The following is a 72089-nucleotide window of genomic DNA, read 5'->3' on the forward strand; positions in this document are numbered from 1 at the left end:
GTTGTGGAAAAGAACTTCAGGGGCCGATCTCATTTGCATAGGCACACCCACCACGCCTAGAATGAGACCATAGCTGCCCAAATGGTCACTTTGGCTGCTGTGAGATCCCCAGTGTCTCTGTTATTGGGGCAGGAAGAATAAATTGTTATTGCCCTGATTATGGGAACTGTGCTTGGAACGGTACGTGGCCTTTTGTTATGATGGAGGGATTCACCATCAACTAAGTAGCACTCGCTAGGCAAGGGTCATGGGTTCCAAAACTGTGTGAAGGGAGAGAGGCTGGGGACAAGTATTAATACTTGGTGGCATGGGCCCCTTGTTGAGGGCCTTACATGCTAATTGCACTTCCTCCTCTCTCCACTGTGGAATATCAGAGCTAATTTTGATTTCATTAGAAGTCTAGTTATAGGCTGCTGAGCTCACTTTGGGCTGACAGTGCACCAGCACTGGGGCTCCCCTACTACAAGCTGAATTTACCTAAGAGCTGAAATCACTGAGTGTTGTGTTAAGTAGTGGGGGAGCCTGAAGATATATTGTGGAGCAGTTGCGGGACGGCTGGAGTGCCTTGCGGACCGGCTGGTGAAGCAGTTCGACGCGGAGCAGTTTGTGGATGGCAGGAGCTGCTTGTGGGCCGTGGAGCTGAGCGAAGGAGTTCGTGGGGCGGCTGGCAGAGCGGAGCGCAGCTGAGCGAAGGAGTTCGTGGGGCGGCTGGCAGAGCGGAGCGCAGCTGAGCGAAGGAGTTCGTGGGGCGGCTGGCAGAGCGGAGCGCAGCTGAGCGAAGGAGTTCGTGGGGCGGCTGGCGGAGCGGAGCGCAGCTGAGCGAAGGAGTTCGTGGGGCGGCTGGCGGAGCGGAGCGCAGCTGAGCGAAGGAGTTCGTGGGGCGGCTGGCGGAGCGGAGCGCAGCTGAGCGAAGGAGTTCGTGGGGCGGCTGGCGGAGCGGAGCGCAGCTGAGCGAAGGAGTTCGTGGGGCGGCTGGCGGAGCGGAGCGCAGCTGAGCGAAGGAGTTCGTGGGGCGGCTGGCGGAGCGGAGCGCAGCTGAGCGAAGGAGTTCGTGGGGCGGCTGGCGGAGCGGAGCGCAGCTGAGCGAAGGAGTTCGTGGGGCGGCTGGCGGAGCGGAGCGCGGCTATGGGGCGGTCAGCTTCAGATCATGTAAGCTGCCTCTTACCCCCGTCCCATTTCCACCCAGGTTGGGAGGTAAAGCTCCGCAGATAAACTTTCGAACTCTGGGGCTGCCCTGACCAGGGACAGAGACTTTTTGGGGCATTGGACTTTTGGGACTTTGGGTGATTTGGGGTTGCTGGACTCAAGAACCAAAGGGAAAAGGGCATGCCCCAATTTGCTTGGGGTGGGTTTTTTTTGCTCATGGGTTGTGTTATGAATCCCGTTGGTGGTGGTTCCCCAACATAATGCCACATTGTTTCTCTCTGTTATTAAAAGGCTTTTGCTACACTCAGACTATGTGCTTACGAGAGGGGAAGTATTACCTCTTGGAGGCGCCCAGCGGGGGTGGTATATATTTGTCCCAGGTCACTGGGTGGGGGCTCGAGCCAGTTTGCATTGTGTTATTGGAATGGATCCCCTAGATATTGAACCTGGCCCTTGTTGCTGCCAACTCTGACGGGCAGAAGGGTTACACTTTGATGTCCTGTCTGTAAACTCTTATGGAGCTCACCAAACTATTTTGGACAGCAAGGTCTAAGATTTTGAACACAGGAGGAAAAAAGACCCAAAATAGTTGTGAAAAGGTCCCTCTCTCAGCAGGGAAGAGACATAGTTGAGGGAAACAGACTGATACCCAGACCCAAGAGGTTTAGAATATCTAAGAATGAGAAGCCTGCTTAGGGTCTCTCCTAAGGGATGGTAAACGTCTAGGTAAGATAGGTATGAATGTAGACTTTTTGTTGTTTTAACAATTCATTTTCTCTTAAGTTTTGCTTTATTCCTACTGTTAAGATTCAACAACACTTTGGTTTAAGAAGGCTATCTGGTCACAGTATTCACCACTGATCACAAGCTCCTGAAGGCAAGAACCACAGGTGCTGAACCCAGTCAGACATGCTTGGGCAGTATGATCGAGACGCAAGGTACAGTATGTAGCCCAGGGCCCAGTGTAAGAGTGGGAGAATCATGGGACTCCTACCAGGAGAGGTAAAGGCTCAAGGTCTGAGACCTGAGTAGGTGTACCTGGAGAGAAAGTCGTAAACTGTAACACTGCCATTTTAGCTCATTTTACAAAAGTAACTTTACAGTCAGTGAACATCTCTTCAATAGTATTTCTTGTTTGATTTTTTTTTTTATTTTGAAAGTTTAATACTAAGGAATACATGATTCCCTATTGCCTCCTTTCGGCACTGACTACCTGACAGACAGCTGGACTGATGAGGTTCTGCTGAACTGGGGGTGAGAGGGAGAATTTAGAGATCATGTGGTAGAGATGGAAGTGGGGAATGCAGTGGTTAGCTTTTAAATTAGATGGGGCTTGACCTTCTTGGCTATAATGTATATATTTTTATATAATGAAAACCATTTATTTTCTTTTTCTTCATGCAAAAAACAAATTATATAATGAAGACGTTTGCTTTACTTTACTTTGGCAACCCTTTCCACTTTTGTAGCATGATTTTCTTCTGCTTGAGTTGCCCATACAATTTTCTATAGTTTTGTTAATATGAAGTTTCCCATTATCTCTTTCAGAACCTTACTACAAACTTACAGCCAAATTCAGCCCTATATAGTAGTACCTTACATCATGATGAGCACCATTTGATTTAATGAGACGACTCATCAAGTAAGGTACTACTCGGAGTGAGTAATGGTAGCATAATTTGGCTTTAGTAACTTACATGATCCATTTAGTTGCTTGCATAATTTGGCTTTAGTAACTTACATGATCCATTTAGTTGCTTGCTAATGTGATCATCTCCAGCATACACAAATGTCGTTTTTAGCTTTTCTTTAAGTGATTGACAAATTGATCATAGTCCCATTTTCTTCTTGCATCGTTTGTCTAAACAAATGTCTGTCACATTGGCACATTTACATATGCTGAAAAACAGTAATATGCTTTTCTGACTCGTTTCCATAATTACAGTTAATTTCAGTATCCGTAATAGGATCAAATATATCTTTAATAGGCAAACTTCACAGTGTAACACTGCACACTCCAGCAGTTTGTCTGTGGCTCATATACAGAGTTGAAATATCTCCTTCTACATTTTTTCATCTTCTGATGTTGCCAATTCACATGTATAATCAAACAGCTCCATTATTACAAGGCCACATTGTTTGTAGATAGATATTAAGGTTTGAGCATAAGCCTGTCTGTCACTTACTGTTGGAGTACTTAAAATATAATTAGGCACACAATTAATGACCAGTATTCATTTGCAGATTGTAGTCTTATTTGTGGTTAGCATCCCTATGATAGATACCATGTTGTAGTACCTACACCCTCTACTGCTTGTATTGAATATAGCTATTAAAATGATTGAATTTACTTTGCTTTCTTTATTCTTCACTTCAGAGGGTGAATTGGAGAAGCTTTGTTACAGTATTTGTGTGCATGAGGACAATGAGAATTACGATTTCAGGACCAAGCCCCTGTGTGGTTATCAGACCCTAACATCTTTTTCTCATTTGGTGGTATTCCTCAAATACTGCAGTTTTCCCCTGCATGCTAGAGTTTCAGTTACACATTTTCCTTCCTTTGAACGATACTTGTTTTGCATATTGTGTGTTGCTGCAGTTTTATAAAACCTTGGCATTCAGTTTGAGTTGTATGTTTGAAGTACCAGTGATTGCAAAGTCACACTGAACCTTAGTTCTTTACAGATGGCACTACTTGTAGGGTTTGTTGTTTTGGTAACACTGATTTTTTTAAAAAAAGTAATTCTCTCACAATTTCTCCCCATCCCAACACTTCGTCAAAGTCTCAATATCTTGGCTCTGCATTGGTGATCCTGCTTGATTCCATTCCCTCTTAGAATCAAGCATGTTTTTTGTTGTGTCAAGTGAACAACTTTGTTTTGTGTGTATATCATTAATTAGTTAAGAATTAAGATGTAAAGAGCAAGGCAATGGCACAAAAGAACAAGAAAGTGGGAGACGCTGAGGCTCTATGAGTTGTGAGTTGCCTATGCAGAGTCAATGTATTTTTCATGTAACCAACAGACAGATGGTGATTGAGTAAAATTGCTATTTCTTGGTAGTCTTTTTTTTTTTCCCCAGCATCTGGTATACTCACTTCATCTTGTCTGTTCCTTATTCCTGTCAGACATTGGAAAAGCAAGTAAACAATCTAAGCCTGATGAAAAAGACGAAGAAGCACACTGATGACACAGTCTAAAACATGCAAAATCTCTTTTGTGGGTTTCTGTTTAAACATTCAACAAGAAAAGAAACAAGACTGGGTCTTCTGGAGTCCAATAGCTGAAATCCATCTGGGAAGAATAGTAGTCATTTTAGTAGACAGCCTACGCAACTCAAGGATCTTTCCAAAAGAAATTAACAGAACTACTTTTAAGGTGATTTTTGTCTGTTCCTGTGAAGCCCAGCAGTGACTTCTACAGCATCTCAAGTTCTACAATACAGAAGTCTGCTGAGAGATCAAATAGTATCAGCACCAGCAGCTGACCTCTCTCTGTTCTCCTGAACCACTGACACTAACATTATTGCCATATCTTGTCTAGGTCTATATCCTGGAATTGGAAGATATCAGATGCTATTGGATTTGGTCAAACATTAGCTTCCCAAAGGCCTTCCTCAAAAGGAGTGGTTAGATACCAGACAATAATTAGGATAACATTAAGGACAAGAAATGGTTTTCTGAGTATCCTTGACCACAGGTTGAGAAGTTGCTCCCTTTAAGGAAGGCACTAAAAATCTTTGCCTATAAAGGATTCAGGTATTCTCAGTAGGCTTCCAGCAGCCATGAAGATATTGGATCAAAACCACAGGTGGCTGACTGCAGCTCTTCTGGAGCATTAGAACCTCTAGTTGCAGAAATTGGATGAAAGTCAATCAGGGAAGGAGGTGCATTTGCTCCCTCCTGCTTTCATATTGTTACCATAGATTCTGTGAGATTGTCCTGAATCTGGTTAATATTATGAGACAAATAGACTAAAACTCCTCACAGTGAGAAAGTGTCCACTGGGAAATTGCCTGAAGGTAATCTGGATTGATTGTATGGACCACCATCTCCAACAGTTTTACTGGTTGTGACTTCGAAAAGATTATCACAGAGGAGAAGGACCTCTCTGTCCATTTGATTTAGGAATTAAATCCTTGTGTTGTGGTTAGTCAGATTTGGTGCCCAAATCTTTATCCTCCCCCTCCTTTATTGACTCAGCATCTTTAGCACTCTTCATTCAGAAAATATTTGGCAGGTACTGTGTCATTGTACTTGTAAACTCCCTAGTTGGTTGTTTCACTGTGGGGGGGGTTCCTCCTCTATACGTCTTTCTGTTGGAGGAATTCTGGGCTCTGAAAAGAGAAGAGGAAGGTGACCCAATGCTTGGTTGGGCTTTTTTCCTGAAGAAGCAATGTATGGCTATACCAATGACTTACTTTAAAATAGAATTTGAACATCCGTCATTGGCAGGTAAAAATGAAGCCTCCTGAGAATGAAATTTAAGGGTTTACAATACAATATATCTACCTACATGTACATGAACCATGTAGGAATAATTATTTTATATTCTTTCTCCCCCCCCCCCCCCGTAACAGGATAAAATATAAATTCCTGACAGCTAGATTTCGCACAGACAGCTATAATTTCTGAATGCATATAGACAGGAGAACTTGGTTCCCTTAGCAACCAAAGCCACTTGAAAGCTCTTTAAACTGTCTCTCATTATTCGGGTTCTCTTTTATTGTAGCCGTTGGTCAATCAGGTAGCAAAGAGAAAAATAATTATCAGGTGGACTAAAATGGAACAAGCTAGCAGATTTTGGGGGGGGGGCGGTAAAGTGGGGAGTGTGACTACTTACTATTTCCCAGAAGACTAAAAAGAGGCCTTGAAAATTATCACAGTCCCCACACCAAAGCTCATGGCTGAACCTCAAGTTTTCAGCTTTCTTCAGAGTTTAACTTACAAACCTCAAAAGACTATTTCATCTTCGGGGAGGGATAATCGAAACTCTAGCAGAAAATGAGAAGGTTTTTTCATTCAGGAGGGCTTCACAGCCTAATCATCTGGCATCTGGCAAAATGACAGAGACAGCAAGTAGCCTGCAGAAAGACCACTATCTGCCATGATCCAGTCAGCTCTCAGAAAATGGATAGGGTTAGCACTTAGATGGGAGAACTTAAAAGACACCTAATCTTCTGAGATGGTGATGTCAGTCCTTTGCTGCAGCCTGGCACATAGGTGCTAGAGAAAGTAATGCTGGTGATTCAGTAGGTTTTACTCTTACATCTGAATCAGTACTGAATTAGTGTCCTAGTATGTGGTTAGAGGGCACTGTGCTTCTGGATATGCCTTTTTGTTTTGTTTTTTCTAATGAGATGATGAATCTGAGGCCCTGCCTACTTGTTTTCATTAAAGATCCTAGTACATACGGGACAACTATATGTTAGTGAGGTTACAAAGTCAAGCATTTGACAGGAAGTGCCAGATATGTGGTTACCTGTGCAATCACATTTATGTTGCATAGGCAACCATGCATTTTGATACCTTGTGCGTCCAATCTGTGCAGTGCAGGAGGCAGGTGTCCTATGGAAAAAAATGTGATCATGTAATTATAGAATACCATAGCACATATGCACAAGGGGGGCCAAATCTGGCATTTTAAAACTTTTTGATTGCTTGAATTTGCAACCTAAATAATAATCTTTTAATATACTATTTTGTATGTATTCTCCTATTTTTAATGGAAAAAAGTAAAAACAAATTCCACTATGTATATCAACCGTGTATCCTCACCCCCATCATCATCAGGTCTGGAAGCCTTTATTTTCATTACTGTAGAATAAACTATTACTCAAGCTGTAAGACTAACTACTGGCACTGTCTGCTGGGTCCAGGGTCGTGGCCTGGCTTGGATTTCTCTCTCCCCACCCCCCTACCACCCGGGGAGCAGGGGGATCTTCACTCCCATATGGTGTCCCCAGAGAAGGGCATGGGCTGCTGGGTGGACTGCTAACCTTTTTTTTTTTTTCTCTCTCCCTTTACCCATGTGAGTTGAAGGATCTCCTGCCCCTTGTGATGACCTCTGGAGGCTGGGAGGGGAATGGAACAGGGTATCTATCTCTATGCTGATTGGGGGAGGGTGAGTTCTGGCTCTCTCCCTGTTTCTGATTCTTTAGTAGTTCCCAACATTCCCAGCGCAGTGTGGGCTGCTAGCGCAGTGGTGGTGTTTGGGTGACATGAACCTGGCTCTTTAGGATATGTGTTCAGTTGTTGTTTTGGCAAGGTGCCAAAATTTTCCTCAGGCATGCAAGCAAAAGAAGGGAACTGGTGATTTCTGGCAGTTTATAACTCAGCTAAATCCAAATGACAGGTTTCAGAGTAGCAGCCATGTTAGTCTGTATTCGTAAAAAGAAAAGGAGTACTTGTGGCACCTTAGAGACTAACAAATTTATTTGAGCATAAGCTTTCGTGAGCTACAGCTCACTTCATCGGATGCATTCAGTGGAAAATACAGTGGGGAGATTTATATACATAGAGAACATTAAACAATGGGTGTTACCATACACACTGTAAAGAGAGTGATCAGGTAAGGTGAGCTATTACCAACAGGAGAGTGGGGTGGGGGGGAACCTTTTTGTAGTGATAATCAAGGTGCCCTCCCCACTCTCCCCGCCCCCTCCCCTGAGGATTGGCAACCCTAGTTGGGGATGAGCATACCTGTTTGCATACACTTTTAGTACTTGAAGATTCTTTGAGATTTATAAGCCATAACCATACTCAGTACTTGTAGCTTAGATGGGAAGAGAAAGGGTGATTCCTTATCTAAACCTGAACACTTTAAAAAGTTTGGGGTCAGTTATTAGTTAATCTAACTGTATTTATTCACCCTCTTCATTTTAGATTTGTCTGGAACATCCAAAATAGCAGTTTTTTTTCTCCATAAGAACATTTCTGATCCAGCTAGAGTAACTGGAGAACAACAAACCACTTCCTCCTCATCCACCCTACCTTCAACTTAACAATCATAAGTCTCACTTTACTGATAAATTGACCAGAATTCAGCCTCATACTTGTCTGAATGAAATAATTGTTTATTATAAAACACACAATGAAATGGTTAGCCAATGAGTGTTAAAGATGTTGCTACACTCTGGCTTGTGTGTGTGTGTGTATATATGTATATATAACATCTGTAATTAAGAAAAGTTCAAATAAAATGTTAAAAGTAATTGAAAATTAATGAATTAAATTATAGATTAAAAGTGACAGCCAGTAAATTCCCCCCTAGCCAATACTTCAATCTAGAGTGACTTCCTGATTTTATAGGGACAATCCCGATATTCAGGGTTTTGTATCATATAGGAGCCTATTACCCCCCCACCCTGTCCACTTGCTGAAATTGGGGAGCCCCACTTTCCATAAACTAGACAGCAAAGGTGCCCCCGTTCCATATGTACTCCACCCAACACAGACTCCAGAATTCCCCTCTCCTCACCCCACATATAGAAACCTGAATGCCTCTCCCACCCCACATATATCCCACCAACTCTCCACCAGCCCCCATCAACATCCCAGAAACCCTGACATACATCATACTCATTGCAGCCCCCAACACCTCAGCTCCACCAGCCACAGCCCCCAACATTCCAGTCCTCAACCCTACTGCTACCCCACCCCCAACTCACCCCCTGCCTGCAACAGCTGCTTGCTTCTCAATTGCCCCCACTCACGCCGTAGCCCACTAGCAACTCACCTGCAGCTCCTCAGCTGCTTCCCCCAGGACCCATCTGGTCACTCTCTGGCGCTTCTCTGGCTCAGTGCTTTGCTCCCATCCCAGGCCAGGGTGGCTCCTCCTGATCCTGGTGACCCAGTTCTGCTCACTCCCATCACCTGCCCTGCACTTACACAACCCCCGCACCACTCAGGTTTAGCACAGCTGCCCCTCTGTCCTGGAGGGACAGCCAGGCCAAATGTGAGCAGTGCTACTCAATTTTTTTTCCCTCTGGGTTGTCTGGGGCCTCCCTCAGATGAGGTGCCTGTGCAATTGCATATTGGTTAATCCAGGTCTGACTTCCATATGTTAAAACTGGCCTATGGGCTGCAGCTGGAGGAAGAAGAGAAGCAGTGGGGAGCAACTTTTTTCATGGCAGTCCATAGGTCATTGCTACATCTTTAAAATGCGTATGACTCACTCAGAGACATTTCTGTCATGTTGCATCGGTTGTTTTTGGTAGTTTCAAATTTATTTAAAACACTACAGCTATGTCTACGTATTGGAGAGCAGAAAAGTATGCTATGACACATGGTTTGGTTTTGGCAAAACGTCAAGCGTTGTGATTGGGTTTTCAAACCACATCGGCCTGTTGGTTTGGAGCCCCTTTCTAAGATGTAACTCTTCAACTGAAATCAGAGCATGGAGTAAAGTCTCTGTATTACAAAAGGAGCAAGAGGAACACACCCCACCCTGTTGAACTCCACCAAAATGCATAGAAGCACATTACACTCAGTCACCTGCTGTTGTCTTCTTGGGGAAAGCTCTACTTACCCCACTGTGCATCCTTACAAAGACAGCTAGTCTGTTTCCTCTCTCTGCTGCAAAGTGTAGGCCCAGAGGATCTTGTTTCACTCATCAATTTGGCATTTACAGGGAAACATAGTGGAGCTCTCCACCCCCATCTGGGGTCAAATTAATTAAGTAGTATCCAGAATGATGTTCAGGAGCCAAATACCTGAATGACTGAATATTTTCATCTGATATTCAACTTTTAGGGATTTGGGTTATGTACCCCCTTTTCCCTGGGGGGTTAGTTTCTGGTGGAATGGAATATTATGGTGTCGTGTGACAATGGCAAAGAATCACAAAAGAGTTGCATTCTTTTAATACTGTACAAGGAAACTTACGAGAAAAAGAACAAGGATATTAGATCTAAATCTACTTTCTCACTCTCTCTGCTTCACTGCAGAGCTTCTGCCTATAACTTTCCCTAGACCCCTCCTAACTGACTTCTTGCTATAGATATAATAAAATACTACACAACCTCCCAATGAGGAACCATTTGGATCCAGTTTCATGAATCTACATTTTGTCCTCCCCATAATATATTATGAGACACACTGTGCAAACTTTCTATTAATAAGGAAATGGGGGGAAGTCAAAGGGGTTTCATTCTAATGTCTTCTAGTTAGCAAAATTTGGAATATTCAGTAAGGGAGCAAGTACCATTGCTTGAAGGCCTTAAAACTGCCTGGTGGGGGGGGGGGGGGAATAAAGGAAAGACAACTTGGAAAAGTGTATAGAGATGATACATTCATTTACTGTAGAACTTACTGTCTGTCTTTCCTTTCAACTTATCTGCCTGTCAGTGTTTAGACAGAAGTCATGTGAGCTTTTGAGCTGCAGGGACTGAGATCGAGCAGAATGTGTGTGTTAATGCAGAGTGCTGCTGGAGACCTGGCAGAGTGAGAGTGAGACAGAGAGAGAGAGAGTGAGTGGAAAAGGGGGAAGTGCTGGGAGTTGTAGCAGCAGCAGCTGCTGCCACCTCGGAGCTAAAGACTGGGATTCAGCTCCATCTCCAGCACGTTTTCGGCTCTCCAGAGGCATAGATGCTCCACGTTCAAAAGTCCTAGAAGATCAGTGACACCTCCAAAGCTGAAAGGATGCTTCTCTACTACTCCTAAAAGCATCTGAGGACTCTGCTCCTTTTTCAGGACTGAAAGAGGTAATTTTTGAAATTTTGTTGATCTCATTTAAAGGGGTCACATCTGAATGTGGAAAAAACTCAGGGCAGAAAGGCACACAGTTGTGGTGAAGGGGGTGGATTCTCTCCCCCCCCGCATTGTAGTTTAGGCAGTAAGAACACCCAGAGATTAGGATACTGTTTGACTTAAAAAATGTGGTGGGAGGGGGAAACCAGTAGAGTGGAACTGAGCTGTTTCTAAATTGTTATGGTCTCTCTTCTGTTTTGTTTCTAACGTGTAATCTCTAAGTGGAGAAACTTTAGCCATGTATCTCATAGAGCATTTGCCAGCACTTACCTGTTACATTAAACAATGAAGAGATTTTAAAATATTGCATTTAGTTAAATGGGATTTATTTAAACCTCTGTTTATTAAACTATCTCCACCATTGACCCTCCCATCCTCCCCCCCCCCCCACAAGATTTTGAAATGCAGGTCTGTTTGAATAGAAAGCTTGCACATTGTGTTTCATTCTCTTCTCTTCTCTTCTCTTCTCTTCTCTTCTCTTCTCTTCTCTTCTCTTCTCTTCTCTTCTCTTCTCTTCTCTTCTCTTCTCTTCTCTTCTCTTCTCTATTGGCCTTCTGCTGTCTCCATCCTTGTCCCGTCCTCCTCTCTGCTTGTGATAGCAATGGACCACATGGAGCCCCCTGTACACATTTTCCGTGAGGAGCCACCCTCCACCTGCTCTCCAGGCCCCTGCCTCCTCCCCAGCAGCAGCAGCTGGCTCCTGGGCTGGGCTGAATATGGCAACAATGCCAGTGGTGGCTTTGAAGACTTGCAGCAGAATCACACCAACATTTCCCCAGCTATCCCTATTATCATCACTGCTGTCTACTCTGTGGTCTTTGTGGTTGGCTTGGTGGGGAACTCTCTGGTCATGTTTGTCATCATAAGGTAAGGGATCTTGGGGAGAACTGTTTGGCTTTTGAGTATCACACTAAGGAGGCTTCAAATGATACCCCATTGGAAGGGATGTAAGGGAAGGGGTGGGGAGAAAGCTCTTTGGGAGATGTAAGGTGCATATCCTAGGAGCCATAGGGAAGTGACTGAGCTGTGTCCAAGTGCTAGTTGGTAGCTATTCACATTTTTGACTTTTGCCTGGGAGTACAGCTAGAAACCCAAAGGAGAAATGGATTAGAAAGTTATAATTCTGTAGCCTCTGAGTTGGAGGAGAGGAGGTGCTGCCTGGCTGCGTACTGGAAATGTGTGGATAGAGGCTCCCCCTCCCCCCGCAAGGGTCAGAAGCAGTTAATGTTATAGAAAAAGATGAACTAGAATAAGGAAACTTCTTATGCAAGGCATCCTTTTCCTGGGCTAGGCACCATAAAAGAAGGGAATTGTTTATGGTTCCAATTTGCATTATTGTATTATCATATTATCTTTTACTGACTTTTTTTTTAAGATAAAGACTTTATAAAAATTTGGAAATCCTGAATATAAAGATGGGAGTAATTTTTCTTTAAATTAGACTATTATGATAGTTTCCAGGATTAAATGCCATTATTGCTTTTAGGCCTGATAAAATCAAAGTAAGCATTGATAGGGGTTGCTTTTCATATTCCAAATAACAGGACAAAAGAAAAATTTATTTGCACTAATTGGTGTTCACGCTAAACAGCTCATTTAAATGCACTCTTTTACACTTGTATATTGATGTACATCTTTAATCCCCAGGAAATGATGGGGTGTGAATTTTACTATCTATTTTTATAATTTCCATGTGCAATTACTGTATCAAAGTACGCCATATAGTGCCTCTCATAAGGTTTATAGCTCACTTCTTTGTGAGTGAAATCACTCAACCTTTTGGTCTCCTGCTTCATAATGTGTTTGAATCCTACAATAAACACTGTGAAATTCACTTTCTGGAGTGTTTTAGTGCTTGAGTAAAAGAAGTCCGTATATGAAAATTAAGCTGACATGAATTCAAAAGGTTCTGGTGAACAAAACTGGCCTCGTTTAGGTCAAGCAGTTCTAAAATGAGGAAAATATGTCAAGATTGATTCAGATTGGAAGACAATGTAGTTGTTATTTACAATGTACGTTAGGAGGAACACTTACAATCAGGTGAAGCCCCTTGAAAATAAAGATAAAATCCCTTCAAAAAATCAACACCGTAAATAAGATGCCTGTGTGTCAGTGTGAGATAATTTAGTTTGCTCCAGGCTGAAAATGTTGTACTCCTACCGGCTAATCTACTCTGTCCTTTACATATAGTAGGAAATAAAATCCCTAATGTATAGGGAGGACTGAGTCTTTCCCTGACACACCCTCAGTTGTAAGGGGAGAGCTTCTTTAAGCTGTCAGTCTAATAGTGACAATTAACTAGATGGGCTGCCAAAATACACCAGCCATCAACCCTGAAAGCAAGCTAATATGTATTATACTGGCTTGTGTGTATTTCCTATCTCTCTCTTACTACTTCCCTCCTGAGGTGGTTTTTTTTTGGGGGGGGGAGAAGGGCGGCATCCTCTGCTAATTATGTAGTTCTTTCTCTTCTCCACCCCAGCTTTTTTGTTGCTCTTTCCTCTTTGTGTCTCCCCTACCTATATTTCTACATGGAAAAGCCTGAGATTGTTCACAATATCTTTCCCCTTCCCCTCCCCTTATTTCTGTGTGGCAAATGGTTTAAATGTTCTGACATCACTAGAATATATAAAATATAAAATAAACTCTAATTTGAAATATTCCAATTGGTGTTGCACTGAGTGTCACTATCTGATTTTTCATAAACCAGTGAAAAATATATTATATATGTTGCAAAAAACTCCTTTTCTCTACAAACACCAGCTCGGTGGGAAGCTTTGGAGAAAGTGGCGTGGGAGAGTCATTTCCTTCTGCCATTTCATTTCTTTATTCTTCTCCTTTCCCTGCTGCCCCTAGCAGTCTCGAGGGGGAGGATGATGACACACTGTTACTCCTCTTTTGTTTTTTTTTACTCCTCAGACATGTGGGGGAATTCATGTGATGTCCCTCACTGTTGTTTCTACTCTGTACAATCCCTTCAGGCTAATGCTGTTGTTTCCTTCCTAACATCAGGACTGTTGCTAGGCATTGATGATGGGATGTGGAGACTCTGGCTTACAACTTTTTTAGCTCTTTGGGTAATCAGTTGCCTAAAGGAGGCGGGGCTTTAAATAAGACACCTAATGTCATGAGTCTCGTGATAAGATTGTGAAAGTTGGCAATATTGTATCACATGCAGGAGACCCACAGAAGCATCAGGGAACCTGCAGAAGAAGTGAGGAGCAGTCTGGAGGGCTACATAAACCAGCTAACATCCAGCCAAAAGCTGCAGAGTAGGCAGGTCTGCCCTATTCCTCACCCCTCTTGGAGCTGTTAAAACAGCTTTTTGCTAAACGACAAAGAAAAGGAGGTGTCTCTCAAGCTGCTTTTCCTGACCCAAAAAGACTGACTTAATTGGCTTATGAGCAGACTGGGGTGGAACTGAGACCTTGATTCACTAGCTGTCTTCTCCCCAGCCCTTCTAGATGGCCAAATGGGGAAGAATATCTAGTTGAGCTCTCCAGAAAATGTCCATTCTGTTTCATGCAAATTTCTGAGGTTTTGAAATTTGTCTTTGTGACAATGTGGAACAAAACCAAAACCTTTCAAAAGTTTTAGTGAAGTGGAATTTTGTTTAAAAGTCCATTGTTGGATCACAAAGTTCAGGTTTTCAATTTGAATTTCTCTTTCATATGCATCCACCCTGGACCTGAGATACTTTCTCATTTTAAAATTTTGTCAAAATGCATCTGTGAAAATAAATATATAAATTTTGGCATTTTCCATCGATAACAACAAAAAGACCAAGTTTTGTCAAAAATTTTTCCAGGCAGCTCTAATATATAGCCATTGTCCCTGACTTAGACCTGTAGTGTCTGAGCTGACTGGTGGTCTGGATTAGGCCTCTGGTCAGTAAATTCAGACTTTCACAGACTTCTGCCTGAGCACCAGCTTATCAGGGGGCTATAGTAACACTGGAGGGAAATGAAGTTTACCTCTCCAGAGCAGGGACATGGAGACAGAGCAAATTCCCACCTGAGGACTACATCCCCCCATGAGAAAAAAGGGAGGAATGAGAAGAGAACTCTTGAACTGCACCCCCTCGGAGATGGGACCAAAGATGAAGAGAAAAGATGAAGACAGAAATAGAGAAGAGCCCTACCTCAAGAGACAACAAGAGCAAGGAAAAAAGAACTAAGGGGCAAAGACGGAGTGAGGAGAAAACACCTACCACCTGGGGGATTCTAACTCTGTGGGAAGAGAGTGGGAGAAAGATAAAAGAACCCCTGATGGTGGGGAGGAGGAAAGGGGAGAAATGAGAACCCACACCTGCAGGCCCATCACCAGGGAGGGTAAAAGAGAGAGCTTCTGTTCTGTGGTGAAGGGGATTGGGGAAAAGAAAGGGTGGGGGAAAGAAGGTAGAGAGGAGTGAGAGAAAGCAGACATTCAATGAGGCCCTCATCAATGGGGGAGGCTGTAGAAGAAAGGGGAGAAGAGGTAGGTGGTGAGAATCAATGGGGAGGGAAAGAGGAGTGAATCTCCACTTCAATAGATAGGGAAGGGACAGTGGAGAAAAAGGTAGAAGAAAAGGCAGTATCAAGAAGGGGTGAAGAGAAAACCTATACCTGTAGGGGGTACAACTGGGAGCAGGAGGTTGAGGATAAAGATACCCAGGCTTCCTCAATAACACCACATTCAAAGGGGAGGTGTGGGCACGGAATGCACAAAATAAGTGAAGTCCAGTCACTGGTGACTAAAGGGAAGAGAGAGAGAAAGGAGGCTGTCTTCTGTGACTGGCTCTGAAGGGAGAAGGCAGTAGGAGAAAAGGAGATATCTGTGGCAGGCTCTAGAGATGGCTAAACCCCAATTATTCTGCCTGGAGATAGACTGGGAATAAGGATCCAGCCTGTGGAGAACCAAATTAGGGGAACAGCTCTAAGGAGGAAGCCCTAAGAATCAGTGACTTGGGTTGGAGCTGGTCCTCCAGGAAGAAAGTACAGAGAGTCAGTACTCTATGAGAGAGCAGGGTAGAAGGGTAGCTCAGGAAGGATAGAAGACTCATTTATTTTACATGTCCTTTGGGACTATTGTTTAAATTTATCAGCACCATGTTCTGAGAGAGATGATGGGCAAGGTGTTCTAGGCAGGCTGACCCTGCCACAGAGGCCATATCAGAGGCTACATAGCGGAGTAAAGAGAGACCCTTCACCACCATTGGAGGACTTTATACCCTACTGGTGGGAGGTCAGAAGAGGGAGAATGCCAACTCAGCCATTCCATCCCTGGTGGGGTAGGGGTAGAAGTGAGGTAGAAGATAGAAGAGGGAGCAAGAAGTCAGTGGTACTAGTGGAGGGGTGTGGCCTGGTGGATTGGGACTCCAGAATCGAGCTGGGTGAAATTTTTCTACAAATAGTTTTAGTCAAAAAATGCACTTTTGGGTCAACTAAAACTATTAGTAAATTCATGTTGAGTTGCTGATTAGTTTTAACTGAAGTTGAAATGGTCAAAATATTTCAGTAATATTGAACCAAAACATTTCCTTTCAACCCAACCATTTCCTTTTTACTTCCATTTTGACAAAAACAAAGGAAAGGATTCATAAAATGACCGAGGCAGAGGAAGCAGCTGCTCTCCCCTTATACACTTTAGCCTTGTCCCTTATAAGCTTAGGTGTAGGTAGCTGGGTTGTGGGAGACCCAGGTGCAATTCCCTCTTCTGTCTGATGAGGAGGAAGGATTTGAATATGCGTCTCCTACATTGCAGAATAATGCCCTAACCACTGGCCTACAGGATATTCTGACAGGATGATTTCTCAATCTCTCCTCTTGAAGCTGTTCTGCTTTTTATAAATGATTAGTCACTGGAGCAGGGATTTAAACTGGGATCTTCCAAATCCCAGGTGAGTTCCCTAACCACTGGGCTAAAGCTTATGAGGGAGTGGGTGGCACCATCACTGCCTCCTCTTCCTCCAGTCGTTTTATGAATCCTTTCCTTGATTTTGTCAGAATGACTGAGGGTGAAACAACATGAAATGTTTCCTTTTAACATTACCAAAACATTTTGTTTTGACACACAACTTTTCAATTTGTCGAAAAATATCATTTTTGGTACAACTCAAAATTAAACTTTTGATTTTTTTAAATTGCTTTACTCTGGAGACCTGGTTCCTATTCCTGGCTCTGCCACTGACCTGGATCCTCAGCAAGTCATTTCACCTCCTTTTGCCTCAGTTTCCCCATCCATAAAAGGGGGCTACTGATATTTTTCTCCCGTGTAAAGTGTTTTTAGAGCAATGGATGAAAAGTGCTGTATAAAAGCTTGGTGGTATTATAAATTGTTGGGGTTCCCCCGAGAACTCTTTCACTCAGCTGCCCGAGAACTCAGTTCAACTCCACTCTTGTCACTCAGAATCATTTATCAGGCATACAGCAACACAGCTTTTGGCATACAGCAAAGCTATGCTGAATTGATTAGACTCAAGCATAGGGGGTGGGAATAGGGTGTACCACACGTCCAAAGTTACACAGAAAACATCTTCCTATATATGTATTTACACATTACCTGACATATACTATATATTGCATTACACTTTTGGGGATTGACTTGGTTACTTTATAGGAAAGAATCCCTGTACGGGATGCTCTGCTACACACAACTTAGTTTTTACCTCATCAGAAACTTTTCTGACTGGCAGTTTCAGCTGGTGTTTCATTAATTTTTTCCTTTAATTTAGCATTACAATTTATTACCTCCCTTTTCTGTGCCCAGGTTACATCCCTACTAGTACATTCGGAAGCAGGTAAGCCCTATTTCCTTTTAAGTGTTTTTAATTAAATCACCCAGAGTTAAACAATTTAAATCGGATTGTCTCTGTGTCTGCAGCAGCCAGCATAACTAATCATTTACAAACACGTTCATTGGGAAGGGCCCATTTCCTTTAGAAAGGCGGTAAACTCTTAGTGGGGGCGGGGGAAAACATAGTAAACACTTAGTGGGGAGAAAACACATAGTCGTGGTAGCTGTCATCACTTAAACTCCTATTTGCATAATTTGTTTGGTTACTAAGGATTTTACCAGGTATGATGGCACCAAGTTATACTGCTGTAACTGGGTTTAATTATCAAACCAACCGTTCTCTTCCTTAAAAAAACCCAACACATTCAACATTCTCTTTAACACTTTATTACGGCTATGTCTACACTACAAAATTAGGTCGAATTTATAGCAGTCGGTTTTGTAGAAAGCATTTTTATACAGTCGATTGTATGTGTCCCCACACAAATGGTCTTAGTGCATTTGTCCAGCATTTAGTTGGCAGAGTGTGTCCACAGTACTGAGGCAACCGTCGACTTCCAGAGCGTTGCACTGTGGGTAGCTATACCACAGTTCCCGCAGTCTCTGCCACCCATTTGAATTCTGGGTAGAAATCCAAATGCCTGATGGGGCAAAAACCTTGTTGCGGGTGGTTCTGGGTACATATTGTCAGGCACCCCTTCCCTCTCTCCGTCCGTGAAAGCAACGGAAGACAATCATTTCGCACCTTTTTTCCTGGGTTACCCAAGCAGACGCCATACCACGGCAAGCATGGAGCCCGCTCAGCTCACCGTCACCATATGTCTTCTGGGTGTTGGCAGATGTGGTACTGCATTGCTACAAAGCAGCCGCTCATTGCCTTTTGGCAGCAGACAGTGCAGTATGACTGGTAGCCTATAGTTGCTGTACTCCAGAGTGCTCTTTTAACCGACTTCGGTGAGGTCAGGAGCGCCTGGGAAAACATGGGAGTGACTCAGCCAGGTCATTACCCTTTTAAGTTTCATCTCAGGGCGATTCAGTCCTGCCGGTAGTCCTATTGCACCGTCTTTTAATGAGCAGCCAGGAGACGACAATGGCCAGCAGTAATATGCACTGTCTTCTGATGAGCACCCAGGAGATGATGATGGCTAGCAGTTTTATTGCACAGCCTGCTGCCAGCAAGATGTTATAAAGATGAAGTGGATTAAAACAAGAAATAGACCAGATTTGTTTTGTATTCATTTTCTCCTCCCTCCCTTTGTGAAATCAACGGCCTGCTAAACCCAGGGTTTTGAGTCCTATGTTTGAGGGGGCCATTCTGTTTCTCCTTGACGCAAAGCCACCCCCTTTGTTGATTTTAATTTCCTGTAAGCCAACCCTGTAAGCCATGTTGTCAGTCACCCTACCCTCCCTCAGAGCAATGGCAGACAATCGTTTCACACGTTTTTTCAGCGCAGATGCCATAGCACTGGGAACATGGAGCCCGCTCAGATCACCGTGGCAATTATAAGCACTATAAACAATGCACGCATTATCCAGCAGGATATGCAGGACTATAACCTGCAAGAAAAGCGAAACCAGATGAGGAGGAGGCGACTGCAGAGCGGTGACGACAGTGATGAGGACATGGACATAGACTTCTCACAAAGTATGGGCCCCTGCAATGTGCACATCATGGTGTCAATTGGGAAGGTTCATGGCGTGGAACACTGATTCTGGGCCTGGGAAACAAGCACAGAGTGGTGAGACCACATAGTGTTGCGGGTCTGGGATAATTCCCAGTGGCTGCGAAACTTTCGCATGCATAAGGGCATTTTCATGGAACTTTGTGACTTGCTTTCCCTTGCCCTGAAGTGCAAGAATACCAAGATGAGAGCAGCCCTCACAGTTGAGAAGCAAGTGGTGATAGCTCTGTGGAAGCTTGCAACGCCAGACAGCTACCGGTCAGCCGGGAATCAATTTGGAGTGAGCAAATCTACTGTGGGGACTGCTGTGATGCAAGTAGCCAGCGCAATCACTGAGCTGCTGCTATCAAGGGTAGTGACTCTGGGAAATGTGCAGGTCATAGTGGATGGCTTTGCTGCAATGAGATTTCCTATCTGTGGTGGGGCGATAGACGGAACCCATATCCCTATCTTGGCACCGGAGCACCAAGCCGCCGAGTACATAAACCGCAAGGGGTACTTTTCAATGTGCTGCAAGCACTGGTGGATCACAAGGGACGTTTCATCAACTTCAACTTCAGTGCGGGATGGCCGGGAAAGGTATGCTCGCATCTTCAGGAACTCTGGTCTGTTTCAAAAGCTGCAGCAAGGGACTTTCTTTCCAGACCAGAAAATTACTGTTGGGGATGTTGAAATGCCTATAGTTATCTTTGAGGACCCAGCCTACCCCTTAATGCCATGGCTCATGAAGCCATACACAGGCATCCTGGACAGTAGTCAGGAACTATTCAATTATAGGCTGAGCAAGTGCAGAATGGTGGTAGAATGTGCATTTGGGAGTTTAAAAGTGCGCTGGTGCAGTTTACTGACTCGGTTAGACCTCAGCGAAACCAATATTCCCATTGTTATTACTGCTTGCTGTGTGCTCCATAATATCTGTGAGAGTAAGGGGGAGACATTTATGGTGCGGTGGGAGGTTGAGGAAAATTGCCTGGCCGCTGATTACATGTAGCCAGACACAAGGGGGCTTAGAAGACTACAGGAGGGCGCGATGTGCATCAGAGAAGCTTTGAAAACCAGTTTCAGGAATGGCCAGGCTACGGTGTGAAAGTTCTGTTTGTTTCTCTTTGATGGAACCCCTCTCCCTTCCTGCCCCGGTTTCACTCTACTTTCCTGTAAGCTAAGCACCCTCCCCTCCTCCCTTCGATCACGGCTTGCAGAGGCAATAAAGTCATTGTTGCTTCATATTCATGCATTCTTTATTTATTCATCACACAAATAGGAGGATAACTGCCAAGGTAGCCCGGGAGGGGTGGTGGAGGAGGGAAGCACCAGGTGGGGTGGTGGAGGAGGGAAGGACAAGGCCACACACCACTTTAAAATTTATTGAATGCCAGCCTTCTGTTGCTTGGGCAATCCTCTGGGGTGGAGTGGCTGGGTGGCCGGAGACCACTGCATTCTTGGGTGTCTGGGTGAGGAGGCTATGGAACTTGGGGAGGAGGGTGGTTGGTTACACAGGGGCTGTAGCAGCAGTCTGTGCTCCTGCTGCCTTTCCTGTAGCTCAACCATATGCTGGAGCATATGAGTTTGATCCTCCAGCAGCCTGAGCATTGACTCCTGTCTTCTTTCAGCAAGCTGACACCACCTACCATCTTCAGTCCGCCACCTCTCCTCGCTGTCATATTGTGTTTTCCTGCAATCTAAGATTGTCTGCCTCCATGTATTTTGCTGTGCTCTGTCAGTGTGGGAGGACAGCATGAGGTCAGAGAACATTTCATCACGAGTGCATTTTTTTCTCCTTCTAATCTTTGCTAGCCTCTGGGAAGGAGAAACATATGCAGCTGGTGGAGGGGGGAAAAAAGGGAGAGTGGTAGTTAAAAAGACACATTTTATAGAACAATGGGTACACTTTCACAGTAAACCTTACTGTTAACATTACATAGCACATGTGCTTTCATTACAAGGTCGCATTTTGCCTCTTATTGAGGGTATGCCGGTTTGGTGTGAGAGATCACTCACGCAGGGCCGGGCAGCAGAATTTGGCTTGCAGGCAGCCATGGTAAGCCACAGTCTTTTGGCTTCTTTAAGCTTCATAACATGTGGGAATGGTTTCAAACAGCAGCACCCTCATTTCCCCTACCAAGTAGCCGTTGGGTTGGCCATTTAACATGGGTTGGCAATTTAAAAGGAGGGGCTGCGGTTTCCGGGTTCACGTGCAGCAGAAACCCAGCTACCCTTCCCCCACACACACACCCAATTCTCTGGGATGATGGCTTCACCCCTTCCTGCACCACGTGGCTAACAGTGGGGAAGATTTATGTTCAGCCACAGGCCAACAGGAACGGGCACCTCTGAATGTCCGCTTACTAAAACCACCCTATTTCAACCAGGTGACCTTGAATGATATCTCTCTCCTGAGGGTAACACAGAGAGATAAAGAACGGATGATGTTTGAATGCCAGCAAACACCAGGACCATACGCTGCAATGCTTTGTTCTGCAATGATTCTCGACTACGTGCTACTGGCCTGGCGTGGTAAAGTGTCCTACCATGGAGGACGGAATAAGGCTGCCCTTCCCAGAAACCTTCTGCAAAGGCTTTGGGAGTACATCCAGGAGAACTTTATGGAGATGTCCCTGGAGGATTTCCGCTCCATCCCCAGACACGTTAACAGACTTTTCCAGTAGCTGTACTGGCCGCGAATGCCAGGGCAAATTAATCATTAAACACACTTGCTTTTAAATGATGTATAATATTTATAAAGGTACACTCACCAGAGGTCCCATCTCTGCCTTCAGGGTCTGGGAGCCTGCCTTGGGTGGGTTTGGGGGGTACTGGGTTCAGGTCCAGGGTGATAAACAGATCCTGGCTGTTGAGGAAACCAGTTTCTCTGTTTCCTTGCTGTGAGCTATCTACAACCTTCTCATCATCATCTTCCTCACCCCCAAAACCCGTTTCCGGGTTGCCTGCCACTCCTTCGACAGAGTCAAAGCACACAGTTGGGGTAGTGGTGGCTGAACCCCCTAAAATGACATGCAGCTCATCATAGAAGCGGCATGTCTGGGGCTCTGAACCGGAGTGGCCGTTTGCCTCTCTGGTTTTTTGGTAGGCTTGCCTGAGCGCCTTAAGTTTCACGTGGCACTGCTGCGGGTCCCTGTTGTAGCCTCTGTCCTTCATGCCTTTGGAGATTTTTTTCAAATATTTTGGCATTTCATCTTTTCGAACGGAGTTCTGCCAGCACGGATTCATCTCCCCATACAGTGATCAGAGCCCGTAACTTCCATTCGGTCCATGCTGGAGCTCTTTGGCGATTCTGGGACTGCATGGTCTCCTGTGATGATGAGCTCTGCATGGTGACCTGTGCAGGTGAGCTCGCCTCGCTGGCCAAATAGGAAATGAGATTCAAAAGTTTGTGGGCCTTTTCCTGTCTACCTGGCCAGTACATCTGAGTTGAGAGCGCTGTCCAGAGCAGTCACAACTGAGCACTCTGGGATAGCTCCCAGAGGCCAATACTGTCGAATTGTGTCCAGAGTACCCCAAATTCGACCCGGCAAGGCCGATTTCAGCGCTAATCCCCTCATCGGGGGTGGAGTAAAGAAATCGATTTTAAGAGCCCTTTAAGTTGAAAAAAAGGGCTTCGTCATGTGGATGGGTGCTGGTTTAAGTCGAGATAACGCTGCTAAATTCGACCTAAACTCGTAGTATAGACCAGGCCTTACACTACCCCAACTATCTAGTCCCCTCCAAGCTCTGCAGTGTCAATTTGTACAAAAGCTCCTTTTAACTCCTTATCCTTTCCCCTCAAATCACTGACTTATTTTTCAAAGTGACACATTTCTCAGCTGATTATTTTCAGTGTCTGAACTTATCTTTTATGTTTTTTTGCACTTATCCTTTAACTTAATACACTTCGCCTGAAAAGCTGTACTCACTAAATACAGTCCTTGAAGGATGGCTACTTTTTACTTTGGATTTATGCAGAAAGGTAATTGACACTGTTTTCTCTCTGTCCTCTCTGGAATCTTTTCCATTTAGTTTATTTCTTCCTCTACAACTCTGGTTTCTTCTTTGTGCTTTTTTTTACATTCACCCTTCTGGGTAGCACATTTCATTTGTAAAGTTTTAGCCACCAGAAATCATCTTTGTAAAATTGCTGCTGCATCGATCTGGACTCAAGATTAAAAACAAAAGAAAACAAACAAAAACCTAGATACTATTTTTCCATGGCTGCCAATGGGTCCTATTTTTTAAAAAAATTTCAGTGGCACTCGAGACCTTTGCTGTGCTCTGCAAATAATTTATTTATTTATGGCATTCAATGGAGCTCCGCTGTGTTCTGCTAAGCATTCTTTTTTTTTTTTTTTTTTAAATCTAGTACCACTCTCTGGATTTCCTTTTTCACCTGAATACTTCTCTAGGGTTTGCCTTTAGATTTAACATACTTCTTCAGCGTGGTGCTAAAGAAGTGTGGTGCCTCATATTGAAACCTTTAAACCCTTCCAATGCATTTCCCTTAATGCTAGGTTGCAATCCGCACACTAAGGGATGTATACATTACCTTACCTTATACATTACCTGCTCCAGATGAGGGGATCTGAGTCGCTGTACCACTGTGTTGGAGTTCCCCCGAGACCTCTTGCATTCAGTTGTCCAAGAACTCCATTTTACTCCAGTCTCTTCACTTAGATTCCTTTATTTAGCATACAGCAAAGCTAACCTGATTTACTTAGACTCAAGCATCGGGGGAGGGGGTATAGGGCATACCACACATTCATAGTTAAACAGAAAATCTCTTCCTTTATATACATTTACACTTATTACATTGCATTTACTATATATTGCATTACACATTTTGGGATTGGCTTGGTTACTTTGGAGAAACCAATCCCTTTACAGCATGCTCTGTTCACACACTGTCCATACACGATTTACTTTTTACCTCATCTTCTGTTCCAGGCCTTTTTTGTCCCTTGTTATCTTGTCCATTGTGAATGATTCCGTGGGTGTTCCCCCTTAATATCAGCCACACTATCAGAGGCTCGTTCACCTGCACATTCACCAATGTGATATATGCCATCATGTGCCAGCAATGCCCTCTGCCATGTACACTGGTCAAACTGGACAGTCTCTACGTAAAAGAATAAATGGACACAAATCAGATGTCAAGAATTATAACATTCATAAACCAGTCGGAGAACACTTCAATCTCTCTGGTCACGCGATTACAGACATGAAAGTTGCAATATTACAACAAAAAAACTTCAAAACCAGACTCCAGCGAGAGACAGTTGAATTGGAATTCATTTGCAAATTGGATACAATTAACTTAGGCTTGAATAGAGACTGGGCATGGCTAAGTCATTATGCAAGGTAACGTATTTCCCCTTGTTTTTTCCTACCCCCTCTCCCCCTCAGATGTTCTTGTTAAACCCTGGATTTGTGCTGGAAATGGCCCAACTTGATTATCATACACATTGTAAGGAGAGTGATCACTTTAGATAAGCTATTACCAACAGGAGAGTGGGTTTGGGGGGCGGGGGGGGGGGGGGAGAAAACCTGGATTTGTGCTGGAAAATGGCCCAACTTGATTATCATACACATTGTAAGGAGAGTGATCACTTTTGATAAGCTATTACCAGCAGGAGAGTGGGGTGCGGGGAGAGACCACCTTTTGTAGTGGTAAACACCCCTTTTTTCATGCTTTTTGTGTATAAAAGGATCTTCTACACTTTCCATAGTATGCATCTGATGAAGTGAGCTGTAGCTCACGAAAGCTTATGCTCAAATAAATTGGTTAGTCTCTAAGGTGCCACAAGTACTCCCCCCTTACCTTAGGTAGTACAGACATTGTTTCCAATCTACTGATACAATAACCTTCCTGATACTGCCTCCCAAGAAATGAGGCTTCACATATGTCCAATTACTCATGTCAGGCCAGGCCTACATAAATCACTTGAGCAATGTCTATATTACATTTCTACAGCAAGCCATTTTTGAGATATGACAACATCAAAGACCTTAGAATATGCTTCTAAAAGGGAAAATCACATTTTTAAAATTTCATATGAAAACAGGCCTTGTCCCCTTACACCAAAACTTTTCCTGCCCCCTGCAAATTCGACTCTGATTAGGGACTTCACAGGAAAAAATTCAGGCAAAATGGTGCTGTCTTGAGACACCTGGAGGGGATGAAAAGGCGTATTTCTAACAGAAACTGAGTTACAACTTTAATTATGGAATTGCTATCACAATGTTGTACACAGCCACCATGGGAGCTATGTGTCTGTTGTTTCACTCATTCTGGATTCACCTCTTCAGTGTGCTCTGTCTTGACTGCCCCAACAGGTCACTTACTCGGAAGAACTGCTGACGTCAAACTCCAAGACAGCCAATCCTGTATTTCTTTGAAAATATTTTGCAAGCCTCCAGTGGTCTGAATAATTCTCTAGGATTAAAAACAGTTTTAACAATAGGCAGTGTCACAGCTATGTGCGTTCATTCCTAAGGGAAAAGAGGAGCTTGTATGCCTCTGGTTTGTCTAATGTCTTAGAAAAAAAAAATAAGCGTCACTGAATTTAATGGCATCCTGTATAACAGGAATACTCTGTTAAGAAATGTCATAATGTAGTCAACTCTTTCTCAGATTACTTTTATGTGCTACTGCTGTAAAAATGTTCTTTGTCCCATGTCAGTCTCTTAGTACTATTTTGTACTTTCATTAACTTGCATTCCCCTCAAAAATGTTTCTCCATGCCTCCTGGTGTGTGTGTGTGTGGGGGGGATATGGGCATGCCCCACACTTTGGGGACCACTTTCCTAGGAGGTGGTGCTGTTAATCCCATTTTACAGATGGGGAATTGGGGCCCAGAGAAGTTAAATTACTTGCCCAAGGACACACACAATGTCCATGGTAGAGCAGGGACTTGAGCCAAGTCTCCCACATCCTAGTGAAATGATTTAACCACTGGCTCCTTGGTGGAGCTGGGTTGCACTTGAACTTCCAGTTTGGAAATGTTTCCATTAAAAAAATAAAAAATTATCTGTTGTAGGCCAACTGAAACATTCCATTTTGATGAAATTTTAGTGTTTTCTTCCAAGTTTGTCTCTTAAAATTGTTTTATTTTATTATAATTTATGACAGAATATAAAATTTGAAACAAAAATAATTTTGAAATGCAAAATCAAGATGTTCCATTCCAACGAGGTCGACCTTATTGAAATGTTAAGTTTCAAGTTTTTCTATGTGAAATTTTGTTGAAATTGACATGTTGCCATGGAAAGTTTAGATATTCGATGAAATGACACTTTCTGATAGAAATTTTTTCTGCTGGAAAACTTTTGACCAGCTCTACTCCTTGGCAAGTTACTTAAACCCTCTGTGCCACAGTTTCCCCATCTATAAAATGGAGATAATTCTTATTTATTTACCTAGTTGTGGTGTGCAGCCCATCGCCTTATTGTTTCAAACAAAGCTAACACTCCATTTACTAGCACTCTAATTTGTTGAGTTGGAGAGGTGCCTCCCAACAAACACATGCATCAGGTGTCAGCCTACTGGCATACAGGAGTGTACCAACTGAATTAGCTTTGAGAGAAGAAACTTGGGCAAGGAAAGGGTTTGATTCTTAGGCTATATACACTGAATGAAGATGGGGAAGGGGGGGTCTTTTACAAAAGTGATTTCTGCACAAAGAAAATGATTTAAAAAGGAAAGGAGGGCGAGAGCAAAAAAGAGTCACAATGGATCTTTATGGCCTTGCTGGGAAGCCTTGCTTACTGCTCTAACCATCAAGTTTGGAATATTTTTCCTGGAGTCACAGATTCAAATCTAGTCAGGTTCAGTATTTCATTCTCCGGGAAGGTAAAATGAGTTCCATATAGTTTACTATTTGGACTGTTCAGACAGGACAATGTGCCCCCCGCCCCCCCCCCAAGATGATGCCCATGTTTCCAATACTTAAACATACCCCTTTCCCAGCACTCCACCCCAAAAGTATGAAGCTTCTGGTTTATGGTTTAACTCTCTCAGGGGCATGCACCAGTGTGAACCAGTCAACAACCGCCGCCCCCCCCCCAGACACACACACTTTGACAGCCTAACATCTTTATGCTTTTTATATTTAATCATGAATAGCACAGGAGAGTACAGAACACACAAAACAATAAACCATCCTAAATGCAATGTCCTTCACTAGCTCACCCTTCCCTTGGGAGTCCTTGGGGAAATCGCCTGTGTTCTGTCAGTTAGGCAGGCAGGGTCCTCTGCCCCTTGCCCACCCACCTTGCAGCAACCTTCCTTATCTTAATTTGGTCCAAAATGGCTCTCCCCCAGTTCTCCTGTGAGTCTCTTTATATACTCCTCCTGAGGTCACCTGCTTCTTCAGTTCTGCCATTTGGTACTTTTTTCATTACTCCTAACTCTCTACCTATCCCTCAGAGCAGAGGAGAAGGTGTCTTGTCCTAGGTACAGCAAACCTATGGTCCGAAGGTGCTCTACTTTGTCCAGTGCTGATTGCTCACCATTGTCTTTGGCTTGGCAGAGACCTGACACAAACCTTGCAGTACGGTGGATCCACAGACATGACAGGCTATCCTTTACACAGTAATTTCATCACACAATTCATATAATCATTTCTAATTCAGAAGTGGTGCAGACAGAATCCCCAATTTGTCACAGCACACACTGCAGGATTCTCAAAACCTAGCCTGGATTCTCAAAACCTACAACTAGACTGGTAGATAGGAGCATAAATATCTATATGTAGTTTTGGTTGGGAATTTTCAAAGGTCCTTTTAAGCGCCTATTCTGAAAAATCTGACTACATAGTTAAGTGCACAGACAATGGGAGCTTCAGGTGCTCAGCATCTCTGAAAAGCAGACCCTAGTTATCGCACGTTGGACACAAGAGCTGGCATTGAAAATTGTGACTCAAGTTACCAATCACATAGTTAAGTGCACAGACATTGAAGGCTAGTTTGGTCAGAAGCTGAGTGTACAGGAACGAATGCCTGACAAGTTAATGATGGGGTAGTTTGGTGGCACTCTGTTTCACTACATAACTTACAGCTTTGTTTCCTGCTACATGGATGCACTACAAAATGTATTATGCCTTCCTCTGTGTCACATGGTTTGTTGCATGTGCAGGAAAATGTCCACAGTTTACTTTTCTTAATTCTTATATGTTTAATCAGAAATGCTTAATGTCTTCAAAGTATTTTGTTCCAAATCTTGTGGAAGAGCTGTAGAAGACACCCCGAATCTGCTCTTGGATCAAGCACTCTTGGACAATGGTGAGCAGGATCAATGATCTGCCACTCAGTAGCTGATTCACTTTCCCCCTTCTTCCTTCCTCTTTCATCTGTCCCACCTTGTCTTCAGCTGTCAGGGAAAACTCCAGATTCCATGTAAGCAGCTGACTGTGACTGTTCTACACAGCTGTTTCCATGGGTCTTGCCCATGGACAGATACCTCATAAAGTCCAACTTTTCTTCCTTAAATGAATTGTTTGTGAGGAGCCATTCCTGGATGGAATACCCTTTCTTTATGGACTGGAATGATGTGGTAATAATAGTCAAAGGGATAATAGAATCATGCTGGGAAGAGTCACCAAGCTCTTTTGGAGAAAGTTTTCCTCCAAATCTTGTTGAGTATTGGAGGAAACCTGTCTCATCAAGTATATGCAAGATTATGTATAGTCCCAGCAACAAACTGGCTAAACAAGGCCAAATATTTACCAGTTCATCTACTTAGTCTTTTGGCTCCTTTTCTGTTATAGCCCCATCTTGACTATGCCAAGAAATTTCTGGCTCAGGCCAAACCCAGTGAGGCTGTATTTCTTGGCTGATAACTGCATTCCACACAGAATCATGTGTGAGAGAGAAGCAGATTATGAAACTGTTTTATCTGAAAGGATTTTACCATATGCTCTGAAGGGAGTAAGAATGGGGAGGGAGTTGCAATGTAGAGTTGCAGTCTCAAATAGAGGAAGGGGGTCCAAGGAGGTCTGTACTAATCAGGAATGGAAATGGGAACATTATATTCTAAACACAGAAGTCAGTTCCTGGCCCCGCTAAGTCGTCTTTGTGCTGTTCTGGCATGAAAGAGTGCAGGGGAGGAAAGGGGAGATGGCCAGAACATCATGAATTCGGGCAAACATGTAAGGCCATAGGAAGGCATTATAAGTCTCCATAAATTAGAGCAGTCCCAGGGCTGCTCAAGTTTGTGTGGGGCCAAATTGTCCCCCAGCATCCTCAAGGATGGGGAGATTGTGATGGTCCTGTACATCCACGATTGCCCTTCTCACCTCTATGCCAAGTAGAGCTTAGCCAAGCCCCAGACAGTTTAAATGCACTCACTGAACTACGCTTTCAAACACTACTTGATTCTTCAGAAAGCCTTAGCCATAATGACTACTAAGGGCATTTCAGTGAGGCAGGGCATCCACCAGTGCTGGTTCATGGTGTGTGACAGAGAGTGTGTGTGGGGGTGGGGGGAGGGAATGTTCAGTTCTGACCTAGTACAACATTTTATGTTACAACTAGCTATTCAAATACGCCCATTCAATTTCCTCACCCAAGGCAGGATTTTTTTAAATCTCTCAGTTGATGCTCACGGAATATGAGAATCAGCTGCTGTTGACATGTCAGGACCTTCTTCTAGAGGTATTCCCAGAATAACTGGCTTGTCAAACACTGTCCAGAAGAGGAAGGCTAATTAGTCTCCAGAGAAGATCTGAATTTTGACCCAAATGATCCAGAAGTGCTATGTCTGCCACTTCAGACTTGACCCTGAAGTGTCCTATAAGGAAAGTTTGTGCTTGATGCAGTGAATGCTATGGGAGATGACTGGAGAGGTATGGAGAATATTAAGAAGTGGGTGGCATGCAACAATGAGGTGAGGAAGGTAGAGGAATGCATAGAGGCCAGAGGTTGATCCCACATGATCTCTCCCAAGTGGAGACACTGGAGCTGTAGCCCACCCAGACCATCAACAGCCTATGGGGACTTGAGACCACCCTAATGAACCAGATCTTCACAGATAAATACACTTGGGAAGTGTATGTCATACAGTGTGACTTCTATTTCTCACAACTTCTGAGCTGTATAGTGTCTTACCCTTACTACTCGGAATGTTCCCTGATACCCCAGTGAGCATTAACGGAATGCTTGTTTAAGATGCAACTCCCATGTGTCCTAATTTTCAGCTACACAGTTATCAGATAGAGCATACCTAACGTCAGCTACCAGCGCTCTCTTCTATTTCCACGGTAAGGCAGAGGCCATGTGCTTTGTTCTGAGAACAGGCTGAAGGTGTTTCCCCATGAGTTGTATTCATGCAGCGTACTCGCAGAGCCTCTGTGTGTATTGAATTTCCACCCCGCTTTTACTTTCCCACAGAAACAGCCTGACAAACGCAGTTCCCTTAAAAAGATTTGGCTGCCACTAGCCAGGATCTTCAGAGGTAACCATTCCCTAGCCCTTCAGATGCCACAGCCCTTGCAAAGGAAGAAAGGGGGAAATGGCACTCTGACAACCTTCCACTGGAGCCATTATTGCTTCTCCCCATGAGCAATGAGATCTGTGCCCTCCACCAGGTGACACCTGGCCCACAGCATCCATCGGCACAGACAACTCCATTCAAGTGAAGGATAGAGTCCCTCCTTGTTGGACCAACAACTGACGCGTATGACACACCTGGTTCTTCAGGAACTGCCAGGCAGTACCTGGAACCTTTTGTCCCAGAGCCACTGACACATACCTAGGGAGGTTATGGTGTCCTGCAAGAAAACCTCACTGCAGGAAAGAGGAACGTTGAGGCTGAAAAATGCTACATTGACAGAGGAGCAGCATTCACTAGGAAAGTAATGTAACTTCTAAAGTAACTTCTAACGTAAGGCAAAATAGAGGCTCTTGGAAACAGCCACACTAGTCAGGAATTCTGTATATAGGGAGCTGGGCAACCCACTCTGATGCTCTGCACTCACATGGGACCCATGCAGAGCATCAGAGTGGGTTGTCCAGCTCGCTATATACAAAGTTCCTCACCAGTGTGGCTGTTTCCAAGAGCCCCTATTTTGCCTTACATTAGAAGTTCTCATCCTGTCTAAGCTAGAAGATTGTGATGACTGCAAGGCTAGTGAAATGACAACATCTCAAGATCTCAGCAAGAGAAAGTTTAGCTATTGCAAGAGAAAGAGATTTGCAACCAGATGGTTTAAAAATTGTAATTTTTTTCTGTATTTATTAAACCTGTTTAACTTAAAATTAAATTTTAAATTTAACTTTAAAAATTAAAAACTAAGTTTTTGGATAGAGGAAGGAAATATTTAAGGAAGTATTCCTTAAAATCTAATATCTTTCTCCTTTCAAGCGTGAGAAGTCACAATATCCTTGAGTCTGATTGCTTTCTCAGCAAAACCATGGGACACCAAATTTGACATTACTGCCATTTGTAAGGTAAAATAGTAGCTTTTTTCTTAATTAAAAACAAACAACTCCTTTGAATCTTCTTTATCCAAAGAGGGAAAAAAAAGATGGATTCATAATGCAGTGTGGCTTTGTCCTCAGTGAGTGACTAGACCATGTTTGGCGTTTTATGAGTCTTGTCCTGCCCTTGAATTTTCAAATCCAGTACTTTATCTCAAGCATAGAAACTCAAACTTTTTGACCTGAGTTCAGGCCCCATAGATGTCTCATTCAGGGATGTAGTTATAAATGGAGGCCCATGTGAGGATTTTAACTCTTGTTGACCTTTGAAAGTTGGGATGAATTTCTACAATCAGGAATATGCAAAATTCATACCAGCACGGTGTGGCTCTTTATCCTCCTCTAGGGCTAAACCATGCATACGGGTTAAGACTATTATTCCATTTGAGCTATTAGACCTAGTCCTTTAGCTGTAGCAGCTGAGATTCATGCTTTTTGATCCAGAGTTCCCAGGTTGACTCCCTGCAGATAAGCTAGCCAGCACTGATATTGCAAGGGAACTGACCTATTTAAAAAAATCCTTTGCAATTCATGTTTAATATTTTAATATCAATTTTTGTACAAATTTTTAACTAGTTACAATAATATTTATAATAAGTAAACATTATGGCAAATATATTAAAAATTAGCATCTCAGGTTTTGCTCCTAAGTCCATATTAAGGCAGCTAAATAGGTGGCCTGATTTTTCAGAAGTGCTGTATCAGTGGGAGCTGTTGGGCACTCACCACTCTTGAAAATCAGGCCACTTATTGTGTTAAAGCTAATTCAGTGGACAGACAATTCTTGAATCTGTATGATAACAATAATAATGATTACTATGAAAGTGTGAATTTGTTTTCTGGGGTCCCCGCTAATATAAATTCAAGACTGCCATGAATTCAGAATGTAGTGATAACACATGGCCGAAAATGTGAGTGTGGAGGTTGCAACATGCAGACTTTTACACTCTATGCTAGCTCTGTGTTAAGTTTCATATTGATGTAAACTTTTAAAATGCCTTTTAAGATGATAAAAAGATTAGATTCATTCTACTTCATATGTCCCCAGTCTTTCACTATGTTCTGATTCAGTTGGTTTTGAGTTTACCCTAAATATAACCTTGATATCTGGGGCCTTTCCCAGTTATGCCCTTTGTCTTTGCAACACTTGCTGCTGCTATCCATGGGAATTTCACACAAGGGAGCCTAACATGATAGCATCCATTTGTAGCTTAAAGAAATGTTTGACATTTGGTTTTGTATGTTTTAATTCAGTGCGACAGCTGTCCTCCTATACCACTTCTTTTCTATGCCTCATTCTATTTAATGCATTTGTACTTCACATATTAACCACTATCATAGAATGTTGTCGAGGTATATTTGTCATTCTTGCAAAACAAATTGATCTCATACTGAAGTGGAACATTTCAGCATGAAAATGTTATTTTATCAAAGTTATGTCTGGATGAATAATGATTTGGAACCACCTTTTTAGCTTTAACTAAAATAATTAATGCAAGACTATAATTTCTAAATCCTCATTCTCTTTGTCGCTGCTTGCAATAGTATTGTCAAAGAATCCTTACATATTGATCCTTTTCAATGTGTACCAATTTGTTAATAACACTGTGCCTACCAAACCTCAAGTTTCCCTGTAGGTTTACATTAGCTGTGATTCTCCCCTCCCACTTACTCGCTCTCTTGAACAGATGTGTAAGTGTTGATGTGTCCTATTAAATAGTTGCTACATCCTATTTCAGAAGTGAGTGCACTGCAGTGATGGGTGAAATAAGAAGTGAGGTAAGTTTTTCAAAAGTGCTTAAGTGACTTAGGAGCCAAAGTTCATTTAAAGTCATTGGAAGTCAGTAGGCCTTAGGCTTCCAAATGCTGAAGATGCTTAGATGCTTTTGAGAATTTTACCCATAATTTGTAAGCAGACAAATGGCATTTCCACTCTGCTCCTTACAAAGTGGACACACTTTAAGATCATGTTTCTTCTGGGTTTGGTAACTTAAACAATAATATCCAAACATAAATTTAAGCCGAAGTTTTTCCTGTGGGATATCTCTATTCCTCCCAGGTATGTTAGTACCAGAGAGGCTCCAGCCACTTCTTTTATATGCTAGCGGGAGATAACAAGATCTACCTACAAACATAGGACAGCAGAAATTATTCTGCATCTTCATACAACCTTCTAGCACCTGAGCTTAGGTTGACTAATGAGAGGAGCCTTTCACTTTTATGTAGGATCATCAAAACTGCCACTCTGTTACATTTCCCATTATATAATGGGCTATATTTGACCCTCTTTCTGTGCACAGAACTTCTACTGAAGTTAATGGGGGAAGGGGGCCAGGGTTGTACAAAGACTGAGGTAAAATATGATCCATAGTTTATAAATATTTTGTAAAGCTCTTTGAGAACTTTAGAGGAAAGACCGTAAATGTGAGTCATCTTATATGTGCTACATTAAATCCAACTCTGCTTAGTCCCGTACTTGACATTTAAAAACAGATACTGAAATTTTCCTCATAGCTGAAGTTAAATTATTAGATCAATAATTTTAATTTTCTGCAGCATCCCTGAACTTTTTTATTATGAAAATTTGAGGTTTTAAGTCAATACTTTCACCCTGTACAAGTGCAGGCCTGAAAACTTAGAAAACTAGGCTTCCCATATACCACTGAATTCCATTGTCTGAGGTCATAAAAAATCAGGGGAGAGAGAGAGGACAGCTAGTCAACCAGATATCTGTTCACTCTTTTGTCATGTGTTGGAGAGTACAAGTAATATGTGATTTTTGAAAATGGGATCATCACATTATGGCATCTTTCTGGTTGCTTCTACAGTGCATTTACTAATTGTCTGTCAAAATGTCTTCCCAAGAAGCTGTCTGACTCCAAGTCAGACTCCATAGCTGCTAATAGAAGCATTTCTGAATCTAACCAGCAGGCAGCCTCAGCAATTAAAATGAACCTAACTCCATTCCATGTTTTTTGCTGATAACTGATCATGTGACATCAATAATGATAAAGCAAAAAGGGATAAGGTGCTAGGCCAGATTGTGTGTGTGGAGGAAATCCAGCCCTGACTGGTGCTTTCTCTCTCTCCCTGCACATCTTTCTCCTGCTCCTGGTGTTGGGAGAACTCTTGGGGGTTGGAGGAGAATGGACCACTGGGGCCATGGGGTGGGTTAAGGGGCTTATGTGGGGGCGCTTGGGTTGGCTGTCTGTTCCTCCCACCCCCAGCTCTCTGCTCCAACGGCTCTCAGGTATCTGTGGAGAAAGAGGTGGTTAGGGACTATTTAGAAAAGCTGGAGGTGCACAAGTCCATGGGGCCGGACGAGTTGCATCCGAGAGTGCTAAAGGAACTAGATGCTGTGATTGAAGAGCCAATGGCCATTATATTTGAAAACTCATGGCGAATGGGGGAAGTCCCGGATGACTGGAAAAAGGCTAATGTAGTGCCAATCTTTAAAAAAGGGAAGAAGGAGGATCCTGGGAACTACAGGCCAGTCAGCCTCACTTCAGTCCCCGGAAAAATCATGGAGCAGGTCCTCAAAGAATCAATCCTGAAGCACTTACATGAGAGGAAAGTGATCAGGAACAGTCAGCATGGATTCACCAAGGGAAGGTCATGCCTGACTAATCTAATCGCCTTCTATGATGAGATTACTGGTTCTGTGGATGAAGGGAAAGCAGTGGATGTATTGTATCTTGACTTTAGCAAAGCTTTTGACACGGTCTCCCACAGTATTCTTGTCAGCAAGTTAAAGAAGTATGGGCTGGATGAATGCACTATAAGGTGGGTAGAAAGTTGGCTAGATTGTCGGGCTCAACGGGTAATGATCAATGGCTCCATGTCTAGTTGGCAGCCAGTGTCAAATGGAGTGCCCCAGGGGTCGGTCCTGGGGCCGGTTTTGTTCAATATCTTCATAAATGATCTGGAGGATGGTGTGGATTGCACTCTCAGCAAATTTGCAGATGATACTAAACTGGGAGGAGTGGTAGATACGCTGGAGGGCAGGGATAGGATACAGAGGGACCTAGACAAATTGGAGGATTGGGCCAAAAGAAATCTGATGAGGTTCAATAAGGATAAGTGCAGGGTCCTGCACTTAGGACGGAAGAACCCAATGCACAGCTACAGACTAGGGACCGAATGGCTAGGCAGCACTTCTGCGGAAAAGGACCTAGGGGTGACAGTGGACGAGAAGCTGGATATGAGTCAGCAGTGTGCCCTTGTTGCCAAGAAGGCCAATGGCATTTTGGGATGTATAAGTAGGGGCATAGTGAGCAGATCGAGGGACGTGATCGTCCCCCTCTATTCGACATTGGTGAGGCCTCATCTGGAGTACTGTGTCCAGTTTTGGGCCCCACACTACAAGAAGGATGTGGATAAATTGGAAAGAGTCCAGCGAAGGGCAACAAAAATGATTAGGGGTCTGGAACACATGACTTATGAGGAGAGGCTGAGGGAACTGGGATTGTTTAGTCTGCAGAAGAGAAGAATGAGGGGGGATTTGATAGCTGCTTTCAACTACCTGAGAGGTGGTTCCAGAGAGGATGGTTCTAGACTATTCTCAGTGGTGGAAGAGGACAGGACAAGGAGTAATGGTTTCAAGTTGCAGTGGGGGAGGTTTAGGTTGGATATTAGGAAAAACTTTCACTAAGAGGGTGGTGAAACACTGGAATGCGTTGCCTAGGGAGGTGGTGGAATCTCCTTCCTTAGAAGTTTTTAAGGTCAGGCTTGACAAAGCCCTGGCTGGGATGATTTAATTGGGGATGGGTCCTGCTTTTGAGCAGGGGGTTGGACTAGATGACCTCCTGAGCTCCCTTCCAACCCTGATATTCTATGATTCTATTCTCACTGCAGCGTGGGCTGCTTTGGTGGAGACATGAACCTGACTTTTGAATGTTCAGGGACTTTGGCAGGCTGCCAAACTTTTTTTTGTGGGTGCAAGTGAGAGAATGAAAATGGCAATTTTAACACTTTCTATCTCAGCCAAATCTGAATGGTGATAAAGAAAGGCACTTTTGTAGCTCAAGGGGATTCCCTCTGCTGAGTATCAAAGGCTTCTTGTCAACAATGATGACAAAGAAAAAGTCACAAGAATTCCCTATAATGTAAAGTGTTAGGCAACTACTACCAGCTCCCTATATTGGTAAAGTATAGGTTATTGCTAGGCTACAATGAAGCCAAGGTCACCCAAGGTCACCAGTGCTTCTGCGTCGTTGTTCCCTCCTCTTGCAGGTTCAGGAGACTAGCAGAAAAGATAATTTTTCCTTCTAATCTATGAGGGTCTTTGGACAGCAGTAAACAGTCTGATCCTCCATTGGGCAGGGGATCCGTGAAAGACACCTGCTACTGCAACCTGATTGGACACTGATCCCAGGGCCATAATGCCCATAAGCCTTAGCTTAAGGGAGCACTTGTGGAGAGGTAATTGTGTGGGAGGGCTCATGAAAGTCTTCTCATTACTAGACTTTGTATATTTATTTTTATATTAAAAATTAAGATTTCAGGAGTAAGTGGCTGTGTTACAAAGTGTGGTGCTCACAAATCCTAGGTTTTCAGGTACAAGTCAATTAATTAGACACCCAAACAGGTAGTTAGGAACAATAATGCCTGTTTGCACACACATTTGAGATCTGTGGGTAGAACAAAGTTGAACAAGGAAAAGTTGTTGTGAATCTTATAATACTTTCAGATCTAGAGGGGGAAAAGTATTCTCGAAAAGAAAAGTAGTAGAGTCAAAAGCAGATCCAGGTTTCCTGAGACCCAGTCTCTTGTACAATCAGCAAAACCACAACTGCCCTAGAATAATAGTGCCAGACTAGTGACTCCATTGCCTCAGCAATGAAAATGAACCTAGCTCCATTCCATGTTTTTTGCTGGTAACTGATCATATGACATCAATAATGATAAAGCATTATCAGCATATTCACATCGACAATGATGAGCAACAATCAATATTCTGTTGTGTGCCACCTCAGAAACTTTAAGGGCCCACAGTTGAAAATGTGGCCCCCATAGTTTTGTATTCTATTGCCAGCCACATTTCTTAATTGGTGTTACACAAACCAATAAAATCAGTTTTGCTTGAATGTATATAGAGAAAATAGTGTTAGAGTTAATGTAATTTTTATGGACTCGAGTAGCCTATTTAACCAGGTATCTTATTCTACACTCTACAGACCACTCAGCTGGTGTAAATTGGCATAGCTCCAGTGAAATCAATTGAGAGATGTTAATTTACACCAGCTGAGGATTTGGCCCTGCAAGAGTAATGATTAATGATTAATTCATGCCATAGCACGATGAGTTGAGGATACCCATTACTTCTGTAAAAAAAAACAAAAAACCCAACAACAGGCAGTAAGGGTACATTTACACTGCAATAAAAAAGGCATGGCACCAAATCTCAGAGCCCAGGTCAATTGACTCAGGCTGTGGGGCTAAAAATTTGAGTGTAGCTATTTGGGCTCAAGCTGGAGCCTAGATTCGGAGACCCGACTCCCTCATGGGGCTTCAGAGCTTGGGCTCCAGCCCGACCTGGAACATCTACACTGCAATTTTTAGTCCCACACTTTGAGCCCCACCAGTCCAAGTCAGCTGACCTGGGCCAACCACATCCATGCTATGGATCTTTTATTGCAGTGTAGATGTATTCTCAGATGCTTGTAAGGAAAGGAACTGCTAGAATTTTCTATCACTTGCAAATGAAGCAAATTATATTCTGATTTATTTGTAGTTGGATTTTAGAGGATGAAACTAAATCTAGTATTTTTATAATGGCTTGACTAATTTACATGATCCCATTAAAATTATTCAAAAATCCATTTCTGCCTCTGGCAAGTAAATCTAATTGGTGATGCAGCAGCAGCAACATAGCTGAGAGACTAAATGTAACATATTTAAAATAATCCCTCAGTCTTGAACGTGCTTGCATTTTTGTCCAAAAGTTTGTTACAACACAGTTTCCCTAATACAGTAGCTTCATATGCGAATGTGTTGTTATAATTAAGATTTATTTTTCTTGTACTTCAGGTATACAAAGATGAAGACGGCAACAAACATTTATATTTTCAATCTGGCTATGGCAGATGCTTTAGTTACTACGACTATGCCTTTCCAAAGCACTGAATACCTGATGAACTCTTGGCCATTTGGGGATGTGCTGTGTAAAATAGTTATTTCAATTGACTATTATAACATGTTTACCAGCATATTCACATTGACCATGATGAGTGTTGATCGATACATTGCTGTGTGTCACCCCGTGAAAGCCCTGGACTTCCGCACTCCTCTCAAGGCAAAGATAATCAATATCTGTATCTGGCTATTGTCCTCGTCTGTTGGTATATCTGCCATAGTCCTTGGAGGCACTAAAGTCAGAGAAGGTGAGTATAATTTTGATCACTTAAACTCAAATGCTTTTGCTTCTAAAATAATATAAATGTAACTTGGAATACTGAGTAGAGTAGAAACTTATTGAATCACACTTCACTAATTTGTGCATCATTTAATTTGTACATAAAAAACCCGGTCACATTTTCTCAGCAAAATTGTAATAGTGGAATACTTCTCTAAGAACTCATATTTCTAAGACTTCAATATTTAAATATGCTACAGAATATTATAGTATGAAATATTATAGTTAAAGATAAGATACACTGGTCAACTAAATGAACAAAGGACATTTTATGATGCATTATCCTTGATAGGTCAAGGAGGAAAAGGTCAGGATAAAAGTCTGAGATCTGGCTGGAGAACTTCATAAGAGAAGTTTCAGTGGAGATCAGAAAATGGAAGCCAGATTGGTGTTTGAAGAGTGTCAAGCAGAATTAGAAGTTAAAGGCTGATTGTAAATAATCAATTCAAGGCGCTTAGAGAAGAAGAGGGGAAAGAAGATAGGTCATAGTAGCTGGAGAGAAAAGTATGTCAAGGGAGGAGTTGGGAGTAGGAGCAAGATAGGGCAACAGAGAGGCATAGGGTCTATGGGACAGGTATCCCAAGCTCCCATATACTATCATGGGAACTGGCATTCTGAGTAAGGACTGCAGGATTAGCCCTTAGATGCAGAGTTTCACTGTAACTGGACATGCATGCACAAATGAGTTTCAGTGAATCGGAGTACTCTATTGGCCCAATAGATCAGTGCTTTAAACCATGCCAAGTGGGTGTAAAGCACAACCATCCTGATGAGGTAGAGTTGAACATTTAATTTGCACAAGCTACAAAGTAGAAGGCAGCAGAGAATCAGGCCCTATAAAGCAGAATGCTCTGTATTCCAAATGGAGGAACATCTGAGGAGAAAGTGGAAACATTTTGATGCCATGCTTCTTCAATGAAAGGTTTAAATGCATAAGATTAGTAGGTCTTGACTTTTTTAGGCAGAGTCAGAATAAGTACTACTTAGAAGACCAAAAAGCCATGTATTGTAATCTATATCTGCTTTCCTCTAAATATTTGTGTCACTTGGAAGATTATGAATTCCAGTGCGTATTCAGTGACTTCAGATTCCATCTTAAGTAAATATAAGCCATATTATGAAACTCCCTCCCCCCCAAGAAGATAAGGACAATTGTAGCTCTTGTGCTCTCTCTCATTCAAGAACTTCATTGGGTTAGCACTTTGAGCCACCCAAAAAAGGGTGAGGATGGAGCAGCAATGTGGTGTGGCCATGACCCCACTTCTATGGCATCCATCATCACACCTGGCCAGCCGTGGAGTGGAGCTCATGTTCCTCTTATGGGGCATAATAGTGGCTGCATATCTCTAAGCATTATGGAACTCTAGCAGACATGAACCTATGAACTTTATGGAAGACTGCTCTACCCATTTATGAAAGCAGCCGCTACTGATTTCACTTCCTGTTAAATCGTTTGGTATAGATACATGTAAACAAAACATTAATGCTCATTAGCGAGTGCAGAGAGGAAACTTATTGGCTATTGGTCTGCACTGGTGTGCAAAACATGGATTTTGTTCCTGATCTTGATCTTGGGTTGGCTGGGGTTGCAGACAGAGTGCTCTGGGAACAATGCATTCAGATCTTTGGAAAGAAAGTGTCTTCTTTTGCTTTGCAGCAGTGGTTCTCAACTTGTGGCCCAGTCAGCACAGAGCTACGGCCCATGTGACATCCTCAGGGCCATACAGCTAGTACTGGATGCGGCCCACAATGGTAACTAGGTTGAGAACCACTGCTTTGCAGAAACTTTTTTGACTAATAAAGCATTGACAGTCTCAATAAAGCAATGACTGCCTCTGGAAAGAGTGCTTTCCAGGTATCCTCCGCTGGGAAGAATAGTTGTCTGGCTTGCTTATATTATATTTTAAAAGATGTGAAACACTTAAGTCAGCAAGGTACCTAGGAATGTGTCTAGCTTTTTAAGCACATGAGTAATCCTATTCACTATAGTGGGGTAGAGGTGCTTAAGAGTTAGTCATGCACCTAAGTGCCCTGTTGAATCAGGATGTGAGTGAGCTTCTTACTCCCAAAACTGAGACTGATAACTGTGCACAGCAAGATTGGGCACTGTTTGCAAATGCACTTCCGTGCTGACTGCAAAACCCCTGCATTTCTAATTGTCAGCCTCATTTGAGTAACTATGGCCAACTATATTATCTGGTGCTTATTTGAAATTAACAAATAAATTGGGAGTAGGATGAACAGAGCCGTCTCTTGAGTATGGCAAATTGGGGCGACCGCTGCAGGCCCTGTGCTTTGGGGGCCCCGGGGTCCGGTGCGATTGGCCGGTGCGGTTGGTCCCAGAAGTGACAGATTTGTGACTTCCGCCTCGGGCTCCGCACCCCCGTAGGGATGGCCCTGAGGATGAAGTGACTAAGCTACTTTTTTCACTTCCAACCAAAGTTTAGGTTTAACCTCTAATTCCTCAGTGAGGAAAAGTATTTCTGGGTAGGACTCTGTGTGGTCAGTTTAACATCTGAGCATCAAATGACCTTGCCCATCTCTAAAAATTATTCTCTTAGATTGTCTAGCCCATCTAGTTCTCCTAATGCAGGATTATTCCCAACAGTGTATTTGCTAACACTTCCTTCCTGCAGCATAAGTTTGATATGTTTGACCTTAACAGAGTTTCTCCTTTACTGACAGACCAATCTCTTAAAAAATGCAGAATTCTAGTTTCTTCCAAGGCCCTGATCCTGCAAACTGGCCATGAACAAATTCAGGCTGGAAATTAGAAAAAGGTTTCTAACCATCACAGAGGTGAGGTTCTGGAACAGCTTCCCACTAGGAATTGTCAGGGCAAACAACTTAATTAGTTTTGAGAGAGAGCTGGACATATTTATGAGTGTTTTTGTGCATCGTGGTTTCTTGTGATGGTGGTGGGGGTAGGGCTCAAAAGCCCTGAGGCTCACTTCCAGATTTTGTCTTATGTTCCTAATAACTCATTCTTCAGGGTTTAAGCGGCCACCTGCAGGGGGTCAGAAAGGGATTTATCCTCCCCCCCATATATTCTGTTTTTAAAAAAATCTCCTTTTTCTGAAGCATCAGGGATGGCCACAGTTGGAGATGGGACATGGGCCTGGGGATCAGATGGATTCGGGGGAAGCAAGGCTCTGAAGTGGCACTGAGCATTCTCTTTCTCAGTTGCTTGTAGGTTGGCCAAGTGCCCAGTTTTTGACCAGAAAGTCCAGTTGAAAAGTGGACCTGACAGTGTCCGGTCAGATCTACTGACTGGACACCCAAAGTCCGGTTACTGCGAGTTGGGGAGGTGGAGAGGTGCCAGGTCATCACCCACGCCAGCCCCTACTCAGCCGGGGCTTACTGACTCTTACCTTCATTGGGTGGCTGCAGCTCTCAGCCCCGGCTCCGCAGGCAAGTCCCTCCTGATCTGGGTGGCAGGAGGGGAAAATCAGTGAGCGACATGGGGGAGGGGAGAAGAGGAGTAGATGGGGGCGGGGCCTCAGGGGCATAGGTGGGGCAGGAGTGTGGCCTTGTGGGGAAGAGGCGGGGCAAGGAAGTTCCAGCATTCCTCCGGAGTGTCCGGTTTTTAAATATTACCAAGTTGGCAACCCTAGTTGCTTGGCTGGCTGGTCCTTGCTCACATGCTCAGGGTCTGCTAGCCATATGTGGGCTCAGGAAGGAATTTTCCCCCAGCTCAGTCTGGCAGTGACCATGGGGGATTTTCACCTTCCTCTGCAGCATGTGCGTGTGTGTCATTTGCCAGAATTTTCTGGATTTATTTTACTTTGCCATTTCCCTGCCATTGTGGGGGCTTTGGGTAAATTAAAGTAAATATTTTACTAAAATATATTTAGCTAAGGTGGAATCTGAGTCAATTCCAACAGTTTCTTATTATGTAATTGAAAAATATAAAAGAAGGTACTGGACCTAAATCCACAGCAATGTACAATATTCTGCACTTTTTTGAGTATTTGAAGTAATTTTTAATTTAAAGTTAAAGGAATGTGGATTACAGATAAATGTACATGTTCTTACTGAACTACTTTGTCTATATATTCAAAGCTAATTTGGTAAGTAATTGGTTTCACCAGTTCTTTAAATTTCCAACCCAGAAGACTTTAACTTATTAGAAGTTCGAAGATCTGAGAATAGCAGCTATGAAATTCATATGCACAAAACTCATCTAAAACTCATAGAAACATGAAAAAGAAAATGAGTAAATTGAGTATCTTTCAAATATTGCTCTAATCGGTTTTGTTAATGTCAGGAACTGGATTTTTTTTTTGAGAGAGAGAGAGTTTTAAGACTTTTAAATTTGTTTTGTTCCAGGAAAAAAAGAAATGTTTTTGAATACCATTGGCGTTAACAGGGAATTTTAAGTATGAAAGTAAAATAGAAGCAACATTTCTTATTTCTCTCAAAATGTAAATCATGTGCTATACAAATATAAAATCTTTTGCATGAGAATCTAATAACATTAAGTAACTTTTGCACTGTAGCCTTTAACAGGGCCAGTCTTAGCATGTTTCCAAGGTAAAAAAAAATATTTTGCTTCCACCTTCTTTCTCAGCCTCCTCCCCACGCAATAATGTATTAACTGTGATACTGCTTCAAAATAACAAATACAGGGATTTGCTATGGTTTTCCAGACCCCACAATGACAGCTTTGAATGACCATGAGGACATTGTGAATAATCTGAGATCATTAGGAAATGCAGTGATATGTTTTCAAGCGTAATGACCATTTTAACATCATTTTGCTCTTTTGCTACAGGGAGGTCTAGAAACTTTTCAAAATAATGAAAGCTAAATCTAATATCAAATTCTCCTTTGCATTTTTTGTTCCTTTGGGGAACCACAGAGGCCACCCCTTTCTTTAATACAGACAGTATGAAGGAGGTCTATATTGTGCTTTCTGCTACTTAGGAAATGCATTAACTGCATTGCACAAGAATGAGATAGCTAAAAAATATAGACATTTGTTCCCAGACTCCATAAAGCTGTCACATTTATTAATTGAGAGAGTGTAAAAAGAAATGAGTTGACATCTAAATCAAATATTTTCCGTAATTTATCTTGCAAAAACATGCAATACAGTATCAAAAATTTGGTGAATACTATAGCTGAGAGGACAAAGGAAGAGCTGTTTCACAAAGGATTTTGAAATTTGGCTTCATTAGAATTGGAACAAAACCTAAAAATTTCAAAATTCTCCATGAAGGAAAATTCTGAAAAAAATCAGTTTCAGATCAATCAAAATTTGACAACATTAAATTGAATATTTTATACTTATATATCTATTTTGTACATATTATAGAATATATAATAAAATACAAGATAAATAATTTTGAAAAAATGTCATTCCAAAATGAAAAAATCAAAAAGTTTTATACAAAAATCTTAAAATAGGATGTATCAGCACTTTCAGAAGTTTTTTCCCTTCAGTTTGGATGGGCTAGAGTTCACTTCATTGTCCTTCTCCAATGCCTAAAAAAACCCCAACTCCCACAGAAAAGCAGCTGGAGACCCAGAATTAGTCTCTAAGGATTTTCAGTAAGGATTGCACAGAGTCAACCTCCCCACATTCAAGTCCCCAAAAGAAATGAACTTAATTAAGTACCAACTGTATAAAATCTTATGATAAAGAAACATAATAAATAATAATAATAACAATGTTTATAACATGGCTATTTTATAATCCACAAACATTATCTTTACTATTATACATACATGTAAAAAAAGAAAACAAATTAAATCTAAACAGTCAGTTCCCGCAGAAACACAGTGAGAAGAAACTCAGAGTTCCCAAAAAGCTTAGTTTGAGTTCACCCAAGTCTCAGAGTCTTTGATAATCAAATCTATACAATCTGCTGAGTCAAAAGCAACATCTTCCCTCCACTTGCTTGTAGGAATCTTCAGCTGGACTCCATGCAGACTCTTCCCCTGCTGAAATCACAGTTAGCCAGTCAGCTAACTGATTAATCAACCACTCAGTTAAGTCTATAGATTTAAAACAAAAACAAAAACAAAAAAAAAACTGTTACAAGAAAAATGCAAAAAAAATGAGACTAGCAAAATAAATGACTTTCTCCATCATCACATTTAAATAAAAGAAAAGTTAGTGACTCATACTAGTTGAGACAATTTAACGACATTCAAAATTTGAACAACATTCAAAGTATTCAATTAAAATAAAAGAAATGAGTTTTCCCTCATGATTTTCCCTTTCTATAATTAACATTGCCCATGCTTCTCTTTTGGAGGGTTAACAATATCACTAACATGCTGCAAAATAATTCAGAGCTAGGGAAAACACCCTACTTCCTTCTCCTGGGCTCAGCTCCTCCCAACCCACAAAGGATACATGGCCTTTTGTATAGCAGTTGCCCTGACTTCTTGCTCTCATGGAGTCTGACTCCAGCAGCTAGTTATTATAAACTATTGAGCATACCTCAAACTACCACACCCAACTCCAGAAACTTCTGGATGTGGAGTGCTAATTGTTCATCTGCCTAGCAACAGTGACCCAGACACAGCTCACTCCTACTCACCACTCAATAGATCTCTTAAAGAGATATCTACCTAGTAGGCACATGGGTTCCACAGACAGGAATGAAAGCCAAACTACCAGTCATAGTAAAAAAAATGCCCAGTAAACACTAATGGAGAATCTGACCCTTTGTCTTGTTTTGCCATTTATCTTGTGTCTTGTTTTTCCTTGTGCCTGGTTTATATGATGAAATACTACACTGAGGTAAGCAAATGAACCCAAGAATATCACACTGACTACAAGCCTCCTGTATGATGAAGTAAGACTAGAACATAAAATAAAATGTCAGCATGTGACCCCCATTCATAATATTGCAGTAAGAAACGAAGTGAACTGATGTCAATGGGGTCAAATCCTGCAGTCCCTACTCAGACAGAATTCTCAATGAAGTGTTCTGCAAAAGGAGCAGCTCAGTTAGACTCTGCGTATACCAGTTTGCTTTACCTAAGATTCATTTAAAAAAAGATATTTCGAAGGGAATGTAGCACTCAGACTGCATAGTGTTTGCACTGAAGAAAGCATGTGGGAAAACATTTCTGCAAAGTAATTGTCTCATTGCAAGACTGTTTCATGATGGCAGAAATCTCACGAGATCAGCTAACCTGATGAGATTTCCACCATTCAGGATGGCAGAAATTTACCCTTTTTTGGTTAAAATAGCATGAAAGCAGCTACAAGATTTCAATTCAATTAAACCAGTGGTGGAGCTATTAAGGAGGGGTGTGTGTGTGTGTGTGTGTGTGTGACTCCCACCCCAGCTAGCCTTTGGATGTATGTGTATCGGCTTTCACACAGGGCTTATGGTTGAGTCCACCCCATGCTCACCTGGCAGAGGCAGTTCCTGTCCTGCGGAGCTGGGCCCAGCTCCCCACTCCGGGTGCTGTGACACAGTTTGCAGGTTTGTGTGGTGCTGAGACCCCATGTGCAATTTCACAATGCCATTCACTTAAATTTGGCCCACACAAACCTCCATCATGATGGAGAGGTGCCCCGGCCAAACCTGAATGGCGCTGTGATCCCCATGCTCCAAGTCGCAACACCATTCATTAAAATTTGCCCTGACTGCCCTTCTTTCATGATGGAGAGGTGGCCAGGCCAAACCTGAATGGTGCTGTGGCCCCATGCACCAGGCTCCAATGGTTGGAGTGAAGAGCCAGACCTAGTCCTGTGGGACAGGACTGTTGCTTTCCAGTGAGTGTCAGGCCTCCAGCTCACCAACAACCCATCGCCCCTCCCCCAGTTGGCTCTGCCACTGCATGGAACCGGGCCTCAAATCAAACTGAGATCCAGAGCCTAACAACTGTTCAGTGCATCTCTATATATCGTATTTTTGTGCCTCTGTAGGTTTGATGCCGCTCTTGTGCACAAAAGTTTGTAATATAAAATGTAATATAACACATTTTAAAATATTCTCCAACTAGTCCTGAAAGACAGCAGTGGAAAACCAGTTTCAATGACAATGGAAAGCAATTATTGGAGTGATTTAATGATAACTCCATTTATTTGTGTCACATTACATGGTAATCACTTTTGCAAGCTTATACTGTAATGCAGCTATAGGTTGGAATGTCTAATAATAAAGCAATTTTCTTCTTCTTCTTCTTGCCTCCTCCATTTATAGATACTGCTAGTACTGAATGTTCTTTGCAGTTTCCAGACCCTGATTATATGTGGTGGGACATCTTCATGAAAATCTGCGTCTTTGTCTTTGCGTTTGTTATTCCAGTTCTCATTATCATTGTTTGCTATACCCTGATGATCCTGCGCTTGAAGAGCGTACGACTTCTCTCAGGGTCTCGAGAAAAAGACCGAAACCTTCGTCGGATCACCAGATTGGTTCTTGTTGTTGTGGCAGTTTTCATTATCTGTTGGACTCCCATTCACATTTTTGTGCTGGTTGAGGCACTAGGGGATGTGCCCCATAGCACTGCAGCAATCTCCAGCTATTATTTCTGTATTGCTTTGGGTTACACCAACAGCAGTCTAAATCCTATCCTGTATGCTTTTTTGGATGAAAACTTCAAGCGCTGTTTCAAAGACTTCTGCTTTCCCTTTAAGATGAGGATGGATAGGCAGAGCACCAGCAGAGTCAGAAACACAGTTCAAGACCCTGCTTACCTGAGGGAAGTGGATGGGACAAACAAACCAGTATGACTAGTCGTGGAGATGTCATCTTACTGTCCTCAAGGAATAGGAGAATCAAACGATCTTGGACTAACTCAAATAACCACTGTGGTTTGAGACATTTTTGATAATATTTGGGACTTCTCACAGTTTGAACTAAAATACGTTAATTGCTTAGAACAGGGAATTCCCCAAAATAAGCTCAAAGGAAAAAGATGACTGACTGCCAGATTTTGGAACCATATTTACAATGGAGCTGAGCAAGTGGTAAAATACCCACTTTCAGCAAGGTAGGAAGTGCTTCATACTGTATTAGGTGACTCTGGACAAGAAAAAAATTGAACTGTTCTTCTTATAGAACACATCTGCCACCTTCTAGTCTATACCAAGCAACGTTTGGTGATAACACTAAATCAGATTATGGCAGAAACTCTGTTTTGACCTAAAAATCTTTGCTTCAGACAAACAAAAAGAAGGCATCCTAACTTATTTTGCTGCTTTACAATGAATAGTATCAGTTCTGAGACTACAAAACATGGCAGAGCTATGTAATCAAAATTCTCATTAACTACTTTGTGTGAAATAACATACGTTTGTCTGTATTGTGGAGATCCAGTTTAAGCATGATCTGCCTTCAGACCAAAATGATTTTATTGTGTCTGTGTATTGTGAAAACTTTTCAATGCTTAAAAAAAATCAAGATTTAAAGATAATCCTTAATATATTTTAGCATATGTTAAGTCACATACGATGCTTACTGTCTTTATATGTGATTCTCCAAAAGATGTATATCTATTGATTGTGGATATTCCAGTATGCCTTTCAACAACTTGTTGTTCAGCAAAATACTAGAAAAATGCAAAGAATTCTTGACCGGTCACTAAATTGTTAAAAAGAACAGTATAACAAAAGACTCAACAGTAAAAGAGCAAACAGTCATGGCTAAAATTAATGTTATATTAGCTGTCCTTGATATATACACAATTTCAGAAAATTTTAAAAAGTAAAGAATGTATACATGAACTAGTTACTAAAAATGTAGTAAATTGACACAAAAATCAATGAGAGTTAATTGCATTTATAAGTACACACTATGGCACTGGCTAGACTAGAGAAAGCTCTCATTGCACATTTAGTCACATTGATACATTTAGCCTCAAAAGAGTCTTACAAATTGAGTAAGTAGTATTACCTCAATTTTTCAATAAAGGTGTGGAAGGCAAGGCAAAGAGAATGTAAGTGACTTGCCCAAGGTTATAAGGTAAGTTTATTGCAGAGCTGAGACTATACTATGGAACATCAGTCTCCCACCCCTGTGTTTTTAACTACTAGAATAACCACACCATCTAGGATCTTAATCTTACTCCCATTGAAGTTAATGGGAGTGTTGCTGTTGTGTTCATTGGGAGCAGAATTAGACACCAAGCGAACACCAAATGTTTGATCATTTTCATCACTCATAGTAAAGACATGAGGTCTCCATCATAGTTTACAGTGCAATTCAACTGGAGGCTGTTTTGTTGGTGCTTTAAGTGGCCTCTTAACTCCAAGCAGACATGTATGATTTTAAATAAAGATACATGTGCCAATATTTTCAATAATGGGTGCCTAAATGTAGGCTCCTAAGTTCATATTTAGGTACCTAAGTGAGTGCAGAGTCCATAGACTGCTGGGTGCCCAGCACTTTTGAAATTCATGCCACTTACTTAGGCACTTAAGCATTTAGGACTGTAACTTTAGGTCCTCTTGAAAATACTGGCCACAGTATCTGGTTAAATCTAGTACTTTCTGATTGTGCCTATAGGGCCAAAATTTAATCATTTTTGTTGCTCTCCTCTGGACTTTCTCCAATTTGTCCACATCTTTCCTGAAATGTGGCATCCAGAACTGGACCCAATACTCCAGCTGAGGCCTTATCAGCATGGAGTAGAGTGGAAGAATTACTTCTTGTGTCTTGCTTACAAAACTCCTGTTAATACATCCCAGAATGATGTTTGCTTTTTTTGCAAGAGTATTACCCTGTTGACTCATATTTAGCTTGTGATCCACTCTGACCTCCAGATCCCTTTCCGCAGTACTCTTTTCTAGGCAGTCATTTCCCATTTTGTATGTGTGCAATTGATTGTGCCTTCCTAAGTGGAGTGCTTTGCATTTGTCCTTATTGAATTTCATCCTATTTACGTCAGACCATTTCTCCAGTTTATCCAGATCATTTTGAATTTTAATCCTATCCGCCAAAGCATTTGCAATCCCTCCTGGCTTGGTGTCCTCCGCAAACATTATAAGTGTACTCTCTATGCCATTATCTAAATCACCAATGAAGATATTGAACAGAACCAGACCCAGAACTGATTTCTGTGGGACACCACTTGATATGTCCTTCCCGTTTGACTGTGAGCCACTGATAACCACTTTCTGGGAATGGTTTTCCAACCAGTTATGCATGCACTTTATAGTAGCTCTATCTAGGCTATATTTTCCTAGTTTGTTTATGAGACGGTCACACAAGACAGTATCAAAAGCCTTACTAAAGTCAAGATATACCACATTTACTGCTTCCCCCCTATCCACAAGGCTTATTACTCTTTTAAAGAAAGCTATTAGGTTGGTTTGACATGGTTTGTTCCTGACAAATCCACGTTAACTGTTACTTATAACCTTATTATTTTCTAGGGTTGCAAATTGGTTGCTTGATTATTCACTCCATTATGTTTCTGGGTACTGAAGTTACAATGGCTGGTCTGTAATTCCCCAGGTTGTCCTTATTTCCCTTTTTATAGATGGGCACTATATTTGCCATCTTCCAGTCCTCTGGAATCTCTCCCGTCTTTGATGAGTTTTCAAAGATAATCACTAATGGTTCAGGTATCTCCTCAGTGAGTTTCTTGAGTATTCTTGGATGTATTTCATCAGGTCCTGCCGATTTGAAGATATCTAACTTGTCTAAATACTTTTTAGCTTGTTCTTTCCCTATTTAAGCCTCAGATCCTACCTCATTGTCACTGGTGGTCACTATGTTAGATGTCTGATCACTACTAACCTGAACCAAATAAGTCATTTAGCACTTTTGAGATTTCCATATTTTCTGTTATTGTCTTTCCCCACTCACTGAGTAATGTCCTTGGTCTTCCCCTTGCTTCTAATATATTTGTAGAATTACTTTTTGTTACCCTTTATGTCTCTAGCTAGTTTAATTTCATTTTGTGCCTTGGCCTTTTTAATTTTGTTCCTACATGCTTGAAGTTGTTTATTTATATTCATCCTTCCTAATTTGAGATAGTTTCCACTTTTTGTAGGCTCTTTTCTGAGTTTCAGATCACTGAAGATCTCCTGATTAAGCCAGGGTGGTCTCTTGCCATACTTCTTATCTTTCCTGTGCAGTGGGATAGTTTACTTTTGTGCCCGTAACAATGTCTTTTTCAAAAAACTGCCAACTCTCTCAAACTGTTTCTCCCCTTAGACTTCCTTCCCATGGGATCTTACCTATCAACTCCCTGAGTTTGCTAAAGTCTTTCTTCTTGAAATCCATTATCTTTATTCTGCTGTTTTCCTCCTACCATTCCTTAGAATCATGAACTCTATCATTTAATGATCACTTTCACCCAAGCTGCCTTCCACTTTTTAATTCACAACCAGTTCCTCCCTATTTGTCAAAAATCAAATCTAGAACAACCTCTCCCCTGGTTGCTTTCTCCACCTTCTGTAATAAAAATTTGTCTCCAATGCATCTCAAGGACTTTTTGGATAATCTGTGCCCTGCTGTATTATTTTCCCAACAGATGTCTGGGTAGTTGAAGTCCCCCATCACCACCAAGTCCCATGCTTTGGATGATTGTTAGTTTTTTAAAAAAGTCTCATCCATCTCTTCCTGGTTAGGTGGTCTATAGTAGACCCCTACCATGCTATCACCCTGTTGTTTCCCACTTTTATCCTTACCTAGAAGAAGGATTGAAAAAATTGGGTTTGTTTAGTCTGGGGAAGAGAGGACTAAGGGGGGAACATGATAACAGTTTTCAAGTACATAAAAGGTTGTTACAAAGAGGAGGGTGAAAAATTGTTTTCTTTAACCTTTCACAATAGGACAAGAAGCAATGGGCTTAAATTGCAGCAAGAGAGGTTTAGGTTGGACATTAGGAAAATCTTCCTAACTGTCAGGGTAGTTAAGTAGTGGAACAAATTGCCTGGACAGGTTGTGGAATCTCCGTCATTGGAGGTTTTTAAGTACAGGTTACACAAACCCCTGTTAGGAATGGTCTAGTATTATCTAGTCCTGCTTTGAGTGCAGGCTACTGGAGTAGATGACCTATTGAGGTCCTTTCCAGTCCTACACTTCTGTGATTTGATTTGCACGTGCACATCTGTGATTTGGCGGACGCAAGTCAGGCAGCTGCAAAGACTGCACATTCTCAACTCTGAAAACCTGGCTCATAATTCTTTAGTTAAACTTTGCCTAAATGGCTGTACTCCTTTCTAAATAATCTAGCATTCAAAGAGATAGTGAATTTTACCCTGAGCTATCAGATGTGCCTAATGTACGAAGGGCAAAATTCTAGTCTCTAAATCTAAATGTGGATCTACATTCTACTGCATATCTGCCCTCCTCTATGAAGAATTCTTAAGAGAACCATAGGGTAGATATGAAACAGGTTTTGTCTTTAATATGGTAATTAACAATGTATAACTATACATTTTTTAATTTAAATAATATGGTATGACAAGAGACGACAATTCAAATGTTTGGAAAGCAATCCAAAAACCCTGTTCAAAGGAGAAAATTATACATGAATGGTAAAGCATCTTCCAGTTATTTAAAATAAACTTGTGGGGAAATGTTGAAAAAGAGGAGTGAATGGACTTGACCCCATGAGTTCTTCTCATTCTAAAAAAAAAGTGTATTGTGTTCATATTTTGCTAGTGTACTGTATATATATATGTGTGTTTAAATAGAGGTGTTATTCTCTGCATTACATGCATTGCCCTGCCTTGTAATGAAAAATCAATGTAGCTCTTAAGTTGTAAAATAGAACTCTAATAATCAAATTTGTGTTTTGACTTGGTTATTTATTTAAATCACCTGACCTGTCTTAGTGGGGAAAAGAATCAGCTCCTAGTAATTTCTATATGATTTGCAAATGTTATACTTGCTGAAGAATCATACAAATGTTCTTAAGGTTGTTTTTTCCCTGGGAAGATTCATGGATGAATCAGTCTGGATAAAGCAGCAGGGGGTGAGAAAGTCATCTAAGCTAATTTGCAACAGCTGAGGATGTGACCCCGCAACATTTACTTTATCCTATTAGCAAGTCTAAAGCATTTCTTAGAGGAAACATGAAAAAAGTGGCTTATGCAGAAAAGACATTTCACTAGTTGCAAGGTTTTGGCAATGCTGCCAAAAACACAATTCCAAGGGATTATTACTGAATTGTATTGAAACTTGTACACTTAGGCTATGTCTACGCTACCACTTAGAGAAAAAAACACATTCCTGAGCAACATAAGTTACACCAACGTAAGCGCCGGTGTGGACAGGGCTATGTTGGCAGGAGAGAGCTTCTCCCACCGACATAGCTACTGCTGCTTTTGGGGGGTGATTTAATTATGTCCATGGTAGAGCTCTCTCCTGTCAGCATAGAGCAGCTACATGAGAGATCTTACAGCAGCTGCTGCCTCCGTACAGCGGTGCTGCTGTAAGGTCTCTAGTGTAGACATAGCCTTAGTCTCTTTTTTTGAAATCTCATCTAAACCTCTGTGTCATAATGGGTGATAGCAACTGGATAGATAGGTCTGACTGTGTGGTATTCCATATTTATATCTTCTAGGTCCATCCCTTCTCTGATATCATGGTTAGCTCTGCCAGTGACCTGTCGGGGTGGGGGAGGTTGCCTTTTCTGCAGTGCGGGGGCCTGGGTTGCTGGCTAGGATCACCTGGGTATATCTCACTTACTCAATGCCCAGAAGAATCTGATTATCAGAGGGATAGCCTTGTTAGCCTATTTCCACAAAAACAACGAGGAGTCCAGTGGCACCTTAAGGATTAACAGATTTATTTGGGCATAAGCTTTCATTGGGAAAAAACCCACTTCTTCAGATGCACTTCTTCCTGGGGCATTGGTGCACCTCACTCCCTCCTATTCTCTGCCTGTGGCACACAATAGTTTAGTCTCCTGAGGATCATAATACCTTGGTCTAATGCCAGTTCTTGGGATAAGGTGTTGGTGGCCTGGTGACGTTGGTGGCCTGTGCTGTACGGGAGGTCAAACGTCGCTAGATGATCTGGTGGTCCCTTTTGGCCTTAAACTCTGTGATTTTTCTTTGGTTAACCCAATGCTTTGGTTTAAAATGATCTCACCCACAGGACTGATTGAAATGACTAACAGTAATTGAACAGTCATGTACTGAAAGCATTATAAACACTAGCCAACACTTATTCCTCACGCAAGCTGTAGTCATTTTTGTGCACACTGCGAAGAATAGACACAAGCAAAGAATCCTTAAAGATGCAGCTCACACTGGCCTTGATTCCCATACCTTTACTCAGCTCAACCTTCTTTTTGGATAAAGATTAACTCCTCTTCTCATGATGTTTTGAATTCCCCAAGAAATGATCATTAACAAAAAGAATTAAAATCCAGGTATGTCACAGTTCCAGTGATATGTTGCTTCATTTTACTTACTGCCATGTATTTTACATAGATTGGACATAGTGACCAACATTACTGGAAACACCTCAATACCTAGACTTAGTCCTCTCCGAATTCCACTCCCAAACTGGAAACAAGGGGGCTATCATTGGTCATGTTGCCTTCAGTAATAATTATTAGATGGGCTACAGTTTCTTATTATCTGTGAATAAATTATGCCAGAAGATTTTTTGTTTTGTTTTTTTCAGCCACAGTTATGTTTTCTTATTAACCTAATGAAGGCAGAGAGAGAGCAAGAGAGAAATTATTTAGCTAATTTCCAGCCAGTTGTAACTCAGAGACAGAAAGAAAACATTATTCGATTACAACCAGTCTCTACTAACACACACAGCGCAATAAGATCTCACTTATGGAAGTGCATTTGAGTGAGTGAGGGAAAGTTTCCCCTCACAGATTAAAAAAGCCACTTTAGTACCTTATTTTTGACACCCTAAATAAATAAAATGTAAGAAGAAACAAGTTTCAGGCATTATGCTATCTGGTCATCTGCTCAAAGAAAATTTTAAAGAGTGACTATACATTATTCCTAATAAACAGTCCAACATGTTCTGTCAGCACCAGTGAATAACAACATTGAGCACACTTTCAAGTAGTTGATCACACTAGTTTGAGGTGATTAGTTTGGTAGATAGGGTTAAAAAAGAACTAGATAAATTCATGGAGGATAGGTCCATCAATGTCTATGAGCCAGGATGGGCAGGGATGGTGTCCCTAGCCTCTGTTTGCCAGAAGCTGGGAATGAGCGACAGGGCATGGATGACTTGGTGATTACCTGTTCTGTTCATTCCCTCTGGGGCCACTGTCGGAAGACAGGACACTGGGCAAGATGAACCTTTGGTCTGACCCAGTATGACCGTTCTTATGATACTATCTGATTAAATTCCAAAATAGCAAGAGAAGAGGCAACTTTTGCAGCATTTCTAGTCTACCCAAAACCAGAATCAGTGAAAATCCCAAGGGGAAAACCACTTCTTAGGAGCTAGGTAGCCCACTTTGGCAGACCTAAAAGGGTCAGATACTGTCAGAAAAAGGTGCAAAAGCATTATAGTTACCTTTCTCAGAAATAGTAACACCATTCATTAAGCATATTTCTAAGGATGGATGCAGTGTTTTATCCAAACTGCTGATATAATCATTTTTACATGTTGCCCAACCAATTTTCAAAGTAGGGTAGTGAGACATATCCTCTCAAAATTAGCCAATCAAAATTCTCATATTCAAGTAAAATTTCAAATCCCATGGAACAGGGAAGAGATTTGTAAAAGCACAAAGGGGACTTAGATGCCCAATTGCCATTGAAAATCAGTGAGCCTTACGTGCCTAATTTCAATTTGTGCCTTAGAAAATCTCCTTCCAAAATGATAAAACATATGGCACTTCATTCCAAACTTGGGAAATGAGACTCAAACAACCTGGCCCAGATCCTCAAATCAATGTGACTTAGGTGCCTAACTACCTTTGAGGCTCTGGGCCCTAATGTTTGTCTATGCTTAGCTTCAGGAAGAGATAGGGATGGTTATGATTTTCAAAGAAGTGTCTTAGAGTTTCATGAAACAAAAAACTAAAAAAGGTCACTGGAGCTATATTGATTTAAACCTGGTAAAAGTCTGGCTCCTGATGTTGACTTTACAACTGTTAAGGAGTTGTCCAGCATCCTGATCATATTGCTTGCTCATAGAGAGCTGACATCCAAAAATGGTTGGCATTAAGAAAACAGGACATGCATATCCCTATCAATTAGAAAACTTAAAAAATTATTATAGATGTAAATAGATTTCTGCTGAAATGGAAGGATTGCTTGGTGGAAACATTTTGCTATTAGTTCCACCCAGCTTCTTTTCTAATACAGGGGATTGGAAATATTACTCCTGGGGAATTCTGCACCAATGCGCAAGGACAGCATTCATGACCCCCACAGATTGTACTTTTTCCCTGCCGAAAAAATGGATTGATGTGCCCCTTCCGGGCAGCAATCAGGGGTGAGTGTGTGTGTGTGTCTGGTTCGAGTGGCGCGAGCAACCAGGGGAGATTTAAATCACAGCCTCGTGGGGTGGAGCTAGGCTCTCTCTGTCCTTTTCATTTGCTAATATGGTGTGCCCAGGGCTGGGGATGCCGTGGCTCCTACTGTGTGCTAGGATCCAGATGCTTCTGGCTGGACTGGGAGAGGGGGAGACAGGACTGCCTCTTCCCCTTCACAGGCCACTCCTGGGGCAGGGGCTTAGTCAAACTCACCTCCAGAAATTTCCCCCGCGTGCAGGAAGTTCTGCACCTCCTCCCATTTCCTGCCCCCATTGCTCCCCAGCCGTGGGGGGAGGGGTCACTCTATGGAGAGCTGCCCCCCCCCCCATCTGCCTCATGTCCCTGCATCCAGACTTCCTGCACCCACACTCCCGCACCAAGCCCCATCCTGCTAAACCCACCCACATTCCCCCTCAGCACCCACCATTTTTTCCCCGGGGGTACTCCAGCTCTATGGTTCCAGTCCTGCTAAAGACTCATGTGGGTGTCAGTGCAATACCACAGGATGTTTTTTTTTATATCTAAGGCCATACCCCTCTCTTAAGCATTTCCTATTGGCTAGCTCAGACGGCTCCCCATTCAGCTTGCTGGCTTCTGTGAATTCTATTCTTAAGTGCCTAACTCTCCCCATGCATTGTATGGGGAGCCTGGGCACCTAACCAGGGGCTTAGGATTCCACTGGGTGGCAGGGTACCCAGAGTTAAGCATTGCAATGCTGAGTCTAGATCCCCTTTGTGGATCTAACCCTAAGTGTCTTGACCCAAAGTTAGAAAGACTTGGTATCAGACTTGCACCCTAAGACCTCCCAGCCTTTAGTCACACATAGACTGAGGCTAGAGGAAAACAGCAAGGGCACACCATGCCAATATAACATACATTTAGTTTAAAAACTGCACTAAAGTTTTTTTTCCAAATGTCTTTTTTTCTCCTTGCAGGTGGCATGAGGAGCATGGGGACACCTTCTGGTCATTTGCTTTTTGGCTTCCTGCAAAACAATTGTGGTCACCTAGTAAGAATGCTAGTTACACACTTGTTCACCATTATTAACCACATTAACAATCAGGGAAAATACAGCTGAACAAAGCTAATTTATCTCTCAGACTGGATAAAGAGTTTGTTCTTCCAAAAAAAAAAAAGTTCGTTGTTCACCTGTTTTCTCTCTCTGCTGTTTTTATGAAAGACTAAATGTAAACCTTTTGTTATGTAACCCTTCTGCCAGGCCAAGCTGATAGCAGCAAGGGCCGGGTTCAGTACACAGGGGTTCCCTCTCATCAAAGCAAATGCAAAACTGGCTCGAGCCCCCACCCAGTGATCTGGGAAAATCTTACACACCCCCTGGACGCCTCAAAGAGGCAATACTTCCCCTCTGCAAACACAGAGTCTCGGCGTAGCAGAGAATCTTTAATAACATGAGGTAAACGACATCAGCATTAAATTGGGGAAACACCACAACTAGTGTTCATTAACCAAACCATGAGCAAAGACCCACCCCAGAAAATTGGGCCACATCCTTTCCCTCGGGTTCTTGAGTCCCAGAACCCAAACGTCTCTTGAGTCCAGCAATCCACAAATCACCCAAAGTCCAAAAAGTCCAGCCCCAGAGTTCAAAAGTTCATCTGCATAGTGTTACTCCCCAGTTTGGCTAAAATGTGCCTGTGTGGGGGGGGGGGGGAAGAGGTAAGGGGCACCTTACGTGTCCTGAAGCTGACTGCCCCACAGGGCTCTGCTCTGCTACGCTGTCTCACGAACGGCTCCGCTCCACCACGACCGGCTCCACTCTGCACAGCTCGCCGTCTCACGAACAGCTCTGTTCAGCTCACCTCGCCGTCTCACGAACACTCCGCCAGCCTATCCACGAACAGCACCACTGCAATCTAGATCTTCCGGCTCCCCACTACTTGACACAGTGCTCAGTGATTCCAGCTCTCAGTGATTTCAGCTTATAGTAGTGGAAGCCTTAATGCTGGTGCACCATAAGGCCAAAGTGAATTCAGCACAGTACCTGTCGCAAGACTCTTAATAGACCCAAAATTAGCTCTGACATTCCACAGTGGAAAGAGACAGAGGTGCAATTGGTGCTTCAGACCCTCACAAAGGGGGCGGGGCGGGGCCAGCCCAGCCCACCCCACCAGGTACTGCCTCTCTCCATTCACAGAGTTTTGGAACCCATGTCCCTTGCCTAGCGAGTGCTACTTAGTTGATGGTGAGTCCCTCCATCATAACAAAAGGCCAAGTACAGTTCCAAGCACAGTTCCCATAATCAGGGTAATAACAATTTATTTTTCCCGCCCCAATAACAGAGACACTGGGGATCCCACAACAGCCAAAGTGACCATTTGGGCAGTTATGGCCTCATTCTTGGCGGGGTGGGTGTGCCTATGCAAATGAGATCGGCCCCTGAAGTTCTTTTCCACAACTTGCCACACCTCACCACCAGATGTCAGGGTGGAGCTCATCCTGACTCTGCTTAAAGTTACAAAGGAGCCGTGTGGACTATGGCTCCTTTGTGACTATTTGATGTTTGTAGCATGCAGCTATAAGGCCTCTTCCAAGCTAGACATATGGCTTTGTAATGAAAGAAGATCTAATTATCTTGCAATGGTAACTTCAAAGCACTAATCTTAAAGTTAAGTTTTAGTTTTGTTCTCCGATTCAGTCCAATTATCGATTATGCACAAAAACAAAAGGTTTAAGCTACTTAAAATGCCTTTTTATTTGCAATAGCCTTTTTTCTGCTCCACCTACCTACAAAGATACAAAGTTTCTGAACTTCTAGGGTTCTGCTACATATCAGAAACTGACGAAGACAGCAAAGAGAGAATAATTGGTCCAGGGGGACCTAACCAAGCAAGGCCATTGACTAACATAATGGTGGAATACAAAGAGTGAAATGCTGGCCCCATTAAAGTCAATTCAATACTCCCATTGACTTCAAAGAGACTAGTATTCCACCCAGTGTTGAAAAATGAATGCAATGCATTTTGAGAAGAATATTTTCAACTACTCAGGTGCCTTACTGGATTCCAATTTAACTATAACACCTCAGTAGCTGGTTGAAAATTCAACAAAAACTGAAACACTTCATGAGAATGTATTTATTTTTGTTGAAAATTTTAAGGGAAATTAGCACAAGGTTTCATTTTGCTAAGGTTGAAATGTTTCATTTTGACTTATGTTATAATATTTGAAACATTTATATTGAGTGCATATGATAAAATGTAAACAAATTTTGATAAGGTCAAAACAAAATATTTTGAATTTTTTTTCCATGAAAAACTGAGACTTTGACTTTGTCCCAATTTGGAGCAAAACCAAATTTTGAAATCTCAAGATTTCCGAATGGATAGAAAGTTCTGGTTTTTGACTATCCCTGCCACGTAGGAAAAAGACAGAGGCATTGGTATGGACAGTTTGATGTAAACCTCTGCTTCATGTGCAGTGGCAGTCAATAAAGAAAATAAAATGTTAGCGTAGGCCCAGCTTGACATGCAAACACTTTAAGCACCAAGTGATCGCTGAACACCACAAGCAGTATTCAGAAAAGGATTAATCATTTAGGTTGGATAATAAATAAAGGGAATAGAAATCTTCATGCTTCAGGGCATAAGTCAACAACTAATTGACAAAGCAGAAACTTCACCTATGGGATGTGTTGCTGTAAGGGTAAGCATAGTGTTACTGGCACACACCTTTACTTTTCCATGGGCTCAAGGCGTAACCCAGTTAATCAAGGCACCCTCTCCCTTACCCAGTTCCTAGGGCTCAGGGCGTAGTCTTATGTGGGTTTGTGGGGCCTTTTACCAGTGAAAGAGCCTTACACAGTAATATCCTTAACCTCTATTTATTAACAGTTACCAAAACAGAACACACACGCTAAGCATAATATTCCCAATAAGGCAGATTAACTTTTCTTGGTGGCCAGTCAAGATTAGATCATCTGGTAACTCTAGCTTCTGCACAGTATGATTGGCAGGGTGTTGAGGTCTGGCAGCTCTGACCTGGGACTGTGTCCTGGAGTTAGGTTCCAGAGAACTTCCTTTTGGACCCCAGTTTATAAAGTTAAATTTTTGTCCTTCATAGATATACCTTAACCAATCATTTAAAACTACAAAACAGCATTTTTCACCAATCCTAGCCCATTATGAAACAGTTCTTGAACCAATCATACCCCACCATCTTAGCTGATTTACACCTTGCAAAATTTGTTATGCAATGGACAGAAACAATTAAGAATCAGAGACCATACAAATAAACAATAGAGAAGTAGGGACCATAAAAGCAAAACAATAAAGTAGAGATTACACAACTGTTGATAAGTATCAGGGGGTAGCCGTGTTAGTCTGTGTCCACAAAAACAAGGAGCCCTGTGGCACCTTAAAGACTAACAGATTTGTTAGTTAAGTTGATAAGTGACTCCTTGCCAGACAGAATACAATTAAACAAAGTTGTCTTTAAACATCTTAAGAGCTGTTTCTGTTTCTGGTGATGGTGGGTAGTATTAGGACAGGAGCGCCTACTTAAGAGCCCTGATATTATATTAATTTGATAGTTTAGATGGAATGTGAGGATGCGACTTGCTGCTGTCCTACTGTGGCTGCTGCTTACTGCAGAAAAAGGCCTCAGACTGTACAATGGGTTCAATTAGCTCTGTTCCAAGTTCCAGTTCAGAACAGCAGAGTATTCTGGGAATTGTAGGCTAAGCTGCAATACATGCTGGAAAAGGAAGCATAAGTTATAAGAGGCAGCTGCTTATAAGCTGTTTTCTTTTCCAGCATGCATTATTAAATATTTTTCTTTAGCTTGATCCTAGAACTCCAGGTGGAACTCCTCTTCACTTCAAAGTAGGGTTTGCAAGATCGTTCCCCAAGTGTATCAAATGGAGATCTTCATGTATTATAAATAGAAGGTCTTCAGTCACTGGATATGGTAAAAAAGCTACTATTTGTAGTGTCAGGACTCTCTCATTTCTGTTTTGTTATGCAACACTTGTGTTTGGTACTTACTTTGTGGTGTATCTTTTTATTGTGCATATAGAGTCAAATCAATGTGAGACTTGTGAGAGCAAAGTGTGCAGGGTTTGTCATTCCTCCTTCAAATAGGAACACAACTTAATGTGATAAGGCGATGATTCCATCAAGTGGGTCTAGTGGCATCCAACAAAAACACAACTTTGTACTGTCTTTCTGAGAAACTCTGCTCCAAAATGACTTATAGAATTCACCATTACAAAACTAAAACAAAAAGTGAAAGCTGAGACATTAGGATGCATGGGCCAGCAGGAAGAGAGGAGTTGCAGACCCAAGAAGTCTATTTTAGATAGCACAAGCTGCAAAGAAGAAGGTTCTCATCCTCCTTTTTCTCCTTCCCCTCCCCCAAGTTTTCCCCCAAAGGGATGAAATTGTGTACGAGGAGAGAGAGGAGAGTTCTTCCCAAATAGGGAAGAAAGGAAAGGCTAGACAAGGATTTTAAAATAAAGGTACCAATTTTGAACTAAAACCCAAAATGAATGGCTAGCCAGAAAGATTGTTATGGTTGGGGCTAACGTTCTATATTTTTGAGTATGTGAGATTAGAGGCATTATATACATGCTGGATAATGGAGAGCTGGTATTTGGGAAAATTACAAAGATAGGAAATGGTGTTTTCATTTTATTTTTTAAAAAGAACAGTTTATTGTCTGGCTAATTTTGCAGAAGATACTTTACATTTGTATATATTGTGATACACTTTAATGTAGAGACCAGAGTTTTTAAAAACACACATTACCAAAACCATTCATGTTGTCATTTCTACTTAGTACAAAAAATAGCGTTTAGGTGAAAGAAGCAGATGACAACCATGTCTTCTGTTTCAATACTTGTCCTTGTGTCACAGATGCTTAGTAATATCACAAATAACTTAATAATTAAGACTCATTCTCAAAATAGCTTAAATTCAGATAACAGCATTTGCACATGCAAACAGTATTTATTTGTAAACCTGTCATGCAAAAATACTTTCATGTATGTGAAAATTCTATTTTTGTATGTAAATGATTAAGTATGCAAATTCAGGCCTTGATCAACAAGGTACTTAAGCATGTGCTTATCTCTAACTACATGAATAGTTCCAAAAATTAAGCATATGTAAGCAACTTGCTGAACTGGGACCCCAGATAACAATTTTGTATTGCTATATTCAAAAAGCAATTTTTTTGTCTACATCTTCAAAATGATTGAAACACATTTTCACACCAAAACACTCAAATGATCATATACCATTTGCAATATGAAATCGAGACATGTTACTCCTTCTATGACATATGTGCTCCATGCTAACTAATACCATACTCTAATCTTGAAGATATTTTGATATAGTAAATAGTCGGAAGCTTCTTATTCTGACATCAGGTAAAGTGCTGAAGCTCAAACTTTAACAACAAATGTTAACACAGGCAATGGAATGCCATAAAATAGCATTAAAAGGAGAAACATCTTTGTGTCTCCATTTGTTACAGTATTTGCAACCCCAATTAGCAGTGCTATGAGCCTTGTTATGCTACCAAAATCAGAATTTGGCAGCTTCAAGAACTTCCTTGGGCTAGCGCAGAATTGTGCAGCATCTGGTAATTAGAAAGATTAAATGTTTATCATGGGTTTCAGAGACTTCTATGCACATTATTATTTGCTCCTAATGATGCATTACTTTGCTAACAAGGAAGTAAACATTCTTCTCTTTTACAGTTGAATGTAAAATTCTGAGCAAAAGCAGAGCGATTTTTGGCAATCCTGAAGACTAGCAATGTTTTTTGTTATAAACAAACAGCATTTGCTGTAATGTTTGCTTAATGCTGACATCCCTGTTTGAGTCATCATCAGCAGAGATCAAATGTGGGACCTCTGGATCTTCATACATCAGTGTCTATTGCCTATGTTAACTGTCTTAGCCAATGCTGGAGCAGGCTTATTAACCTCTATGTGGCCTATCCACCACCAGAAGTGATAGTTGCCTACACCAAGCAGACATGGCTTACATTCCACGGGCTGGAGGTTTTTTTAGTTGAATTCCCCATACAGGGCACCACGAGTAACAGACTTTCTTCTTTGGCTATCCCTCGCTGTAAGGATGATGTCTGCCAAAGGGGTTCATTGATGGGTTTTTAGGTGGCTTAGAAGCCCAATTCGTGCCCTGCAGATTTTTCCACAGAAGTGACAGTGACAGGTGTGATCTCGGAGGAGATGTAGTTGTGGGCTGGAGTGTTGTATCCTTTCTTTCCTCCTTTGTTGCTTCTCTGTCTCTTGAGCATGTCTTTGCTCCTCAAAGTGAGCTGTGGCTTGGTGTTTGTGGTACTGTGTTCTGTTCTGCACCAAGTCCTCCTAGTTTGCTGGGCTGATGCCTCCCTTTTTAAGGTGTACTTTCAGTATGTCCTTGAAGTGCTTCTGCTTCCCTCCATGAGTGCATCTTCCCTGACTTAACTGAGAGAAGAGTACTTGCTTCAGGAGGCGAGCGTCAGGCATACATACACAGTTACCAGACCAGCGGAGTTGGTATTTCATGACCTGCGCTTCTATACTGCTAATGTTGGCTGCACAGAGAATGCTGATGTTCATGCATTGGTCTTCCCAGCTGATCCTGAGAATCCTTCTGAGGCAGCGCTGCTGGAACCACTCCAGCTGCTTGAGATGTTGTTTGTAGGTTACCCAGGTCTCATACCATAGAGAAGGGTGGGGATGCCTTGTAAACCAAGTGATCAGCAGCAGCAGAGAGTTAAACTGGGACCTCTGGATCTTAAGGCATCAGCCTCTACTGCCTAAGCTAGTGGTCCCCAAACTACTGGGTGTGCCTCCCTCGGGAGGTGTGGAGGAACGTTTGTGGGGGAGGGCGTCAGCACCTGGGCCAGCCCCCATGGGGGGGGAATGCTACCCAGCCCCTGTTAGAAAAAAGAGTTGTGTTAGTATTGTTTAAATGTGTTTGTTTAGTTGTTTTAATAATGTATATAAGATAAAGTTTATGTAAATCACTGGCTCTAATGAAATCCAATATGGAGTATATCATCTGTGACCCTTGGATTCCATCTTTGTAAGTGAATTTGTTTACAACTTAGACACTGGAGTCCCCGGGCTCAAACCGCACAGAACCAGCCCCCAACACTCTATTCCATCAGAACTTTTCCCGCCTTAAAGATTATATAAGATCTTGCTCAGCGCCTGCGTGGGGCTGTCCATTCCAGCGGCAGCGCGTGCACGGTCAGGTCTTCCCAACGTTCCAGAGCTAGCAAGAAGAACATCGTCTATCCCGAAGTGAGACAGAGGAAGGAGAGGCCTGTCATCGTCATCATTCCCGCCACAGCAAAACCATCTTACCTGGGAGGGACTCCTGCAGCTTTCCTGGTGTTCATCATCCCAGGGCATCTCCCCGCCTGTGACAAAGTCCACCAGTTGTCAGGACTCCCCAGTGGTCCTCCTCGAAGGCTCCCAATCAGCCAAAGAGTTGAAGGTCCTGGGCCTCGCATCGGTGCATAGCATCCGCTGTGCCTGAATATAGTAGGAGAGGTTTCTGTATTGGGGTTTCATTTATTATTTTTCTGAACACCAAGGGAGGTTTTGTGGGTCTGAGCTTCAAGATCCTAAAGCCAGTCACTGTTTCATTGTATTGCTTAGGTTTGTGCTTCTTCTTCCCCACCCCATTTCTCCCCGTTTTCTGTACCTTTATCCTGAATACACTTACCTTTGTTTGTACCATATCACCTGGTCTTCTCTTTATTTTATTTACATTACACAAGGAGGGAGGGACACCCTTATTGTAAGCTAAATCCACTGGTAACAGATACAGGAGGGAGTCAAGTCTGCACCTTCCGAGAAAAGGGGCTTTCCTTTTATCTCTCCTTTACCATTTCTAAAGTTTTCCTTTCTGAAGCATTGCCTTATTCCCCTTGAGTCTGACCCCAGCTCTGCTCCGGCCCCCGACTGTGGCTTGGCTCCAGCTCTGCACCTGGCTGTGGCCCTGGCTGCTGGAGCTCACCACAGCTCTGCTCTTGGCCCTGCCCCCAGCCTTGGCCTAGGCCGGGGCTCCGCTCTCAGCCCCAGCCCCCAGCCCTGCCGCTAGCTGCAGTCCTCTTACCTCTGTCTGCACCTGCCCCCAGGATCCGTGGCACCTCTCCCAGCCCCAGCCCCAGCCCCAGCTCCTGGGGGTGTGTGTGGAAAGGAGTAAGGGGGGGGCACAACCCTGAAAAGTTTGTGGACCACTGGCCTAAGCTAAAAGACCCAACTTTCTTACAGCGGCTGCTCTCAATGGCAGGTGAACCACTTCTCCACAACTTGTTCCACTAACTGGAACCAATTGTTAGTTGTGGATGCAGGGGAAATATCCCTGGACATCAAATCTTTCAAATCCCTTAGGGTATTTTCTACCTGTGCCAGGAAAGGCTGTAAGTTGGCATTAAAATCCATAGGTGCAAGGCCATTCTTGCTATACCCTGAAACCACTGTCCTGGAGGATGGCTATACTTCAGATGCTAGTGTCTCCTTTGGTACTCTAGTTGCCATTCAGTACTGCAGAGCACTATATCAAGACACTGGGGCCCCCTGCTGTGGTGCTGGTGCTGTGGTATGACTCTTCCCCAGGCCTTCACAGTGTTGACAACACTCAATCTGTTCCTTTGGAGTTTCACAGAGGATTCATGTTCCCATAAAGGGTTTGTAGGGCTCCAAGCCTCCTGCTTTGCTCCACTCACAAAGCAAGGTGCTCCCCATCTTCTACTGTAATGCCTGATTCTCTAGGTGACACTGGACTCGTTGCTCCCAGGCAGAGCAACGACTTTTGAACTGACACTACTTGCCTATTAAAATCTTCTAGTAAATTAAATCCTAGCAGGGCAGCCATCTGTGACCCCTCTCCTGAATTATGGTTCTAGACACTCCCTGCCGCTTGCTATGGGGAATGGCTTCTTCCATCTCCTCATATTGGTTGGGTTCTGGGTTCTTTTTCAGATGCCTGCTGCCTCCACCCAAGGTGTTTCCTCATTGTGCCTGAGACACAAGAGGTGCTGTCCCCCAGGAAAATGAATAACGCTACTACTTGGCACCGAGTATAAAACACAGTACTCAAGAAACAATAAAGCACATCAGTGCAACGAGAGCAAAGAAATGATACACCCCAAAATAAGTGTATCAAGGGACTTTACTGAGAACAGGCAAATAGGGGGCTACCAAAGGAAAGGGTTAAAGGTTAACTAATAAGCATTAAGCATTAATGAATCAACACATTCCCACAGCCCCCTTCCGACGTGGGCGGTACTCTGATTATGAGTCTGGAGCCAAGTGTTACAACACTGTGAATGTTGGCTAGCTTAAACAAAAGGAAAGAATCTCCTTACTGAGCTTTTGCCCCTGGGTGTCTCCTGTCTCCCTGGTCTGCAGTCCTGTGGGGGGTCTCAGCTGGCTCTCACTAGCTGGTGCAGGGGCAGATCTCTGTCCCTCTTGATGCAGGTCTCTGCAGGGCTGGAACTGCCTGACCCATGCACTAAATCCCACAGCAGTTCAAAGACTCCCTTTGTGGAGAGGGGGCGTTAATCAGAGACTCCCTGCGCTGTTCTGCTTCTGTCTGAGGTCCCAAACTCAAACCAAAACTAGTTTTTTGTCTCTAAGTCAGGCTGACCCTCCCTCTGAGAGGCTGAGCAGCCTTGGCTCATCATTGGCCCAGCAAACTGCTTGCCCATATCAGCCCACACAGAAGCTCCCTACTGGTATCAGCAGGAGTTTCCAGTCTATTCTGTTCCCCCACCCCCTTGACTCCAAGCATGCAGGGAAGTGGTGTCAGAGGGCTCTGGGAGCCATTGCTGTTGTCCATAAGGTAAGACCTCACCCACAACCTGAGGCTCAGTTCAGAATTCCAGGAGCTGATAAATACATTTAGGTCAGTTTATTGCCTGTCCAGACTTCCTCTTCAGATACCAATGTAGCTCTGTGCCAAATGTGAGAGGGCCGTCAGTGTCCTAGGAGCTGACAATGTAAACATATCCATAATTAATTTCACTGAAAGACATTGTAAGCTCCAAGTGTGGGTTTGCACCTGTTAATGAAAAGTGCCAAGGTGAGCAGGAGCCATCTAACCACTTGTTAATTTTGACAAAAGTGGCATGTTAACATGTTCTTTCATTGCAGGGAAGTGGCAGGGCAGATAACTGGCTGTATTAACTTAAATTTGCTGCAAGAAAAACAGAAGTTCTAAAACCATTACTGTGTCATGTGACGTGCTCTGAAGAACTATAATAACGTGCTGTGTAAATAAACAAGATCTGTACCTATTATCCATATGTGTGTGGCAGGAGATGGGGATGATGGTGGGTTTACTTTAGTTTAGATAATTGTCATATGCGTGGTGGATCTTACTGACTTATCTACAGGAATCCTGTGTGACACCAATCAAAACAATTAACGTTTACTCATCCTGTTAGGGCACAGTTAAGATAGGACCTGATCTGAGCCCACTTAATTCAGTGGAAATCTTTCTATTGATTTCAGTGAGCTTTGGATTAGGTCCATAGATGGTAATGCATACCTCCTCCATATTGTGAAATACTGAGATGAATGTGCTTTTTTTCTTATTGAGTAAATTAGTGTCATGAAAGACTGATGGTCCTGGGGACCAAAGTTTTTTACTTTTCCACCAATAAGAACAACATCCACATTAGTCGTATACGTTTCCCCAGACCCCACTGCAATGTCTAAATCCAAATCTTTGAAATTTCGCGAAGATGGGGTGAAAATCTTGTTGAAATGGGTAAGTACGACAGCCACCTTCCCTTCAGGATAAATGTAAGAAGCAGTTAAGCTCTTTCTGGGGTAGGATGACTGAAACAATATATAGTCCACATGCAAGGCTGGTCAGAAACTGAGCTTTGTGGGGAGAGGAGTTTTTGATGGGCATTGTTTGATGGAGGGGTATGTCTGCAGTCAGAAACAGGCAGAAAAAAGTAGCCTAACCCAAGCAGACAGCATGATAAGGACTGGAAAGGTGGCCCTGAGAGAAAGTAAAGAGAGGGAGATTTTTGGGTAGAGTGCTGGCTGGAAAAAAGTTCAGAATTGCAAGCAAAGAAACGGTTTCCTGCTGTTTGATTCCAACAGTATTCAGGGAAACAGGACTTTATGTAAATTATTTGTAAATAAACAGGATTGCATCAAAGAAATACTTGACTCTAGCATCTATTTTTCTTCCTAATGCAAACAAACAGCAAGACCCCAAATATTAGTTAATCCCTTGGGCCAAAATGGCTGACGGTGTTTGAATCCAGACTTTATTTTGCCCTAACATAGAGAGAAGAATTGGATTTATATCCATATTTCCCTAAGTACAAGGATGTTCACATCTAAGGCTTTGGTTTAGCTCCATCTGTAACTTAAACATTGACTTTGATTGTTAGCAAATGAAGTCTTCCCTAGCACAAGCTGAAAATGTTTGGTTTCAGATTTTACTTCATACATAATAGGTAACATGTAAACCTGCTCAGCTCTCCATCAGCATTGGAATGGCCAGTACAAATCATAAAAACACGGCCTCATGATTTCAGAGTTGTTGGTCACTGGATATCATGAGACTTCCAATAGCCTTTGGAAAGTAGAAAATTATTGGTAGTACTAAAACCGATAGATTTGGAGCCCCCTGGGCACTATAAAAATGCCAGCTGAATTGGTATCCCTTGGATTTATAAAACAATGGAAGGCAGAAGCTTCAGAAATGGAATCCCTTGGAGTTATAAAGAAACTATTTATGTGTCCTAATCCTCTTAAAAATGATAGGGGTAAGAAAAATTTGATTGTTATGTGTTCTAGTGCCAATACTCTTGTACGTTCTACTAATAAAACAGTTTTGTCTGAACTGAAATATTGGTGGTTCAAGTTGCTACTTTGTGGAAGACTCAGAAATTGGACTTAATTTTCAAAAATATTGTGGAGAAACTTTATTTAATGGTTCTCAGCACAGTGATTGGTTTAAATACTCAAAGCATTGAAGATCTGGCATTTCTTCATGTCTGCCTTGTTAGGTTCAGTTTCAATGTGAAAATTTGAGTAAAATATAAAGACAAACTTTTTGTTTTTTTTTAAAGACAGTTTCAAAGTTTTCCATATGGCCTAGATGGCAGGACTTGGAGATCAAATGTCTTATGAGCTATTCATCTACGGCACTGAATGACTTTAATAATACAGCTGGTTGAAACTCTTTTCTGTCAGACAATACCACTTACTCAAAAATAAAAATTTTCCAGGGAACATGCCAATTTTGTCAAAATTAACTAGAAAAAAATGAAATAAAGTATTTTTTAAAAAAACCACAAGCCAGTGTTTCAGCCTTATTGAAATGGAACATTTGGGTTTTTCTTATTTCAACAAAAACAAGGAGGAGTCCTTGTGGCACCTAAGAGACTAAAAAATTTACTGGGTTCTAGCCCAAGAAAGCTTATGCCCAGATAAATTTGTTAGTCTCTAAAGTGCCACAAGGACTCCTCTTTGTTTTTGCTGATACAGACTAACACGGCTACCACTCTGAAACCTTTTATTTCAATAATGGCTTTTCACTTAGAAACTTTTATATTATCAATTATAAAATTAAAAAGGTAAAACTGGAACAAACCATTTCAATTTCATCAAAACAGAACATTTTGATTGACCCACAGTCATTTTTTTTAAACTTCACCCAGTGGGAAAACTATGAAATTTTGTTTTTGTTCCTATTCATAATAGAAACAAATTTTGAAATTGCAGAATATCCAACCTAGATGTCCCCTACTGCAACTTGAGACCATTGCTGTCATCTGCCACCACTGAGAACAGCCTAGCTACATCCTCTTTGGAACCCCCCTTCAGGTAGTTGAAGGCTGCTATCAAACCCTCACTCTTCTCTTCTGCAGACTAAATAACCGCAGTTCCCTCAGCCTCTCCTCGTAAGTCATGTGCCTCAGCCCTCTAATAATTTTTGTTGACCTCCGCTGGACTCTCTTCAATTTGTTCACATCCCTTCAGTAGTGGGGGGATGAAAACTGGACCCAATACTCCAGGTGTGGCCTCACCAGTGCCGAATAGAGGGGAATAATCACTTCCCTCAATCTGCTGGCAATGCTCCTACTAATACAGCCCAATATGCAGTTGGCCTTCTTGGCAACGAGGGCACACTGCTGACTCATATCCAGCTTCTCGTCCACTGTAATCCCCAGGTCCTTTTCTGCAGAACTGCTGCTTAGCCAGTCGGTTCCCAGCCTGCAGCGGTGCATGGGATTCTTCCTTCCTAAGTGCAGGACTCTGCACTTGTCCTTGTTGAACCTCATCAGATTTCTTTTGGCCCAATCCTCCAATTTGTCTAGGTCACTCTGGTCCTTATCCCTACCCCTACCCTCCAGTGTATCTACCACTCCCCCAGTTTAGTGTCATCTGCAAACTTGCTAATGGTGCAATTAATCCCATCATCCAGATCATTGATAAAGGGATGTTGAACAAAACTGGCCCCAGGACCGACCCTGGGGCAACCCGCTTGATACCAGCAGTCAACTAGACATCAAGCCATTGATCACTACCAGATGAGCCCAACAATCTAGCCAGTTTTCTATCCACCTTATAGTCAATTCATCCAACACATACTTTTTTAACTTGCTGGCAAGAATACTGTGGGAGACTATCAAAAGCTTTGCTAAACTCAAGATATAGCACATCCACCGCTTTCCCCATAGCCAAAGAGCCAGTTATCTCATCAGAGAAGGCAATCAGGTTGGTCAGGCATGACTTGCCCTTGGTGAATCCATGTTCACTGTTCCTGATCACCTTCCTCTCCTCAAGTGCTTCAAAATGGATTCCTTGAGGACCTGCTGCATGAATTTGCTGGGGACTGAAGTGAGGCTAGCTGGTCTGTAGTTCCCCAGGTTCTCTCTCTTCCCTTTTTAAAATATGGGTACTATATTTGCCTTTTTCCAATCGTCTGGGACCTCCCCTGATCACCAGAAATTTTCAAAGGTAATGGCCAATGACTCTGCAATCACATCAGCCAACTCCCTCAGCACCCTTGGATGCATTAGATCTGGACCCATTGACTTGTGCACGTCCAGCTTTTCTAAATAGTCCTTAACCTGTTCTTTCACCACAGAGGGCTGCTCACCTCCTCCCCATACAGTGTTGCCCAGTGCAGCAGTCTGGGAGCTGCCCTTGTCTGTGAAGACTGAGGCAAAAAAAGCATTGAATACTTCAGCTTTTTCCATATCATCTGTCACTATGTTGCCTCCCCCATTCAGTAAGGGTCCCACACTTTCCCTGACCTTCTTGTTGCTAACATACCTGTAGAAACCCTTCACATCCCTTGCTAGCTACAATTCCAATTGTGCCTTGGCCTTCCTGATTACACCCCTGCATGCTCTAGCAATATTTTTATACTCCTCCCTAGTCATCTGTCCAAATTTCCACTTCTTGTAAGCTTCCTTTTTGAGTTTAAGATCACCGAAGATTTCA

General features: G+C 42.4%; 1 protein-coding gene across 1 annotated transcript; it reads left to right on the forward strand.

The window, feature by feature from the left end:
• The first annotated feature begins 10818 nt into the window (after positions 1-10818).
• OPRK1 (opioid receptor kappa 1) lies at positions 10819-47933 on the forward strand. The gene is made up of 4 exons (XM_073329413.1): positions 10819-10848; positions 11494-11761; positions 38845-39197; positions 47401-47933. Exons 2-4 carry the CDS (start codon positions 11496-11498, stop codon positions 47931-47933), a joined length of 1152 nt encoding a protein of 383 aa, XP_073185514.1. The 5' UTR covers positions 10819-10848; positions 11494-11495.
• Positions 47934-72089: the final 24156 nt, after the last annotated feature.

The sequence above is a fragment of the Lepidochelys kempii genome, chromosome 2 (genome assembly GCF_965140265.1).
Source record: "Lepidochelys kempii isolate rLepKem1 chromosome 2, rLepKem1.hap2, whole genome shotgun sequence".
NCBI lineage: Eukaryota > Metazoa > Chordata > Testudines > Cheloniidae > Lepidochelys > Lepidochelys kempii.

Bases quoted from the DNA above. Each gene is read 5' to 3' on its own strand.
- OPRK1 (XM_073329413.1), top strand. From the start codon at position 11,496: ATGGACCACATGGAGCCCCCTGTACACATTTTCCGTGAGGAGCCACCC. The intron at 11,762-38,844 runs GTAAGGGATCTT...CTTGTACTTCAG, and splicing joins GTCATGTTTGTCATCATAAG to GTATACAAAGATGAAGACGG. The intron at 39,198-47,400 runs GTGAGTATAATT...CTCCATTTATAG, and splicing joins AGGCACTAAAGTCAGAGAAG to ATACTGCTAGTACTGAATGT.